The 59,425-nt window shown below is 39.8% G+C and overlaps 2 protein-coding genes across 5 annotated transcripts; one reads left to right on the forward strand and one right to left on the reverse strand.

The window, feature by feature from the left end:
* Window positions 1-7,510: 7,510 nt before the first annotated feature.
* Window positions 7,511-26,402, reverse strand: ZBTB25 (zinc finger and BTB domain containing 25). 2 transcript variants are annotated; one of them, XM_080809791.1, is made up of 3 exons: window positions 26,029-26,402; window positions 12,322-12,501; window positions 7,511-9,252 (listed from the first exon to the last, which is right to left on the reverse strand). In XM_080809791.1, exons 2-3 carry the CDS (start codon window positions 12,492-12,494, stop codon window positions 8,118-8,120), a joined length of 1,308 nt encoding a protein of 435 aa, XP_080665917.1. In that variant the 5' UTR covers window positions 12,495-12,501; window positions 26,029-26,402; the 3' UTR covers window positions 7,511-8,117. The 2 variants fall into 2 exon arrangements, with proteins under 2 accessions (XP_080665917.1, XP_080665916.1); XM_080809790.1 differs by lacking the exon at window positions 26,029-26,402 and having other exon boundaries at window positions 12,322-12,828.
* ZBTB1 (zinc finger and BTB domain containing 1) lies at window positions 24,396-53,759 on the forward strand. Of its 3 annotated transcripts, XM_080809789.1 has the most exons (3): window positions 27,010-27,306; window positions 42,605-44,520; window positions 51,756-53,759. In XM_080809789.1, exons 2-3 carry the CDS (start codon window positions 42,623-42,625, stop codon window positions 51,790-51,792), a joined length of 1,935 nt encoding a protein of 644 aa, XP_080665915.1. In that variant the 5' UTR covers window positions 27,010-27,306; window positions 42,605-42,622; the 3' UTR covers window positions 51,793-53,759. The 3 variants fall into 3 exon arrangements, with proteins under 3 accessions (XP_080665914.1, XP_080665915.1, XP_080665913.1); XM_080809788.1 differs by lacking the exons at window positions 27,010-27,306; window positions 51,756-53,759 and adding an exon at window positions 24,396-24,470 and having other exon boundaries at window positions 42,605-47,345; XM_080809787.1 differs by lacking the exon at window positions 51,756-53,759 and having other exon boundaries at window positions 42,605-47,345.
* The last annotated feature ends 5,666 nt before the right edge of the window (window positions 53,760-59,425 follow it).

Here is a 59,425-nt window from a genome sequence, read left to right on the forward strand (position 1 = left end):
ACTAAGTGGGCACCCCAACGTGGAGCTCGAGCTTAATCTCAAGACCCTGAGATCGTGACCTGAGCTGAAATCAAGAGTTGGACATTTAACCAATAGAGTCACTCAGGTACCCCACTGGCCTGCATTTTAAAACCTTTTCTCTTGCCTTTGCAAATGTTATATCCTTCTTCTAAAGAACCACTGTAGGTTCTTTAGATGTTCCTCCCTACAAGGCACTTCGAACAAATGCCAGTTACCAAAAAACACCCTTTTTTAATTAGATATTTTCCTACATATGGTTTGAACTAAGTACCATAAGGCTCTCACTACAGAAAAATGTGGCAAAACTAAATTCACAAGACCTCATTCTGCCAGGGCCTATTCGGTCCACACAAATCTAACATGGATGGTCCAGAAATTCAGACCAGACAAGGAGTAACAACTAGAGCTGATGAGGGTCTCCTTCTCAGGCTTTTTTCCCACACAAGCCTCTCTCCCAGTGCCCAGGAGAGCAAGGACCAATTTGGTTGTGCAGACATTTCCCAGAGTAGTACTATTCCTTCAGATTTCTGGCATGGAAGGACACCATAGTTTTCCAATAGTTTAAGTAAAGATATTTTATTTTTATTGTTTTGAGACAACATCACTAAGTTGTTTCAATGAAAAAAGTTTCAACATTGTATAAGCAATGGATGATAACTTATGTGAGAGGAGACGGGTTCATTCTCCAAATTGGCTACTCAGCTATAAAATGAATTTAAGAGAAGCATTTGGTGATTAGGTACGAAGTTCTAGGGTAATAATAATATTGCAACCAGAAATGGTGGTGAAAAAGAGGCGCATCACATTCACTCAGTACTGGAAGGCAAGAAGAGTTGAAGGCAAAAGAACGCTATCAAAGAAGGTCTCAACTTTCTCAGAAAATGGAACTTGTTGGCAGGAGGTGAGGGAAGAAAAGTATAAAGGATACCAATTTAGGGGCACCTGGCTGACTCAGAAGAGCGTGTGACTCTTGATCTTAGGGTCATGTGTTTGAGCCCCACCTTGGGTGCAGAGATTACTTAAAACAAAAAAACCCACCAGCTTAGAAAGTCAGTTATTGAACTACAGCTGAAAAAGAAATTCCAGAAAATAATATATAGGCCGACCTCACAGGATGTGAACATGAAGAAAGGAAACAGGAGGCAAGAAACAAGGGAATATTTATTCAAATGTCCTTGGATTTATCTCTTGATCAGGGAGGACACCAAAAACAGTTTGATGTCTCATTAATAGAGCAAATGAGGAGATGGGGACTAAAATTCCAGGGTCTTACTGTTAAAGACTTGCAAAGAATGCTTAGAAATGCTTCATGTATCAACCACAACAAATGTTATATTTTAAAAATAATATTTACATGTAAATTGGAAGCTTCTTGATCAAAGAGGGATGTCAACGGGCATCCCCCTTTGGGTGGGTGACCCAGTCAGTTAAGTGTCTGCCTTCCGCTCAGGTCATGATCCCACAGTCCTGAGATGGAGTCCCGCACTGGGCTCCCTGCTCAGTGGGGAGTCTACTTCTCCCTCTGTGCCCTGCCCCCCACACTCCCTGCTCATGGGTGCACTTTCTCTCTCCTTCAAATAAATAAATAGATAGATAGATAGATATCTTAAAAAGAAAAAGAGGGACGTCAAAACAAAGAGGTGCCCAACACATTATGGAATTCTAGAAAAAAAAATCTTGTTAGTCATGACTAAATAAAACAAGATCCAGGAGTAGCTAAGTACTAAATAAATAGTGAATTAAACAGCGATGCGAAATTTGAGCATAACGTAAAATAGATTTTTAAAAGATACATTGGTGCCACCTTTTGGCCAAATTAAAAATATACACAAATTACAACCTACGATCACATTTTAATTTCAAAGAGACCTTGTGAGAGACACAGCTGTTAAATTCAAACATTATGTGACTAGATTTAAAACTGCCTTGCTGTTTAATATGGCTGACTTTTAATCCTTTTTTTAAAATTTTTAAAAAAAATTTTTAAAAAAAATTTTAAGAGCTAGGATAGAAGATAAGGAAAGAAGAACTAACACATCTCATACTCTGTAAGTACTTCTCAGTCCTTGACAACCATCACATAACTTATTTTAAGCTTTTGGACCAGGACTCGTGAACTTTAGCACTACTTACGTTTTGGGCTGGATAATTCTTTATTGTGGGTGGGGACGGGGGCGGTTGTCTCCTGCACTGGGAGATTCTTAGCAGCAACCCCAGGCTCTACCCACTGGATGCCAACAGCAACATTCCCCACACCCCACCCAGTTGTGGCAACTGAAAACAGCTCTATTGTAAAATGTCCCCACAGTGAGAGGGATCACTGTGTGTCTAGTTAAGTGTCACCTGGTCACAGGTGCTCAGATATTTGGATAAACATTCTGGATATGAATGTGAAGGTGTTTTTGGATACGATAAACATTTGAATCAGTAGACTGAGTAAAGCAGATTGCCCTCCCTAAAGTGAGTGGCTCTCATCCAGTCAGCGGCAGGCCTAGATAGAACAAAAGGCTGACCCTCTGAGATCAAAAGGAATTTCTCCTGCCTGTTAAGCTGGGACATCAGTCTTCTCCTGGCCTTGTGGGACTTGAGCCTACTGGCTTTTAGACTGGAATTACACCATCGCTCTCCTGGGTCTCCAGCTTGCCAGCTGTAGATCTTGGGACATCTCAGCCTCAGATTTGTGTGAGCCAATTCTCTATAATCAATCTCTCTCTCTGTACATAATAACTGCTGGTTCTGTTTCTCTGTAGAACACTAACACACGCCGGCTGAGAACCACTGTTGTTAATTACATTACTAGAGAAAATACAGTAAATAGGGAAGAAGGAAGAAAGCAAAGCAGGGAACTACTGGGCAGTGGCTAGAAGTTACCTTTCTTTCCAGAGATGGCAATTGGAAGGCACTTGAGTAGGACGCCAATTTTCTAGTCACACTACGGTTGTAAGAATGGAGCACAGTGATGCATTTTTGCCTCATTCGTCCAAGATGTTACCTGGCACAGAGACATACTGACCGCAGTGCTAGGACGACAACATTGGGCAGACCCCGCTGCAAAATGAGAACACAGTCTGTAAGTGGGACTAAAAAAAGGTTTTGTTTATGATCAAGTCACATTAATTTATTTGTCATGATAAAATACATGAAATTCACTGCTTTCATTCCAAATAGAGGATACTAAACTTTCTAAAATAATGTTTCTGAAGCAAACTCAAAGTTCGTAAGGTGGAAGAGCTCAGCCATACAACACGCACTGTTCACCAGAGTCTCCCGGATTCGCCATGTGTTGTTACTTGTTCTTGGAAGATTTCTTCACTGGGCCTTTTTTATTGCACACGTTTTTGAAATCCAGTTTCTTTGAAACGAGTTTAAGTTGCTATCTGATCTAGTCTGACTAAATGACTTTATTTGGCACAAAACAGAAGAATTGGTGGCAGCTCACGTCCAGTGTGTTGGAGCGGTGTCTCCCAAGTAACCGAGTGTGGCACAGGTGCACACGGAAACACAACAGATTCTTCCAGGTCTCGAAGACAAACATCAGTCTGTGATTCCTTGCATTTAAGACATCCAGACTTGGGACGGTATAACCTTACCAGTTTTCAAAAAGTCCAACCATACAAACATGGAAGTACAGCAGAGAATAATCAGTTCTAGATTTCACTCTTAGGAATTCAAAAATTAATTATAATAAAATACCACAGAACTACATTTAGTTTAAAACGTACAAAGACACAAATTACATTATGAAAACTCTTCATGTGGCTTATTTACCTCAATTACTACTAAAAAATGACACACTTATCAAGGATCTGGGTTACAACAGTAAGAATTGGCCTGTGCAGATAAACATTACTGGAATTGTACCATTTTCCAGACTCTCTTTTTCCATGATTAATATGTATTTCCTTCTGTTTAAAGTGAGGCCTTTCCGTTATGAATTACTTCCAATAATGAATTACTATGTTATTATCCCCACTCTATTTCTTGTCCCCATTTACTTTTTAGATGATCTACATCAAAGTAATGAAAATGATATTTTCTCCATTGCTTTTGTTCCTTTTCCCATTTGTAAATAACATGTTTGGGGGAACTTTCCATGAGGCTGAAAGTGGCAGGGTTTATTCCCTATAATGCCAAAGAACTAATATCCTTCTTCCTAAAGGCTAAAGAGAAGTACTGGCAGTTAAACTGCAGTAGAAAAGGAATTCCAGCAACATTACTGTTTCCAAAATATTTCTAAAAAATAAGAATTGTGTCAATTAATTATTAAGTATTAAATAATATATGACTGCTTCTAAGACATTCTAGAGTTTACAGGTTGGAATCCTGAAGTTATTAAGTTTAGCTATAGAACACATGTAGTTTTCCTTTATATGGTTGCTTTTTGTTAAGAATAACCAAGAGGGGGGCGCCTGGGTGGCTCAGTGGGTTAAAGCCTCTGCCTTCGGCTCAGGTCATGATCCCAGGGTCCTGGGATCGAGCCCCGCATCAGGCTCTCTGCTCAGCAGGGAGCCTGCTTCCCACCCCCCCCCGCCTGCCTCTCTGCCTACTTGTGATCTCTGTCAAATAAATAAATAAAATCTTTAAAAAAAAAAAAAAAAAGAATAACCAAGAGGGCGCCTGGGTGGCTCAGTGGGTTAAAGCCTCTGGCTTCAGCTCAGGTCATGATCCCAGGGTCCTGGGATCGAGTCCCACATCGGGCTCTCTGCTGAGCCGTGAGCCTGCTTCCTTTCCTCTCTCTCTGCCTGCCTCTCTGCCTACCTGTGATCTCTGTCAACTTAAATAAAATCTTAAAAAAAAAAAAAAAAAGAATAACCAAGAGAACACTTTTTGTTTGTTTGTTTGTTTTTGTTAGAGAAGGATATAGAGGGGCAGAGGGATAGGGAAAGAATCTTAAGCAGGTTCCATGCCCAGCACAGAGCCCAACATGGGACTTTATTTCAGGACCCAGAGATCATAACCTGAGCTAAAATCAAGAGTGGGACACTTACCTTACTGAGCCACCCAGGTGCCCCAAACTTAACAAAATTTTAATACAAATCCTCACAATACGCCTGTGAGGTAGGTATTACTTATAACCACTTTACAAATGGGAAATCAGAAAAACAGAGCATGAAATAATAATCTCAAGATACATAAATCAAGAAATTTTGTTTTTGTATAAGGCAGACTGTACTTAGGAGTTCTAGAGTTGTGACAATATACTAATAGCAACAAATACTGAAATAAGTCTGTTTTTCTTCAGAAGACAACTATATGGAGGATCTGGAAAGAAGGGGAAATTCTAAGATGATCCAAGAAGAAAATGTCTGTTTTGTATTTGCCTAATATACTGATTAAGGTGCATATAGCTTTTCCTGTTTGAAGAGCTTGGTAATCATTGTGCAAACTATACTATATTGTTAAGATTATAGCTCCATTTTGCAAATGACATGGTCAAAACTAAAGGGTTTAGCTGCAAAAACCTTTTTTATACAAAGTAAGATTTTCTTAGTAAGGAATCGTGTCTTTAAAAAATACACTCAGGGCACAGTATTCCTTAATCATAGTTATTTTAAAAATATGTCTGTCGAATGATGAAAAAAATTAAAAATTAAACTGGGGTCAGTCCCCACAGCACTATTCACAGGAATCCACCTCTTGGGACTATTTTTTCTATAAAATGGAGTTAACATTTTTCCACTTCCTAAAACAGAGAGACTATTATGAAGACTAAGGAAAGGGGTGACTGGGTGGCTCAGTTGGTTAAGCATCTGCTTTCTGCTCAGGTCATGATCCCAGGGTCCTGGGATGGAGGCCCACATCAGGCTCTCCGCTCAGCATGAAGTTTGCTAGTCCCTCTTCCTCTGACCCTCCTTCCACTCATGCTCCCTCTCTCTCTCTAAAAAGTAAAATCTTAAAAAAAAAAAAAAAAAAGAAAGAAAGAAAGAAAGAAAAGGCTAAAGAAAGAACATTTGCTTTGAATTTCTAATATCAAAAGGAACTACATGAATGAGAATAAGAATGCAGTTAACCATTACGTTCTTAACACCCAACAAATGGAGATATATTTCAGCTTTGAATTAATGTTGTCTGCCATGGCTAATCAGCCATAGCAAACTCTTAGAATTTCTCCAGACCCTGCCCTGCACTGCTGCCCTACTCCTCAACTCATACATACCCTAAATCCACCCTTTAGCTACACATTTCTTGTGTCAAGGACCAACGACTGGGCAAGAAGGAAAAAACAGAGAAGAAAGAAATCAGAAAAAGTGTTCTCCTGAGAAAAGTAAAATTTTACTTGAAGAAGGCTAGGGAACATATAGTCTAAAATACATGAAATCAATGTTAATATTTGTGTTCATCTTATGAGACAGAATTGTTGAGGGAAGTGTAAATTTGAATAAATTGCTTAAACGACTAAAGATTAGATGAAGTTCTGACCCCAAGGAGCAACACATTTGTTTTTAACCACTCCCAGTATAACTGATCCTGTATCAGCAGAAACACATCTCAGTCTTGACCCCAGGAAGCCTTAGTCGTTTGTCTGAGGCAGAAACTCAACTACCTTAAACAATGCCCACTGGTTTCTTCATTCAGCTTTCAAAAAAAACTTATCATTTCTAATTGACCTAAGAACCTTACTGTTTACCCACAGAAAACCTTTGTGCCCTTCGAATGAGTTAGCTTAGTCTTCGAGCTCCCTTCTGACTAAACCCTGACACTGTCAGGAGATGTCCTCAGAAGGATGCCATCATAAAGGAGCTCAGAGTTTCTGCATACACTTAATTTCTAAGCCTCACAAACCAGATCTATTAACATGTCTATGAGGCTTTGAACCGGGTAGCATACCCAAAAGTTGAGGCTGTTTCAAAGCCTGTCTCTTTTGTTATTCTGGATTATCTAATCTTTTAAATTTAAATGTTTCAGAAACAGTTTAGATCTATCCTTTGTGGAGAAGTTTGACCAGCTACTCCCAGCCACAGAAAGCAGGAGAATCTATCGTTTAGTCCATCAGTTTTAATTTTTCCAATGTTATAGCTTTGTAAGTTTCACTGCTATAAGAGGGAGCTAAGTTTATTCACAAAGGAATAGCTATCATGGATTTCAGACATAGTTCTAGGACATTGACTGTATCCACTGCTAGTTTTATGGATTAGGAAAAAATGAAAACTGTGTCATTGAAAAAACAACTTTTTCAAGTGATACGTAGAAAATTAACATCAACTCGGGCAGCCTAGAAAATCCTCGGACATTGACAATAGAAAGGTAATTTATATTTTATCATTTTCCTCTTTAACACTGATGTAAACCTCTGGTCATAAAAAAAAAATCTCATTATTCTTATGGTCTATAAGAAAATGCTCTAGATTAAGGTAACAACACTGGGTGTTAGTCAATATAGATCTATCTGAATCTGTCTCTACATTTATCTATCTATGTATCTTCCTATTTCTCTCTGTAGGACTTTGTTTCAATATCTGAATCCTCTGCCTTTCTCTCTTTTCACTAGAATATTTTTTATTAAAAATGAGGTATGTTCAATGTCAAAAAAATTTAAAAAGCCATGGAAGATGCTGCAGAGCTAATAAGTAAAAGTGATTTTAAAGCTACTTATGATTTATTATAGCTATGCCTTAAAACAAAATCTGTATACATTATAACATATAGTTATGCATTAAAATGACTTTAACTTCCTATATGGCAAAAAATATTTTTAAATAGTCTTCATAGTGGCGTATTCATGTGAAAAATTAGCCAAAACTGATAGTCCAGAATATTCTTTAAAAAATATTTCATTTACTTCATTTTCAATTCGGTTTTACTGATTCTACAACTTAGAAATTCTATAAATATTAACTCTAAAGTTCCATAGTTCCTACATTGACTTCTGATTTCTGAATTGTGATTTATGATTGTTCATAACTCTACTTGAAGGTTACCTTTTAATAGCCATATGTGTCTTACAATAAGAAGACCTAATATATACAACCTTAAAACTGTGGATCAATGGTAAAGAAAAAAGTTAATAGAAGTTGAGGAGGAAAATAATTTATGAATAAAAATGCATGTGAATTTTCTTTTTCAGAATGGATATAAAAATCGTGAAGGAGAAACTGCTACTCCACAAGGATAGTGTCCACATTTTCTTGTGGGAGCTCTGACTCTAAGGCACAAGATGAATCTAACTGTTCTTGTGACAAGCGAGAACTTTTCAGGGGGACATCAGACCAGCTATCACAATATGGCTGAAACCTCTGGGCCAACGCATTGCCAAACCTTTGGCATCGGTTATATCTGTACGATTTACCTTTGTGCGTATACATGTGTTCTAGCAATTGGCTTTTTCGGAGAAATTTATGACCACAAATGGAACAGCTGATTTTTCTTTTCCTTGAAAAAGAAAAATTACAGTTTAATTCTACTGGCTCTGTGTCTTTGGAGATCAAAGACACTTGACTGATCTGCAGGGGCTCTGTGGCCCCCTGGTTTGAGTGGTCAGGCTCCTGCTCATTCTCCTTGACAATGAAGGAGCTGAGCCTGCGGCATTCAAGAGCCTCACTATTTTCATTAAGTGGATGCACTTCACCAAGGTCATTGCTTTCCAAAATGGAAGCAGGGACACCAAACGGGAGGGATCCAGACACATGGGTATGGAGATGTTGCCTTAGGTTACCTCGGGAATCAAAACGTTCCCCACAGTAATGGCACAAGTGTACTTTGATACTGCTTTCCGTGAAAGTGGGACCGGTCCCCTCTGATGAGGGTGAGGCGTGGCTCTGGGAGATCACAGATTCTGGGTCACATCTCTCCTGCTTGATGGACACTGGGGGCTTCTGGTGCTCCTCCAAGGCCTGGGCGGCAGGATGGGCCCTCTGTTGCTCTGCAGTGCCATCATCCAGCCCGATAGCAAGAGAGAGCTGCAACTGGGGGTGGTCACCCTGGACAGCAGCTCTGTTGCCACTGTTGTTGGAAGGAGCTTCTTTGACCTCCAGCCCTGGTTTGACAGGTGTTTTTTGGGTCGTTGAGATCTGAATGCCATACAGATTTGAGGACTGCACAGTCTCTGGTGAGAACACTTGATTCATTTCTGTTGCAATGTGAGAAAGGTAGTCGGCGTGAAGAAATCGAATCCCTTCCTCCAAACGACCGTGATCCACAATCTGTTTTGGCCCTTTCCCCGTGTACATAATGTGCAACAAATAGCTGAATATGTCGGGTTGGATGTCAGTTGGTTGTATTTTTATGCATTCGCTGTTAAAAACAAAAAACAGACCCACACAAGATAAAATGACCAGTTGGCCTTTTAGTTTAGCAGCATACAGTCGTAGGCTAATGCAGTTTCTTCCTAAGAAGCTCAGACTTAGCAATCTGCCTTGATGAAATATAGCAACAGTTAATTAAACATTCACAGCACACCAGCTTTATGGCCCAGCAACAAGTCTTCATGTATTCAACCTATTGGCTAAAGTTAAGAAACACACACAGATATTCTGATTAGTTCAACATTTAGTGACTCCTAAGTGGTATGCACTATAGTAGGTGCCAGGGAGGAGAAACATGATGAAGAAAACGGAAATCGGGGCACCTGGGTGGCTCAGTGGGTTAAGCCTCTGCCTTCAGCTCGGGTCATGATCCCAGGGTCCTGGGACTGAGCCCCGCATCAGGCTCTCTGCTCAGCAGGGAGCCTGCTTCCCCCTCTCTGCCTGCCTCTGCCTACTTATCATCTCTGCCTGTCAAATAAATAAATAAAATCTTAAAAAAAAAAAAGAAAAAAAGAAAAGAAAACAGAAACCTTCCTCTTAAGGAACCTAAGAGTCTTTTGCATACACAACCGAAAGAACTGAAAACATGGACCCAACAGACACCTGGACACCAATGTTCATTACAGCATTATTCACATTAGCCAAAAGGTGGAAACAACCCAAGCATCCATCAACAGACGAATGGATAAGCGAAGTGTGGCATATACAGAGAGTGGCAAATTATTCAGCCAAAGAAAGGAATGACGTTCTGAATGATGTTACAGCATGGGTGAACCTGGAAAACATTTGGTAAGTGAAATAAGCCAGGCATAAAAGGGCAAATTTTGTATGATGCCACTTATAAAAAATATCTAGGATAGGCAAATTCAGAGAGACAGAAAGTAGATTAGAGTTTACTAGGAGCTTGGGGTGAGGTGGGGAGATGGGGAGTTATTGCTTAATGGGTACAGAGTTGATGTTTAGGGTGATGCAAAGTTTTGGACATGGTAAGTGGCAATGGTTGCACAACACTGTGAATGTACCTAATGCCAGTGAACTGTATGATTAAAATGGTTAAAATGGCAAATTTTAAGTTGTCTATATTTTACCAAAATAAAAAATATTTAAAATGTTAAAAGAATCCATTAAAATTGGTAATATTTGGAACTTAAGTTACACTAACCTTATTTTGGCTTCCAAACTATAGTAATGTATCTACTCTTTAAATCACAACTGAATATAGGTACAACTGAAAAACTTTAAAATAACCCAAGCTCAATTTTTAAATATGAATCTACAATTCAGATAATAGAAATAACAACATAACAAGAAATCAGGAAACACCCTGCAAAATGAGGATAAAGAGAACCCGAGGGGAGTGTTGGAGGAACAACGGCCCCAGTCAGTGGACTTACTTTCCCTGAAGCAAATGTTCCTGTCTGCTTCAGAATGCATAGGGTGTCACATGCTGGCAAGCCATTTCTTTAGTCCCCATATCTCAGGATTCCCTCTCGGGTTTCACTCTTAGCTCTCACCCACCTACTTCCAGGGTCTATGGGAGGGGTTTTATATATCAGCACAGAGCTGTTAACTGAGGATTTTAGTTGTTCAACAGAGATACCACATAGCCAGGCCTGACACCTTTGTATCTCTTGGATTTAGTTTACCATGGTGCCTGGCACACGAACAGGTGTTTTGGGAGCTGAACCAACTCCTAGCTCTTAGACAAGACTGAGGTGAAGGCACTGTTTCTAATCCAGTTTCTATAATAACACTACCCATGACATATCTCCCACTCCAACCTCCCCCCCACTTTGTGCCATACATTCCAACCATTCTGGTCTACTCTGTTTCCTGAATGTACTAGCCCAGTTCATGTCTACCTCTGTTTTCATACACTTTTTTCCTCTGCCTGCAATGCACCTTCCTGCATTCCTTTACAATACCTGAAAAAAATTCCTCCTGATCCTTCAAGATCCAGGGCTTCTGTAAAGTCTATTCCAACCTCCTCAAAATAGGGCTACTGACACTCCACTCTACCTTATACAACACTTCTATTATAGACGTATCACATTAATTATTGATAACAGTAGCTGACAGTGCAAAGCTCTGTTCTAAGCATTTTAATATTAATCCATTTAATCTCGACACCATTGGGTAAGTATACATACTATGCCAGTGTTTGACAGAGAAGGAAACTGAGGCACAGGCAGATCAATTACATCGCGATTGTCTTCTTTACATGTGTTCTCTATTGAACTATGAACTCCTTGAGGACAGTGAGCATCCTAGCCTATTATTGGGGTCTAACATAGTGCTGACATGTAAGTACCCAACAAATATTTAAAAGAATGAAGGGAAATGAAAATGTGTAATTGAGGCTAGCCTCCTCTAAGTTTTTCATGAAACGTCTTTAAAAAAAAACAAAACAGAGAATTCTATCACCTTCAACCTAGGAAGGACTAAAGCTATTCTTTAAGAACTCAGAATCTGAATATGATGTCCCTGCCCACTCCCTACATACCCGTCATGTTGGGATAACCCACATTCAAAAAATCAAAACACTTTCTGAAAAAAGTATTTGAAACAAATGTCTTTTGAACTATAATATGGAATATAAGGTGTGTAGAATTATGACATTACACCCTTGCTATGAAAGTATTATAGAAAAGGTATCAACAATGTAATGAGTCAGAACATAGATCTTTAAAGCACAATCTGCATTTGAGGATCACTTACTAGCTGTATAATCCTGGATGGGCCAATTCCTTGACCCAAGCTCAGTTTCCTTTTCTCTAAAATAGTATGGAAAATAGTAGAATGTACATTAGGTAAATACTTAGTGCTTGGGTACGGGATAAGCCTTCAATAAATTTTAGCTATATTACTGTTTTCATTTTTACCTTCCGCCATGGATCCTACATACTGAGATGAATTACTGGATGTGTAAAAAAAATATATATATATATATTTTTTTTGTTAAGGTGACCCCATAATAAAAAGTCCCCCAAATGATGTTATAATAAGGCTTAGCTATATCACATTAAAACTCTCCAGATTTACAAAACCATATCCTTACCTTGTTTGGTGAATAAATATCATCTTGAAATAGTTAGAAAAAGCAGCAAGCACTGCTCTGTGGGCTTTGAAGTAAACATCTCCAATGGCAACTGTGCAATCACACAGAAAACCAAATTCTCGCTGCATGTTCAGCTGCTGCAGGAGGACAAGGCTATGGCTAGCTGTGTCCATTGTGGCTCTGAGAAAAAGGACAATTTTTTTTTTAAACAAAATTAGCTACAGTTCATACAAACCTACAGAGTACAAAGAGGCCTAAATTTAAATGAGATTATTCAATAGTTTTTAATACTGTTAATTTCACCCCAAACCTAGCTAACATTAAACCCCCCATTATAAAAATATCAATTCTGCTAAAACTGTAACATATGGTCTTTTTCATCTGGTAAGAAGATAGCTTCGTATGGGTGACACAGAAGCAAAAGGAAGGCCTGTCCATTTTTTTTTTTTTAAATCAATATGACCACGTTTCTAGCCCTGTTTCCTCACCAGAAAATGGGAATGAGATACGGACCCTTTCCTCAGAGCTATATGAGTGAAGTTACATGAAAAGCACCTTGTAATGGAAACTGCTACTCAAATGTTAGCTATAACTGTTCACATCAGACCAGTGCCCTGGCTGGGCTAGAGCAGTCATTGCTCCGTAGGGATCCTCTGTGTGCTCGGGGGACACTGGACTCCTAAATATCTTACAATATGTTTGGGAAACATATCAGTCACAATATGTGCAGGAGCCCTTAAAACAGATTATCAAGTCACATCCCCTGATTTACATATGAGGCCCGGGGACCCAATGGAAAGAGCCTAAACCCTGATATTAACTGGATTCAGACACATACAAGCATGGAGGCTCCTGAAGGAACAATAGAGAGTGGGACCACTGGTCTTGGGAAAAATCACGTATGAGGAAAAACATGCAGAAGAATTCTGGCAGAAAAGTCTAGTGTGAGCAGCAAGGGCATTCAAGAGTGCCAAGAGTTCCAGGCAGATGGGAGGCTCTGCTTCAACCCCAACTGTGCGGACAGCCCCGGTGCCTTAAGGAGAAGGCAGCTGTGGTATAAAGGGCATCACTGGCCAGCGGGGAGATCCTTCTCTAAAAGAGCAGCTTCTGAAAAAAGAGAATGAAGTTTTCTCACTAGCCAGAGACCAAAGTCTAAGGAGGTCAGTGATGAGACTGTGGGGTTGCCTGTCTGGAGACTGGCCACAGCTTGGGCAGCAGACAGCTGAGTGAGCAATAATATAATAAAACCAGCTAACACTTATAGTGCCTCCTCTGTATCAGGCACTTTTCACTCATTTGGTTCTCAATATGACTATACAATAAAGGGATAGTCAATGCATCTACAGATAAAGAAACTGAATCAGTACAAGGAGTTAATTTACTCAAGTCACACTGCCAGAAAGTGGCAGAGCAGGGGATTCAAACCTGGACACTGGGCTCCAAAACCCAAATGTCCTCCCTTTCCACCTCCCAGAGAGAACATGATCCACAAACTGGAGATGCCTAGGGAATGGTCAGGTTCTACATCAAGATACCTCAGGAAGCCGCAAGAATGTTTGGAAAGAGGAATTAGGGAGAAACCCAGATTTCCTGCTGCTTAATTTGCTTACACAAATCAAATACAGAAACACATACTTATTAATGAATAAAGTCTAGGCTATAACTGGTAAACAAAAAGGTAATTGTTATTGATATAAAGCTAAATCTATTTTTATTAAAACTATACATTTAATGTACTGATATAAAATAATCTCCAAGATATATTAAGTAAAAAAATGCAAAACATAAAATCGTACAGAGAAGACTACTATTTATGCAAAAGAGGGTAGAGCGGTTATTTTATTTTTAAAAGATTTTATTTATTTATTTATTTGACAGAAAGAGAGACAGCAGAAGAGGGAACACAAGCAGGGGGAGTGGGAGGGGGAGAAGCAGGCTTCCCATCAAGCAGGGAGCCTGATGTGGGGCTGGATCCCAGTACCCTGGGATCACAACCTGAGCTGAAGGCAGATGCCCAACAACTAAGACACCCAGGTGCCCCTGGAGTGGTTATTTTAAAGGTGGCAGAGAAATTTATACAGAAATATAGTCTTATTTATGTACACATCTTTGGAAAGGTTCAAAGAAACGAGTAAAATGTTTACTTCTGGGAGGGAAACAAGGGAGCAGGTGGAGGAATTGTACTGTTTAAACTTAAATCCTTTTTTTTTTCTTTTTGAGAGAGAGAGAGCACAAGCGAGCTGGGGGTGGGGAGCAGGAGAGGGAGTGGATCTTAAGCAGACTCCATGCTGAGCGTGGAACCTGATGTGGGGCTCCATCTCACAACCCTCAGATCATGACCTGAGCTGAAATCAAGAGTCGGACACTTAACCAACACAGCCACCCAGGCACCCCAAACTTAAATCTTTTTATTGACGTTTAACATCGTAAGTACATTCCAACATGTATTCCTTTTCCCCTCATTTTTAAAAATTATGAGGTATTTCAGATAGACAGATAGGTACAGATATCAAGGAGACAAACACACAGCCAGCCAGCCATCTCTCCCTCATTTTAATTACCCATTACCTTGCCTCCAAAGGTAATCACCATCCAGACTTTGGGGTTTATGACTGTCTCGTAACATCATCATGTTCTTACTGCATCTGCATGTATCCCTTAAGGAGGTATGGTATTATTTTGCATGTTTTAAAATTTTATATAAATAATACTTTAGGAATCCTGAAACTTGCTTTTAATTCTATTCATACATTACTTTTTAAAATTCTACTTACTCAAACATTAATTTTCTCCCAAACCTCCCCAGTTAAAAAATAAATAAAAACAAAACCCTTACTCCTTACCATCTCATTTTAAAAGCCTTTAAGCAATGATGAAATAAGAGGGAACAAAATATCAGAATCTACAGAGACCTGAGCATAAACGAAACTCCAAATTGTAAGTATTGTACCAAAAGGCCTTTTAACTAAAAGCCACTGTTTATTTGTATTTGCTGCATTACCTGGATTCTAAAACACCACCAACTTATTATAGAGAGATTTAAAAACCAAAATAAAACTGTATGTTGGAGATTTCACCATGTGAAAAACATGTGTCTTAGATTCAATGAAATGGTTCAAACTGAAGTAGTTTAAACCAGCCTTACAAACTGTTTAAGAAAAAAAACCCCTCAGATCATAAACATTTTCACCAGATCTATCTATACACACACACTATATATATATATACACACACATATATATATAGTGCATTAGTATAATGAACTGAACCACATAGAAATGAGAAAGGGCACACTAAAAAGCCACATATACAAAAATCCTGTGGTTAATGGTCTATGAGTAACAGTTAAATTCTTCACTTACTGAACACATTTTTTGAAGAGAAATTTAATAAAGAAAAATTATTTGAAAGCATGTATTATACAAAGCATAGGGACAGAAGAAAAATACTTACATGCTGCAACTAAGAAGACTGCAGGCTAATATGCACCCCAACGTTTATAGCAGCAATGTCCGCAATTACCAAAACACAGGAAGAGAATAAAATCTTGCTATTTGCAATGACGTAGTCAGAGCTAGAGAGTATTATGCTAAGCGAAATAAGTCAATCAGAGAAAGACAAATACCATATGATCTCACTCATATGTGGAATTTAAGAAACAAAACGATAGACACAGGGGAAGGGAAGGAAAAATAAAATAAGAGGGAAATAGAGACGGAGGCAAACCAAAAGAGGTTCTTAACTATGGGGGGAAAACTAAGGGTTGCTGGGGATGCGTGGGGTAACAGGGTGATGGGCATTAAGGAGGGTGCTTGAAGTAATGAGCACTGGGCGTTATATGCAACTGATGACACACTGAATTCTACCTCTGCAACTAATAATACAGTACATGTTAATTAAATTGAATTTAAATTAAAAACTTTTAAAAAGAAGATTGCAGGCTAATAGGGGAGACAAAACATAAAACACGGTAATTATGATAAAAAGTAAAAGTGGTAAATGTCATAAGAGCATTTCAGAGAACATGCTGTCAGGGGGCGATAAGTATCAGGCAACCCAATAAAATAAGCCATTTGAACTGGATTTAGATGAAGAGGCAGAAGGTGAACACAGCATTCCGGGCAGGAAAAAAGAGAATGAATAAAATTACAGGGAAGAGTGTGAATATATAGGTAACTGAAGAATTCAGTTGGCACAGAAAAAACAAAGTGAGTGAGTAACAAGAGATGTGGTCAGCTCACACAGGGCACCGAATGTAAAACTGAAAGGTACTCCAGTTGTGTTGGTAACGAATGGTGTGAAGACGTTCTTGCAGGTGGGAGAACAGCATAGTAGTTACAGCTTGGACTCTGGAATTAAACAGCTTGGAATAAAATTCCAGTTCTGTCATTTAGCCGTATGATCTCGAGAAGATGCTTAATTCTCTGGTCCTTGGTTTTACTTACAAAATATGGATAATTACAGTATCTACCTCACAGGCTGTTACATGGATTTAATAAGATAATGCATATAAGCACATAGAAATAGTGAGGCAGGCCACAATAAGTGTTCAGTAAATACCAATTATCACCACCATCATCATCATCATCATCAGGCCCGTGACTCAGGGTTGCTCTAGTAGCAACACATAAAAAAAGATTAGCAAGGGAAAGGTATGAAGAAATAAAGACCAGCAAGAAGTCCACTGCAATATCCAAGGAACAGTGGTGGGAATGAAGGAATACAGGAGATACACCAGACATAGAACTGACATGGTTTGGCAGCCAGACTGGATGTGGTCAGCCACAGAGAAGATAAAGTCAAAGTCAAGTCTCAGAATTCCAGCTTGGGTTACTGGAAGAATTCATTCATCCCTTCAGGTCCTATTTGCAGAGTAACTGTCATGTGGTAGGTATCAATACAACAGCAATGTTCCAGAATGCCAGCAAAGAGGCATAGAAACTGGCTTCATAAGAGAAAAAATTCATTTTGGACAGTGAGCTCAAGGTGTTCATTCCAGCTCATCTGAGTAGAAATGTTTAGTGATCAATGGAGACACTATGTAGGACAGGGCTAGACAGGGAGAGGAGGTCCTCTGTAATTACATAGCTGAAGACACCAGGAGTGGATGGGACTATTGAGTGAAATAAGGCGGGGGGGGGGGGGAGCTACAAATGAATCATCAAACAACACAGAAAAGACACAAAAGGAGTAATCAGGAAACGTATCAACATTGAGTGGGGGATGAGATGAGGGGAGGTAAAGGAAAGGCAAGAAGCTGGTTGGGGAGTGGTCCACCCCTGGTGGAAAGTACTGCAGAGAAACATGGGGATGAGGCCTATTATAAACACCCCAAGTGTGGTGACTAAGAGATTTCTGGTGACCTCTGATAATAGTCTGGGAAAGCATCAAGAGCAAAATATCTCACTGCAAGGGAATGTTAGACGGCAGAGGCCATAAAGGGTAGGTACAGATAGGTTAGTACACTGAAGATAGGAAGCTTCCGCTCAGAGACGACTTTCAGGCTGAAGAGGGGTGGCCTCTCCAGAAGCCAGAAGGAACACAAGCGCAGTGTAGCAGTCAGCCATAAAGAGAGGGATTTATTTCTGACAGTGGCAAGGAGACAGCTGAGGTGAGGAGAGAATGTGAGAGTACTCTGTCCATGGCTTTGATTCATACACTATGAAGGCAGTCCACATGCTGAGGGAAGAGCTGAGTTTAGACCTTGAAAGAAACCTAGAGTAAAAATCCCTGCTGCTAATGTATAGTGATGATGTTAAAAGATTTTATTTATTTATTTGAGAGATTTATTTGAGAGAGAGAGAGAGCACAAGCAGGGGAACAGCAGGCAGAGGGAGAAGCAGACTCCCCACAGAGCAGGGAGCCTGACATGGGACTCGATCCCAGGACTCCAGGATCATGACCTGAGCCAAAGGCAGAAGCTTAACTGACTGAACCACCCAGGTGGCTCCTATAGGCATCCCTACAGTGATGAAGTTTATATAGAACTTTCACATCAAACAAGTTTTCTGTTTCAGGGGTGCCTGAGCAGCTCAGTCAGTTCAGTGTCTGGCTCTTTGTTTCTGTTCAGATTGTGATCTCAGGGTCACGGGATCAAGACCCATGTCGGGCTCTACACTCCTTGCAGAGTCTGCTTGGGATTCTCTCTTAAAAAAAAAAAAAAATTAAGGCATAAAGAGATTAAAATATTCTTTTCAGGTGAGATACTTTCTATTAAACTGTAAGTTCACTGTCATTTTTGTTAAACTCATTCAGTGAATTTTTAATTTCAGTTATTCTATTTCTAGTCTAAAATTTTTATCTCATTCCTTTTTAGTTTCTATTTCTCTGCTGAGATTTCCTATTTGTTGACACATTACCACTTTATTTTGCTTTATATTCTTAAGCATAGTTGTAATAGCTGCTTTAAATCTCTGCCAAACCCAACCTCTGGGTCATTTTGGAGTTAATCTCCATTAATTAGGGTGATAGATTCCTGTTTCATTTTGGACAATATCCTAGACATTGTGATTACTGTGGTAAAGACTCTAGATTCTGTAATATTCTTCCAAAAAGTACTGATGGTTTTGCTTTGTTGTTAAAATTAACTTGGCTGGACTTAAACTTCAAACCCTGCCTCTCTTTTGGTTTAGTTTTTTATTTGTTGGTGTGCTGTATGAAAGCTCAACATATGCGTAAGTTTAGGGGTTGGCAAGAGATTCAATATGTGGGGTTCCCCCAGCATCCTTTCTAGGATTTTCCTTTTCTTTCCAGCTGTGTGGTCACTCTGAACTCTGTCCTCTTTTCTTCAAGCAAGTAAGATTACGGATTATTAACCTAAGTTTGGCCAGCTCCTCCTGTCACCAACTGGAGACTTCTCTCAGGAAAAAGCCATAAAAATCATCCACTGCTCTTCCCTTCTTCCAAGCATAGACTTCATTCCAGTTTCTGCCTGATTTTTGTCACTTTGAACTGCCATCCGGTAGTTTCTAAAGCTTTTTTTCAAGTTTATAGAGTTGACCCTTGAACCACATCAGTTTGAACTGCATGGGCCCACTTATAAGCAGATTTTTTTTGGATAAACACAGTACAGTACTATACATGTATTTTCTCTTCCTTATGATTTCCTTTCCCTTTCTTTCTTTTTTTTTTTTTTTTTTAAGTAAGCTCTAGGCGCAACATGGGGCTTGAACTCACCACCCGGAGATCAAGAGCCACAAGCTCTGCAGAGCCAGCCAGGTGCCCCTTATGATTTCCTTAATAACATTTTCTTTTTTCTAGCTTATTTTATTATAAGAATACAGTATATAATGCATGTAACATATGAATTACGTTAATTGACTGTTTATGCTATCAGTAAGGCTTCCAGTCAATAGTAGGCTGTTAGTAGTTAAGCTTGGGAGGCTGGGGGTGGGTGTCAAGTTAAATGCAGATATTTGACTGTGCAGGGAGGTTAGTGGCCCTAATCCCCACGATGTTCAAGGGTCAAATGTAGTTTCTAGTTCAGAACTGTCCCAATAGGAACTACTCAGCCATTATTATTACCCTTCACCACTTCTAAGAAGTTCTGGCCTCAAGATCCACTTACACTCTTAAGAACAGCATTAGGGACTGCAAAGAGCTGTTGCTTATGTGGGTTGTATTTATCAATATTTACCATATAAAAAGTGAGACATTTAAAAACATTTAATTCATTTTAAATAATAATAAACCCATTATATTTCAACATTTTTTTCTAAAAAATAACCACATATATTTTGTAAGTGGGAAGAGTAGCACTGTTTTATATTTTACAGTACGCTTTAATACCACGCTTTAAAAAATACAGCTGGGTTCTTTGTTTCTGTGTTCAATCTGTTGCCACAAGTTGTTTAATTCAAGTATATTTAGAGATTTTGGCCTTTCAAAAGCAAGATCCTTGTAGATCCTGAAAAGGTTTCAGGAACCTCTGGGGGTCCTTGATCCACACTTTGAGAATCTCTGCCCTATGCTATCTTTTTTTAAATCCTATGAGGTAATAGAGCAGATATGATATTAGTTCCATTTTATGGTTGAGGAACCAAAGGCTCAGAGAAGGTGGGAGATGTACCCAAAGTCAGACAACTAGCCATAATGGTGCTGGTAGTATTCAAGTATGACTTCGAACTCATCCCCTTTCTTCAAAATCCCCATCTATAACTTTTAACATACATACCGATGGCAGATTTTGCAAATATATTGAAGCAAATAAAGGGAAATTTTTTCCAAGTTTATAAAGTGAAACAAATTCAGATATGCTTAAAAGGAAAAAAAAAAAACCCACAACTTAGATACATAACAGGTTCACTCAAACTTCTTTGTATAACAGACCTTTGACGTTTTAAGGCAACATAATCAGATTTTATCTGTCAATAGAGCCAATCCATCGCAAAGTTATTAAAAACATTTTCTAATACAACCTACTTGGCAAATTTATTAGCTAGGTTTTTCATGTAGCCTTTGCTCATCATTTCTTTGACCATAAATATTATTTTCTCTGGTATGTGGAATAGCTAAAGCTTCCTGTGCATACAGAAAGATCTCAGAAGTTTTATTTAAGAATTTTGGGTGGAGGGGCATGCGGGTGCCTGCACTGGTTAAACATCTGCCTTAGGCTCAGGTCATGATCCTGGGGTCTTCGGGTGGAACTCCACTGTCAGGGCTCCCTGCTCACCGGGGAGCCTGCTTCTCCCTCTCCCCACTGCTCATGCTCTCACTCTCTCAAATAAATAAATAAAATCTTAAAAGAAAAGAATTTTGGGTGAAAATTTTAAGATGTGAGAGGAGATGTAAAAAATAATTTATCATTTTATTATAGATACGAAAGCCAAAATGAAAGAGTCCTTCATCTTAAAATGCTGTATCTATTATCAAAGTGGTATTTATACTATAATAATAGAATTAGTATTAATATTTAAGAGAGACTACAAAAACTTGTTTACTAACTAAATTGCAGTAACTCTGGATTAGCTCAAACTAAATAAACTACAACAGCTTTATACCAGTATCCATTTTTGTTTAATTCAAAGTTAACTTGAAATTTAACATCTTTTGATTTTTACTTATTAAAAAAAATCTTTTGTATTAGTTAGACTGGACTCTCAGATCTATGGTAGCCAGACCATGCCCTGGAATACATAGCTTTTCATTCTCTCAGGCTGTAGAATCTTTAATAAAAATGGGACAAGAGGGTGCCTGGGTGGCTTAGTGGGTTAAAGCCTCTGCCTTCAGCTCAGGTCATGATCCCAGGGTCCTGGGATCGAGTCCCACATCAGGCTCTTTGCTTAGCAGGGAGCCTGCTTCTCCGTCTCTCTCTGCCTACTTGTGATCTCTGTCAAATAAATAAATAAAATCTAAAAAAAAAAAAAAAAAGGGGGGGACAAGAGGACTAAGACAACTGTTCCTGTAGAAAATAAACAGTCTTGGATATTTTCTCTGTGGTTCCTACCACTGTGACTTTATTATTAAATTATCATTAAGAAAAGGAGACAGAAAAGTTGGCAGAGGAATATGTGCAGCTTTTTTGAGATACTTACTCATGGCTATAAATACAAAGGTAAAAGCAGAAATATTCAAAGTACCACATAATAACAGACTTTATACAATGATTTTAACTTTTTAGTCATACTTTCACAGGATTATGGAGGTATAACATTTTATAACCTAGAGAAAGAATGTTTCCAGAGATCATTTTATCATGGAATAGTAGCTCTTATCACTGACTGTACTGTAAAACTTTCAATGCAGACTGATGCCTGTGTCCTACCCTAGACCAAGCCAAACAGAATTGCTGAGAGTGAGTCTCACATCCTTTTTCATTTTTATTTTTAAATTTTTTTCAAAGACTTTATTTGTTTATTTGACAGAGATCACAAGTAGACAGAGAGACAGGCAGAGAGAGAGAGGGAGAAGCAGGCTCCCCACTGAGCAGAGAGCCCAATGTGGGGCTCAATCCCTGGACCCCGAGATCACGACCTGAGCTGAAGGCAGAGGCTTAACCCACTGAGCCACCCAGGTGCCCCTCACATCCTTTTTTAAAAAGCTCTTGAGGTGGTTCTAATATGACACCTCAGTTAAGAACCACTGTGTTAGAAGGAAACTAAGGAAAATAAAGAGAATATTTCACACTGTAGAATTACAGAGAAAAAGAAGCAATTTTACAAGCTATGCTCAAAATGTGGGAATTGTACCAATTACATTAAATGAACAAAAATCAACAATTGTAATTCTAATTGTAAATTTAAACAAAAAATTAGCCAGATTCTGAGAAACAAAAGTGCTCTCAAACTAGTTAATTGGACACTGTGGGCAGAAGAGGAACATACCATTTTCAGACTTCTTCTAAAAAAGTATGTAGGAAAAAAAGGTATTTACTCTCATACACCATTATGCCTATTTTCATAACATCTGAAGATGATATGGAAATCTCAAATCTGAGAATATTGAGATAAAATGTGCAGTAATTCTAAGCACCTGCTTACAAAAATCACGAAAATATGAGAGAAGAGGGTAAGAAGCAGACGTAGTAGATGACACAGGAAGAGCAGTTATGCTCTAGAAACCTTTAACGGAACAGGGAAACGTTAGTTTGGGGCCTGCCTGTTGCCAGACACAGCCAGCCTACTACATCTCTAACCATCTAACCAACATGTGGGATGCCCGATAAAGCCACAGCACCAGGCAAACAAGAGTGCTAACACCGGTTAGTGCAAATTGCTAGTAAACCTTAAAAAAATCAGAACCCTTTGATGGAAAATAAATGATTCTTCTTAGTCCACTAAAAAAAAAAAAGTAATGACTGCATTTCTGAAAGAAAAAATAAGGTACTCAAAGGACAGTAGGAAGCTGGATAACGACAATGCCAGTACAGACCTAGAATACAGTACAAACAAGACTAATTATAACTTCTGAATATAGGTGAACCAATACTTCCTTTGCCACAGAATGCTCCACAAACACGTTATCCAGATGGCTTAATGAAGCCCTTTGCTTAAAGTGCCTCGAGTTTTTCACAAGGAACAAAAAGTTATCATATGATTGATATGTACAGGGAAGGAATAATTTAGAGAATTTTCAGAAACAACTTACAATAATATAAACACTTTTTCTTCAGTTAAGATTTAAAAAAAAGAAAGAAAAAAATTCCTGCGAACAAAGGGAAAGCAGATGTGTGAATAAATTCAATTACTAATCCTGAAACTGATGTTTGTTTTAAATACTTTCCTCTTCCTCTACTCTCCCTAAGCACATTCAAGTAGTAATGCCTTTCCTATCCTAGAGGGAATAATACTGTTCTAGTTCAAATAGTTATGATTATAATGAGTAAATACTACATGCAAGGCCTTGTGCTAAGTGCTCTATGTACATTCTTTGAGTCCTCACCTAGGCTATGTGTTATTTTTATATCTATTTTACAGATGACGTGGGCTTAGAACACACAACTAGGAGACAGTATAAAGTGGCGATCAAAAGCTAGGTCTAACTCCATAACCTGCGCTGTAACTATAAATTATAGTATTTTTCTTAGCATTCTTCTCTCAAAAGATGGAAGTTCCCATGCAATTTGGAATAAATAAGCAGAAAGGGGGCACAGGAAGTGGTGTAGAAGTACTTTATAATTTATCAAGATAAGAGCACCTGCACTGTTTCTTTTTTTAAGACAAGGAAAAAACCCTACAATAATATAAATCCCCCCAACTCTGTTTTGGGCTTTTATTACAAAAAAGGACAAGTTTTTCTTTAACAAGATGGTCAAGCACCACCTACGGGCCATAGTAAATAAATCACTTTGGTTCAGTGGTGGGGAGGGCATTATGCAACACTTCCCAGCATTGCCCTTGCCAGGATATTTTACAGCCAAGACTCTTGGGCCCCTCCTCCCCAGCTAGACAGCCTGGCTCCTGCGCATTCCCCTCAGGAGATAGGGTGGAAGCGCACAGCTCCATTTTCTAAGGCAAAGAGGGCAGCTGAAAGTCCTGCTCAGCCTCTCTGGGCAACCACAGGCGCCAATAAATCAGCCACAGGCGATTCTCTCATCCCTTTCCCGGCTTGAAGTGGTGGCAAGATAAAATGCAAAAGAGCACTGACTGGACTTGGGAGATAAGTGATCTAGCCTTGAATTCTACTGCAAATGACAGCATCGCAGAAGCCAGGTAAATCTGTTTCCTTGTTTGTAACATAGAGACAATACCACCTCCCTTTTTGTCAAGTACTCAAAATTCATCTATGAAAGTGGCTAGCCACTGCAGGTGCTCAATAAACAGCCAACAACTGGAGCAGAATCCATCTCCACTACCTCCAAATAAGACATTCAGGGAAGGGCTGGACAAAAAGGTAGAGCAAGTCATTTGAGGCCTCTCTCTGCTTTGTTACTGACCATCCCTTCCAGGTTCCACTCTTTCCTGATAACCTCCCGGCCATCAGAACTAATCTATTCCAAGTGCTATCCCCATATACTGCTTGCTCCCTCTTAAGGAACTGATTCCTGATACTGGATAGTTTACGCTTAATCGAAACATACCTAGATTGCTCGAGGAACTTTGATGCCTTAACCTAAAGAAGTAACCAGTGCTGCAAATGTTGGTTATTCTTACAGAGAATAGGGCTGAATTTTGGAGAAGATGGGCTTTGAGCCCCCAAATACATCATAAGCAATCTATTCCACCTAAAGATAATGCCAACCCCATTACTTAAAATACCAGAGCCAACACACAACGGCCAAGCCTTGTTTCTCAATAATCTGAATCAAGCCAAGCATAATCACCTCTGGCAGACTGTCTCTACAGTGAGTGGGTTAAACTGGCACTGCGCTCCTGGTGTGGTAACCAAGGCCTGGAGCCCTGGAGTCCAGTTACTCAAAAGGTGTGTAGGGCTTCAGTCAAGCTACACGTTCGTTAGGCCCGGTGTCTTCATCTGTAAAACAGAGGGATGAACTGGATTTCCTGTAAGGCCCCTTTCAGCCTTAAAATCTGTCGTCCCAAAGTGTACTTTACACACTTGACAAAATCCTGCGCGAATCAACAGTTTTGTCAAAAAAAAACTTGCGTCTCAAGAGATTGAATGCGAAATGTAATTTCCTGGGGGGAAATGGGCGTTACTGAATGAAACAGGTTAGCTGCTGTCAAATTCCAAGTACAGCGCTAAGTGCTGTCTAAGTAGCTTGGTTTCTCCAAATAACGAGTGCTAGGGAAGCAATGAACGATCCGGCAAACTTTAAAAAGAAAAACTGGATTTACTCAGAATGAGATTAACATAATCTGAAAAAAAGGAAAGAAATGAATTATGGAGGAGGAGGAACTTCCTGCCCTAGAAACGGGGTAATCACGAACGGGGGTGGGGAAGGGAGAGGACAGTGGCTGCAGCGTCTCTCAGCTTGCACCAGGAGACCCGCCCACTTGCAAGAAGGGTTCACGCGGCCGCCCGGGGAACGCCGCGAGCCCGTCGGGGGTTCCCGCGCGGGGTCAGGCCCCGGTAGCCGCCTTCTGCGGGCAGCGAGAGGCGGCTCTGGGCATTCTCCGCCCAGTGCTCTCTCGCGGTTGCCATCTTCCTCCTGCGCCCTGATTGACATGTCAAACGGACCAAAACACCCCTCTCCCCAGCTACTTGCATCTGTCCCGCGACCGGCGCAGCTGCAGGCCGCTGCCCCGGACGGCTCGCGGCGGGAGGGACTGAGCCCGGAGCAGCCCACAGGGGCCGGGCCGCGTCGCTTACCCAGACGCCGCCGCGGCGGCCAGCCGGCTCCTCCGTGCGGGAGGGGCGGCTCCCGCGCCGCGCACGTCACGCGGCGGCGCCGGCTCACGCACCCTGAGGCCCGCTCTCGCGCGGCTTCCCGCGCCGGCCGCCCCGCGATGGGCCCACGTGACAGAGCGCCTGGTAGCCGGGGAACGAGGGGCGCGGGGGTTGAAGTGTGCGTGCGTGCGTACGTGCGCGCCCTCCCGCCTACTCTAGTGGCCAGGCGGGGGTCGGCCCGCGCTCGGGCTACCTCCGCCACGGTCCTCAGTCGTGACTCTGTAGGCGGAAGCGTGGAGAAGAGCCTGAGCGTCACAGGCTCCCCACACACAACCGCGTGACCCGGGGACTTTCCCCAGGGCGTGCAAAAGCACAGCAGTGCCTCACTTCGGGGGTGGGGGTGGGGAAGGATGCGCCCGCGTGTTCGCGGGGAGAGGGGTGGGGGCGCGGGGCCAAGGAGGCTGAGCCGCTGGAGCCTGGGAGGGGAGGCGGGCTGGGTGGGGTGGGGCATGGCGGGGGAAGTGACTCAAGGCCAGAGGCGGACAGGCCTATGGCAGGCAGAGTGGGGGGAGCGCGGGGAATGGGCGACCCCGGACCGCCTGGCGGCGCACGGGACGGGGCGAGGGTGCCGGCGCCCCCACAACGTCAGGGACGAACTGAGAGGGAAGGCTCGGCTGCCGAGCCCTCCGGGGCAGGGGTCTGACATCTGGACGGAGTGGGAAAACAGCATCCTGCCCTTGGGGAGTCGGGAGGAGCCCAGTCCCATCCAGCTGTGCAAATAGGAGGAGGAGGAGGTCCCAAGCCTACCCTTGGGAGAGGGGCGAGAGGGGTGGTAAAGCCGCCGCCGCGCCGGCCCCCGCGGTGCGGGTTGCGCCAGCCTCCCCGGAGCCCGACGCAGAAACTTGTTGCAAACAAACAGGCGACCGCGGGTGCCCCTAGCAGCCAGCGGCGGAGTGGGTGGGCGGGCGAGAGGGAGGGGAAGGCTGGCGGACGCCGCAGCGAACTGGTGGGCAGACCCGGAGTCGCCGCGTAAGCGGGGCCGGCTCAGTGCGGTGCGGCAGGCGCGGCTGTGCGGCAGCGGAAGTCCTTTGTTGCAGCACAGTCCCTGGCAGAGCCAGAGCCTCTCCGCGCAGCCCAGCCCGAACGCCGCGCGCCGCCGCCACTGCAGCTCGCGGCCCCTTCGCCTCCGCCCGCCTTTCCCGCGGCTGATTTGCCTTAAACTCCCTAAAACCTCCGCAGCCCCGGTTCCTGCTGCGGCCGGTGAGTATCTGCCAGTTGTGGGGCTATTTGCGCAACTTTGGCCCGGGCGGGAGGACGCGGGCCGCGGGCCTGGCGGAGTGCGGGGCCGGAGCGGTGCCGACCCGTGCGGGGATCCAGGGCGCGGAGGACGCGCCGCGAGGACCCGGCGACGGGCGGCTGCCGGGCCGCCTGCTCGATCCCGCCGTTCGCCGGCGCGCCTCGTCCGGGACGTGCGGCCTCCTTGGGTCGGAGGCGAAGCCCCCGCGGAGACTAGTTCTCAAATTAGTTACCTTCTTTTCCCTTTCTTTCTCTGTCTTTATTTTTTGGGGTGGGGGGGGAGGGGAGGGGAGGTGTAGACGGGAGGCGGGAGGACCCGGTTGATTGACGTGCCCAGAGCCCGCTTCTCTCAACTTACAGCTGCGGCTCCTCGGCTGGTGGGAGGGGAAGTGTCCCGGAGCCCGAGGCCGCAGACTTGGGCGCGCTCCGAGGGAGGAGACGTAAGAGCCGTGCAAATTCTTGCCACGCTCTTTTCACCCCCCTCTTGCCGGCACACACGCTTTTTGTTTAGTAAAAAGTAGTGGGTCTCGGGTTTGGGAATTTTCGGTGGAAAAGATGTGTTTCCTGGGAAAAAAGTGCTTTCGATTCCGATGGTGGGCGCTTGCTAGAAGTTCTGTTAGTGTTCGGCAAATGCTTGGGTGTAGGTCGGGAATCATCATCGCTAAAACTTGGAGGCTTGGGTCTGAGCTCAGCCACCTTCCCAGTCTTAGGTAAACTAATCAAGGAACGCGTCTGTAGGATCTGAAAGGTTAACATGACCTTCTCCAAATTGGGAGCGTCGGGGAGATGTCGATGAAAGTCCTTGTTGTTTTCTGGGGGACAGCAGGGCATTTTGTATGTGTGTAATAATAACTCCAGTCGAGCTTAAACGTGGTAGGTAACGCGCAGATTCTCCGTTGGCCTGAGTGTAGTTCCATACCGTATGTCTCACTGTCTCACGACTGGAAAACTATCACAGGAACGATTTTCTCGAACCCGAGGAGTGGTTCCAGGCTTTTTGAGGAGACTTAGAATCAGTTTCATGGTTCGAAGTTCAAGGCACTTTGGAGCAGAAATGGTGAAGGATGAAGTTCTCATGTTAACTTCAAAGCAATCACTACCTTCTCCTTTGAAATGAAGAAATTTGAGTCTGTGAAATTTTGTCAGTACAAATGGATATGATGGGTAGAATTGGGATACTAAAAGATGAAGCCTGAATGATGGCTGGCCAGCACAACCTCAAAACTTTATTTTTGATTCACTTGCTGGCTATCTGATGAGGTATCAGTAATAACTGAATGGGTTTGGGCGCTGGATGGGGCCTTCCTCATCTTAGAGAAAATTGAAACCTGGTGGATGGGAAACTATTTTCAAAGATCAATAAAGAGCATCTGTAGTAGAAATTTTCATTAACATCTTAACATTCGTTTTAAGAGATTTCTCCATCATGACCAAATTTTCACTGTGTAGAATAACTCAGGTTGAGTCGCCTTTCCAGAAAAGCCTTTCTATTCTTCCCATTCCAGTGGGATGGCCTACTTTGGGGGTGGCTTGTGGGGGAGTCCTGGTGCCTCATTGTCAGAGAAAAAAGAGACCATATTTAACCAGGACCTTAGCAGGACATAAGTGCAGTCTCAGCCACTTGCTCTTGACCTTGTGTTTTGATTTCATGTTAACAGTGCTAAATTTTTTTTTAAAGATTTTATTTATTTATTTGACAGATCACAAGTAGGCAGAGAGGCAGGCAGAGACAGAGAGAGGGGGAAGCAGGCTCCCCGCTGAGCTGAGAGCTGGATGTGGGGCTCGATCCCAGGACCCTGAGATCATGACCTGAGCCAAAGGCAGAGGCTTCAACCCACTGGGCCACCCAGGCACCCCAACAGTGCTAAATTTTTGTACTGTTTCCTTATTCTCTTTCGCCAGGCTCTGGAGAAGATAAGTTCATGGAGCTTTTTAAGAGTGTCTCTGTTTTCTTTTTAGCACCATTTCCTATCCTAATGTGCAGGAGAAAAGACTTCTGGCCCAAAGGGGAGACAACCATTTGGGATACAAAGGCAGAAGTTTCCATAGATTTTTATTGTTAAGCTGTAATCTGTTGTCTTCCCAAAAAATTAAATTGTATTTGAAAAACACCTGCTTGAGAGGTCACTTTGGTCTCTACAGGATGTTTTCTCCTGATATTTTTTAACTTGTGCTAGTATATTTTACCCTGAAATATTGACATTGTTAGTCTTACATGATTTTATGTGAACCAAATTAAAAGTGATTCATGTATATTGTTTTTTTTTCTCAAAATGGAAATAAAAAGTCCATGTTTTTTTGTAAAAATTCAACCTATACTAGAGTACATAAAATACAAAAATGAAAATCATTCCAGAGATAACGGTTAATAATCAATTCCTTGTTTAAAACAAGGAGAGGCAGCATTCGATCATAACTGTGCTGTTGTATATGCCTCACCCTGCCTAAGGATGGCCTGTGATGATTCATGGCCTTATGTTCTCTATTCCCTACTCAGGTTGGTGAGAATTGACTAGGTGGAGAAAAGGAATGTTTTGCCTTGGACTGGTTTAAAATTCTATGATCAAGTAACAGACGTGAGTGTTTAAATATAACAGGGTTGCTATTTTAAGTTTGTCCTTATGAAGTCTTTACCTCCGTGGTCTGGTTCTCAAACTTCTTCATGCTAATGATGTCCATCCAGCCTCTGATGGGTTGATTTATATTGGCCAAACTCATTTTAAAAAACAACAACAACATCAAACCCCCCAAAACTTCATATTTGTAGAGAGTTTAATAATTTCATAGTTGGGAGGGAAGGAGTGGCTATACTTGCCATGAAAACCACTGCCCAGACATCCCTGTATTGATAAGGTGTGAAGGGTTCTCCTTGATCAGTATCTAGAGGTAGCATGCCAAACATCAAGGAAAGAGAATTAGAACGAAGAAGGGGGATTAATGACTGCAGTTTGTAGATGTGGCATGGGAGGACACGGCACATATTTAAGATAGATTTCTAACTATACTTAAATCGTGGCTTGTATGGGAACTACAAGAGATCTTAGTCAAATTACAGAATGAGTGTGAAGTGGTTGATGATGTTCTGAAAACGAAGCCCCAAAATAGTACATAGAAGTTTAATCACAACATTATTTGAGTGTTGGGGACATGGGTTTTTTTACACTGCTCTGCTCTGAGTTTAAAATCGTTTTCCCAATAATGTTGGAAAATGAATTAAATCACCAACCAGATTTTTCATTTCTTATCTGCGTGAGCTACACATAATCCTTTTTTCAAGGTAACTAAAGAGCTCCGTCCCCACTTGACATCTTTTAGTGTTAGGGAAGGGCTTGCTCTGATGGGCTGTGGGAGTCAGCAGATGGAAGAGGAGATGGGGCAGGGGCATGGCGTGCTGCCTGCCGTGTGGGGCTGTGTGAGAGTGGGTGACTGTGAGGCTCAGGACGTTCCAAAGCGGCACTTCAGTTAATAGTCATTGCCAGGAAGAGTGTTGTCTGGCTTAGAAAAGCTGAAACTCAGGGTTCTGAATCAAGACTCCAGAGTTTGAGTCCCATCTTCTGCTGACAAGATGAGCACTTCAGTACCAACCACTAAACTTGTTGCCTTATTCACAAAATGAGGATAATGAAAATACCTATCTCGGTGTCGTGAGAACCAGTTGTTTAATGTATGGGAACTTGCTTTGTAAATTTTTGACCACTACGTAAAAGTTGCCATGATTGAAATAATGCAAAAATTTAAGTGCAAAAATGCAAATAATGCAAAAAATTGAGTGCCTGGCAGGCTCAAGTCAGTGGAGCATGTGACTCTTGATCTCAGGGTTGTGACTTTGAGCCTCTTGGTGGATGTAGAGATTACAAGGAAGGAAGGAAGAAATTGATAAGTAAGATAAAATGCGTATTTCAACATTTATTCATTCAAAATTGATCAAATACCAACTAAATGCCAGGCCATTGTTAAAGGCTCAGGGACACAGTGATGACTAAGACAATGCCTTGATCTCAGGGAGCTTACAGCAAAGCAGGGGAGCCACATAATTATAATCCATGCCAAGAGTGTGGTAATAGACATAACATTCAGTTTGGATGATACATTTTTTGGTCACCATATAGTTGTAGGTAGGGGCTGATTGGAAGCACAGAAGAGGACATCTGCATTATCCTGGGATGGGGGAGGAACTTTCCAAAGAGAGTGAGCTGGACATCGAAAAGGTTCTAAGCAAAGCGAATGGCATAGCATATATGAAAGCATGAAGGCTTTGCTGTGGTAGGTCCTGGGGATGAAGGGGATCTTAAATCTTAAATAGATTTAAGGCTTAAAAATGGAGTTAAACTTCTTAGAATGAACGCACTTTTTTATGATACTCTTTTTATTGGTTTCATTTTGTTGACTTTTAATTAGATGAGAGTGTGAAATTTTCAGGGTTTTGGTTGGAATTAAACAAGAAAAAGGTAGCTGTAACTGGAAAAAAAACACACAAATTAAAAAGCTGTGTGTATCTGCTGAGGGAAGGAGTCCAGGTAGCACTTCCCATTGTCCTAGAGCTGCTTCACCAGCTGCTTCTTTAGGGGCATTTACTGAATGCTTACTGTATTGCACAGAAACAGGCTAACAGCCTTGCCTTCAGGTTGCTCATAATCTAGTGGTGAGACCTACGGACAGACACACAGATAACGGTAGTAGCCAGCTCTTGTTTAGCATTTTCTCCCTGACAGCCACTGCCTTGTGATAACTCTACACCCTAGGAAGGATCATCATCCCCATTCTCAGATGAGAGAATTGAGGCACAAATTACTTACACAGCCTGCTCAAGGTCACACACCTAGTAAGTGGCAAAGCCAGAATTTGAATGCAGGCAATCTGGTTAGTCTGCGCTTTAACACCTACTTTATGTTACTGTTCTGATGATGAAAATGTAGTGTAAATAAGTGCAAAATAAGGAGATGATAACAGAGTAATATCAAAACCTAAAATAGTGGGAGAGGGAGGTACTACAGGTTTTCTGGAGGAGGTGATAAACTGATTCTTAGGTATGTGGAAGGTTCACGCAGAAGCACCAATCGGCATGAATAAAAACGGAGATAAGAAGTACATTAAGTAAGGTGGGCTTGGGGGGGTGCGGTTGGAGTAGACAGAGCAAGCAGTTTTATGCTGCTTGAACATGAAGTTTGAAGCAAGAAGTAGCCAAACATAAGACTAGATGGGTGGGCACTGTTGGCTTTCTATGCTTTGCTTAGAAGTTTGTACTTTACCCTGAGGATACATGAAGGGAACCATAGAAGGGTTTAAGAAGGAGAGTGATATGGTCTGATTTTTGTTATTTTTGTTATCAATTGTTTGAGGGTGAAGGATGGATTTGAGGAGCCAGTTAAGGAGCCTGTTGTAATAACTCAGGATGTTAGAGGCCTCAGGAGGGCTGGGAAGGTAGGCATGGAATAGTGGGGCAGATTTGAGAAATGCTGGAAAATTGGTGACAATTAAGGGAGGGAGAAGTCCCAGGTGACTCCCAAGTAGCGCGGGTGATTGGTTCATGGCAGTGCCAGCTGAGACAGAGAATTCAGGGGGAGGAGCAGACTTAGGTGTGTCCCAAAGTCACAGAGGCACTTTGGAATAGATCTAAGTTCCACAAAATGAACCCTGAGAATACCAAGAATACCAATGCCACGTGCAAAAAAGTGACTTCCTGGTAAAGCTGCTTTTTGCAGAGAGAAGCCTACTGTTCACATGGTGCCCTCTAGTGGTCAGAAGATGCCATGTTGCCTCTTTAAGATGAACAGATCAAAATGTAGAGACTGCCTGGATTAAATACTTTTCTACTTTTCTCCTTTAAAATTTATTTGTTTATGTATGTATGTATGTATTTAAGAGAGCACTTGTGTGTGAGCATGAGTGGAGAAAGGGGCAGAGGGAGAGAATCCTGCAGTGGAATCCTGAGCAAAGAGCCTGATGCAGGGCCCAGTCCCAGGATCCTGAGATCATGACCCAAGTGAAACCAAGAGTCCAGTGCTTAACCAGTTGAGCCACCCACATGCTCCTCTCTTCTCCTGGAGGGAGAGAGAAATATTCCAGAAGCCACTGTGTTCACTTTGCTTTCTGTATGCATAAATTTATTTCCTAGACCTAGCAGCTTACCTGTAGTAACACCTCACTTACTCAGAAGTTACTCGGTTGGCAACCTCAGCTTATCCAGTCCCCTGGCCAGAAGCAAGGCTAAAGCAGATCATTGCCTATTAGCAATTAAAATAGATGAAACCAAGTGCAGGAATTAAAGTCTTATCTTACAGATTACTTCCCTAGGTCCTCTCTGAAAATTATATAAATTCAGCTTCAGTGAGTTTTTGTCTAATTTCATAACCCATAACAGATTGAAATAGTGGGCAGCGGGAGATCAGCATCCCTTTCAGAAGTGATCGCTGTTGGCTTGACAAGCAAGGAGGCATAAAAATAGTAACCAGCCAACAAACCACAATCTCCCAAAGTACAGCAGTCTCAGGCCACTTTGTGTAGGTGCAAACAGCCCTTGCCAATTTGAATAGCTGCTGTATTTCAGCAAAACACAATGCAGAGGAGAAAGCAGACAGCCAGTTGGTTCTGTACTCAGGGACCAGGATTGAGGAGCCAAGGGCCTTTGCCGCCAGCCACTAAAACTGGAAGTGACCTTGAGCATGTCTCTGAACCTCTTAGGGTCTCAGTTTGTTTTCTCATCTATAAAGAATCAGGTTGAAATTAATCATTATAAAATTCTATGAACTGTGTTCACAATGATGACATTAATACTTAAGGAAAATTGTATTATGCTTGACTAAAAAGACAAGAAGAAATTGTCCTCTCTAATTTATATGAGAACCCTGGGAGGAGTATGATTATCGTTATTGATGAGAAGAGCAGGTTTAGAGAGGTAAAGATGTTTCCTCATAGCTAAATAAGTGGTAGAGTTTGTATCCAGATCTTTTGGTGCCTGCTTCCTGGGCTCTTTTTAAGACTTCATTTGAACAAGCATGCATCAGGGGCCAGCTGTGCTAGGCACAGGGCAGAGAGGCCGTTAAGTCGCATCCTTATACCTGGAGGTCAGTGAGTTAGGCATTGCTGTATGGTACCTCTGTTAGTACAAATGATAAAAGTCACCCTGTAGTCACCAGTCACCCTGTAGCACTGGTAGGACCGATGTAAAGCTACATTAGGGTTTTAAAAGATTTTAGGGTGTGAGCATAGAACTGACTCACCATTTATAGCATTGTTTCTATGGGAATATGTGTTTCAAGTTCCAAATAACTAACTTAAAAATAAAGTTTTGGAACATAACCCAATTATAATTTCAGAACTTCCTGTGCTAAGTACTGAATTTGCAGTCTAATAACCAGCCAGAATGCCTGTTCTAAAAAGTGAAAAAAATTTTAACCTTGTGTCTGTCATTTAAGTGCCTTGAAGGGAAACTTTTTATCTTTAGGGGCACCTACAAAACTGGTTCTTCCTGGAAATTTCAAGGAGAAAACCTAAGAAACTTAATTAAGCTTAGACATTGGACCATATACTTTAGAAAATGGTATTCTTTTTTTTCTTTTTTAAGATTTTATTTATTTATTTGACAGTGATCACAAGTAGGCAGAGAAGCAGGCAGAGAGTGAGAGAGGGGGGAAGCACGCTCCCCACTGAGCAGAGAGCCCGACATGGGGCCCCATCCCAGGACCCCGAGATCACGACCCGAGCTGGAGGCAGAGGCCCAATCCACTGAGCCACCCAGGCGCCCAAGAAAATGGTATTCTAGGAAAGAATTTCGCCAGTGTGACCTTATTTTTATAGGTGACAAAAATCACTGAGGCCATATTGTCAGGCTCAAGAGTCATATTGCTTGTGTTCTAATCCCACCAAGTCCTCCGTGGCCTTCCAGAAGTTATATAACATTGCATACAATACACATTATACACACACACACACACACACACCCCTACCTATTTAGACTGGAGCCTGACCATTGATACTAAGGCTTAACAAATGCTGGCTATTCCCATTATTATTGTATGATGGTTTTCATTTACTCTACCTTTATAACCTCCATTTACCAGTCCAGTAAAGCATATCTGCTTTCCCTCCCATTACATTTTCATACTTTTGTTTATGCTGCTGTGTACCCCTCTCCTAATTCTTTACACCTACACACTTATGCAGATACCTGAAATGCCTTTCCCCTTGCCTTCTGTTTTTCTCTATCCTATTCATTCATTAAGGCTTCACTCAAATCCTACATCCTTCCTAAAGCCTACTGTTCTAGTACAGTCATGATTTTTTCTTTTCCCTCTCTCGCTGAACTTTATTCCGTATACTTAATTATTCTCAAATCATTTCTTGGTTCAAAATTTAATCTCTCATGTGGTATTAGCTCTACGTTTACCATCCTTCTCCACTCTACCACAGTGCTTTATGCAGTGTTAGGAATGTTGTAGGTGTTTGACACATTCTGATACTCTGACTTATTAACATAAGAAAATCCTTTCTTTTCACTTCAGGCAGGCTTTTTAAAAGAATAGTCTATAACCTTCAAATTAAATCCATATACATATATCCAATCATATAAGACATAAATAGGTATGAGAAAATCACTGTATATATACCAAAATGACCTTGGAGATCCAGAGGTAATTGTTAGTAGTTCAGAGATTGGGGCACTGAATTGAGAGTCTAATGCTAGGCTCTGCTGGAGATTCTCACCGAGGTTATGCAAATTGTCCCCAGGGGAGCTTCCTTGGTCTATGGCACACATTGAAAAGAGATTATTTGCTTTACAGAAGGAGTCACTCCAAAATTGTAACTGTAAGTAACTTCTTCATTCAGTTTATATGCTCGTTTATAGGCCCCTCAATTATCATTTGACTAAGGCAGAGGCAAAAGAAAGAAAGTTTCAGCAAAGCTGTTTTTGCCAATTTAAGAGATAGTGATGAAGGAAAAGTATCTCTGATACCTTACTGTGTCGGTGAGTGATTTACTGAAATAGCTTACACGCTGTAATTTAGGGACCACGTCTACTGAATAGGACTGGAGGCACCCATACAGATAAAATAGCATTAGAGATAAGAGTTCAAATGTGGGTAGTGGCTTGTGCAAGAGCATCTGGCCAGTAAACCCTGTTGTGAGGACTCCTGCCCATCCCTGCTGAGTGTTCTTTGCAGGAGGGCACATTACAGAGTCCCAAGTGGTTGGTACCCACCTGGGTGGTCAGAATTCCATCCTGTAATCCTATTACCTACTTCACCGCACTTAACTACCCCCTTGATACACAATTTAACAGTCTTAGATCTTTGCCTCCTCTATGAAATAAGAATGTTGGACCAGATAAGATCTCTCTAAACATCTGTGGGTATCTAAATTAATATGCTGAATGTGCTGGGCAGCTGCCTTTGAATGAGATGAAACTTTCAAGCTAAAAATTTAGAAACTCAGTGTAAAATGTTTTGCATTGCCTAACTCCTTTCTCTTCTGGGAGAACTGCATGCACACAGATACCCTTCTGGCCTTAGAACCCTGGCTTTGGATCACATTTGAAGTCCTGCTCTCCTGAAGTACCTGACTTCTAGCTGTAATAAACTTGTTTCACCAGTGATACAGCTAGTAACACAAAAGCAGTCACAGATTTCAGTTATAAAGACAAGAACACCCTTGTGCACTGTTGGTCGGAATGCAAGCTGATGCAGCCACTGTGGGAAACAATATGGAGGTTCCTCAAAAAGTTAAAAATAGAGCTACCCTGTACCAGCAGTTGTACTTCTTGGTGTTTACTCAAAGAATACAGAAACACTAATTCAAAGAGAAATATGCAACCCTGTGATTATAGCAGCATTACTTACGATAGCCAAGACATGGAAGCAGCCCAAGTGTCCAACGATTGATAAAGGGATAAAGAGGATGCAGGATGTGGTATATATACACAATGGAATATTATTCAACCATGAAAAAGAATGAAATCTTGCCATGTGCAATGACATGGATGGAGCTAGAGAGCATATTCTAGGCAAAATAAATCAGAAAAGCAAATGCTAGAAGATTTTATTCATATGTGGAATTTAAGATAACAAAACAAATGAGCAAAGGGAGAAAAAGAGAGGCAAACCAAGAAACAAGACTCTCAATGCTAGGGAAAAAACTGATGGTTACCCGAGGGGTCGTTGTGGGGGAATGGGTTAAATAGGGAATGGGGATTAAGGAGGGACCTGTGATGAGCACTGGGTGTTTTGTGCAGGTGTTGAATCACTAAATTGCACACCTGAAATTAGTATAACACTGGATATTAACTTGTATATACTAGTATAACACTGGATATTACTGGAATTAAAATAAAAACGAGCTAAAATATAAGCAGTACTTTTACTTAAAACATTTGCAAGCTTTACTGTAAGATAAAGTCAAGGTTTTTTTGGTAGAACTATTAAGAATATCAAAAAATTGAAAGGTGAAAACTTTTGGAATTTGAGTGAAATTGGTTTTTTTGTTTGTTTTTTTAAGAGTTTATTTATTTATTTGACACAGAGAGATCCCAAGCAGGCAGAGAGGCAGGCAGAGAGGGGGAGGAAGCAGGCTTCCCCCTGAGCTGAGAGCCGGATGCGGGGCTCGATCCCAGGACCCTGGGATCATGACCTGAGCCGAAGGCAGAGGCTTGACCCACTGAGCCACCCAGGCACCCAAAGTGAGTGAAATTGTTTTTAATAAGTGAATGAATATTTAAAATTTTAATGCAAGAATTACTCTCAAGAGATAATAAGCTAAAAGCTTCACAGGAATTCAGATCCCTTACCCCTGGTTCTGTGCCCTGCTTCCTTTCTTTTTTTCTTTCCTGTGTTTTGGGGGTTTGTTTTGTTTTGTGTTATTAGGCCCTCTCCAAGCTTTTCTGAGTGAGGTATAACAAGAACAAAGTTGTTGGGACTACTGGGTGTAGGACTGCTATTAAAAGTTATTCCACCTTGGGGTGCCTCTCTGCCTACTGGTGATCTCTCTCTCTCTCTGTCAAATAAATAAATAAATAAAAATCTAAAAAAAAAAAAAGAAAAAGTTACTCCACCTTTTAAAGTCCAGTTTACTGGAATGTGGATGTTTGCACAATGCCACTGAAGACACTACAGTTCCAGGGCAGCCTAGAAGCTGTAGAAGTAGTGTTAGCAGAATGTTGTTCCACCCCAAGCCCTGAGGGGAAGGCAGGGATGGAGACAGATGGCTGAAGACAGTGGGATTCACACCCGTGCTTTTCTGACCCGGAGCCCTTGGTTCTCATCACCAGAGCGTGATGCCTTCTTCCACAGAGGAGGCCCTTTACCGAATGCGTACATGTTGAATGAAGTCACTAATGCAGAAGAAGTCAAGACTCCCCTCAGGGGTGTGTCCTCGAGGTTGCCGAATGCTCGTGGCTGTTGCCGATTCTTGGTACTTAATGCAGTGTCTGGCGCCCGAAGTGCTCAGTGCGTGTTTGTTGCAAGGAAAATGCCCTTGGTGCTCTTGTGTTTGTGTTTTGTTTATGTTAACACAGAATGTCTTTTTACCAACGGAACTGAACCTTAGGACCATTGGTAGCGGTGCCTGTCATGGTGGTGGTGTATGTCTTTGCGCCAGGTTTGGTGGCTGGCCATAAAACTGCTTTCCATTTGGCTTAGAATAGAAGAGTTCTTGGAACTTTTAAGCTCTTTATATCATTATTTTAAGCACAGGAGATTTAAAACCTGAAAGTCTTTATGGATTAACTGCTGGCTTTCTTCTGCAGGACTCCTTCCTTTGGAAGGAAAATTTAAGGTTATTTAATCAAACATAGCTCCTGATGCTTGAATAAGCAACCTCCAGTCTAGCTTCCATTATTTATCACATGTCAGGAAGTATAGTTTTACACGTTGCTTCTATGACTCCTCATGTTTGATATGGTATTTGACATTTTATTATTCCCACTGTGACAGTTAGGAAACTTGGGGTCTGTGAAGATAAATAAGGTGGCAAAGGCAGATTGGAACTTAGGTCTCTCAGATCCAAAGCCTGTGTGTTTTTCTTTTTTTTTTTTTTTTTAGATTTTTAATTTTTATTTATTTGTTTGACAGAGACAGCGAGAGAGGGAGCATAAGCAAAGGGAGTGGGAGAGGGAGAAGCCTGCTGGGCAGGGAGCCCGATGCAGGGATCGATCCCAGGACCCTGGAATCATGACCTGAGCCAAAGGCAGACACTTAACAACTGAGCCACCCAGATGCCCCCAAAGCCTGTGTTCTTTTCCTTCTATCATACTGTCCTCAACGACTTTTCATCCATCTTCCATGCAGGGCATCCATTGTCCTTCAAAAGAGTTTGTTTCATTTTTTAACAACTCTTACTGCTAAAAATTTTTTTGAGATAATGTCTATCCTTCTGCCTCTTTCTCTTTATTACTCGTTAACGTTCTCTCTGAGTCCCACAAAATGACTATAGACCTAGAAATCTCCTCTTAAATAAAATGGGCTTGGGGGGTACCTGGGTGGCTTGGCTCAGTGGGTTAAAGCCTCTGCCTTCTGCTCGGGTGGTGATCCCAGAGCCCTGCGTCGTCAGGCTCTCTGCTCAGCGGGGAGCCTGCTTCCCCTCCTCTCTCTCTGCCTGCCTCTCTGCCTACTTGTGATCTCTGTCAAATAAATAAATAAATAAATCTTTTTAAAAAATGGCTTGGGGTCACCATTTGTGTGTGTGTGTGTGTGTGTGTTTTCATTTTGTTGTTTGGATTCGTTTTACATAGTTTTTAAAGGCCACATGATCATGAATTTTAGGTAGTGGATTTACCTTGGTAAAGGTTGATTTACCTTGGTTCACTTACAGCTCCTTATTACCAGGCATTTCAGATTATTGATGAATATCTTTGTGCATATATTGCTTTTTGTATCTAGGTACATACTGAGCATTGAGTACAGATATCTGATTTATAGAAGCTTGAAAAGGTTGAAAGATTGTACTTATGTGACATGTTTGACCTGCCTTACAAAAGTGGTAATAATGGTTGCAATTTTAAGAAGGCAGTAGGTCTCATTATAGGCTACCTTCCTTTCACTAGAGGCACATCCCTGGCTATGGGACTTTCTGTCATTAGACAGGAAGAACAAGAAGAAGGAGGTAGGATAGGTCCTTAGGTAGTGGGGAAAAGGGGTATATGATCCACACACGGTCTGTGGCGAACAGATAAAAAGCAAGTGGAAATAAGCGTAGATACCTCTTAATTACCACTGCAGGGATTCAAGGGTTTGGGGACTGAAGAGTGAACATTTTATTTCTCTGAACAGCTTGTTAAATGTTCTTTTTATGCTCAGATTGTGTAGGAACTTATTTTTAAGTAGAAGATAGATTCTGAAGTTTTATATATACAGATTAAAAATTGAGGCTAAAATTGGATCTTATTTTAGTTTTATAATATAATGGATAGGGCTTCTAATGCTTTTAATGTTTTTCTCTCCCTCTTCTTTTCCCAAAGTCAACTCACTACATTAATAATATTTATATGGTAGACACTATAGACACTAGTTGCAGAAAGGTATATGTAAAATGATACCATTTAGGGGAAGCCTAGGTGTCTCAGTTGGTTAAGCATCTGCTGCGTTCTGCTCCGGTCATGATCCCAGCGTCCTGGGATCTAGCCCAACATTGGAGCCTCCTTCTCCCTCTCCCTCTGCCTGTAGCTCCCCTTGCTTGTGCTCTCTCTCTCTCAAATAAATGAATAAAATCTTAAAAAAAAAAATCATACAGCAAGAGCAAAGACTATGTGCCTGGTCACATAGTAGGTACTCAATATCTATTGACTCTGTATGGATACATATAAACAGAACTGAAGATACACAATTCAGAGTGTTTGGAGAGGTTACCTCTGGGAAGAGGTATGTGACCTAAGTGTGTTTTTATTCTATTTACTTTATATATTTGAATTTTTTGCACATGTTACTTTGTATACTCTTTTTTAATAATTAAAAAAATGAGGAAAAATTTACCTTTTGAGGATAGACACCTCCTTCCCTAATGGATCCACTGCTTTGTTATTCCCTAAAGTACATGCCCAGCAATATAAAACATATTCTGACTCTACAGACTGATTGCTTCTCCAATAATCAAGGGAAGAGCATTGATCAAACCTATTTACTTGTTGCCATTTCCATAGAATATAAGCATTTTACTTTATTTATTTATTTATTAAGATTTTAAAAATTTATCTGACAGAGTGCACAAGTAGACAGAGAGGCAGGCGGGGAGGGGGGTAGCAGGCTCCCTGCTGAGCAGAAAGCCTGATGTGGGGTTCAATCCCAGGACCCCAGGATCATGACCTGAGCTGAAGGCAGAGGCTTAACCCATTGAGCCACCCAGGCACCCCAATATAATAAGCATCTTAAATAGAATTTTTTCTACGGAAATTTTCAAACATACAAAAATAGAATTATACCTATCTCCCAGACTCAGTAGTTATCAGCACATGGCCAATCTTGTATCATCTGTAGCCCCCACACCCACCTCACTAGGTTATTTTCTAGTGTATTTTAGATTATATCATTTCATCTATCAATATGTCAGTATGTATATCTAAAAGATAGGGACTCTTAACCAAAATACACTCATCACCTTTAAAAAATGAGCGATACTGGGGCGCCTAGGTGGCTCAGTGGGTTAAAGCCTCTGCCTTCGGCTCGGGTCATGATCGATCTCAGGGTCCTGGGAGACCCTGAGATCGGCCCACATCTGACTCCCTGCTCAGCGGGGAGCCTGCTTCCCTCTTTCTCTCTGCCTGCCTCTCTGCCTACTTGTGATCTCTGTCTGTCAAATAAATAAATAAATAATCTTTTTTAAAAAATGAGCAATAGTTCCTTAATAGCAATTTTGTGAGACTTTTTAATACTCTGCAGTTATGTACTTTTCTTTTAAGTTGCTATTTTATTTACTTTCACAGTTTGGATCCTTCAGATACTTTTAAACTTTTTCCTTTCACATTTAGCGTACATTTTCCCCTGTAGAGTTGTGATGAAACCAAAATGATGGTTTTTGCTTTGGATGCTTTAGCTTGTATTTCTTAAAACCAAAATGAGAAGCTTGACTAAATGGCTGGGTTACCGTCATCTTCACGTCTGAAAGATGATTTGGGTGTCTCTTACTGAGTTCTGCTACATTAGAATGAAGAGCTATTTATATATCCCTTTATTGTGATAGCCAAATTGCCCAAGTCCCATTGTGCGATCCAAGCGACCCTCCTTTTCAGGTCCTTTTCTAAAGCTATCTTGTCTGACTCTGCTATTCTTGTGTCACATAGGTCTCTCAGTAATAGAAGATGGCAAAGCCCAGCCACAGCAGCTACGTCCTCCAGCAGCTAAACAACCAGAGGGAGTGGGGTTTTCTCTGTGACTGCTGCATTGCCATCGACGACATTTACTTCCAAGCGCACAAAGCCGTTCTGGCTGCCTGTAGCTCCTATTTTAGAATGTTTTTCATGAACCATCAGCACAGTACCGCACAACTGAATCTCAGCAACATGAAAATTAGTGCCGAGTGTTTTGATCTCATTTTGCAGTTTATGTACTTGGGAAAAATTATGACGGCTCCTTCCAGTTTTGAGCAGTTTAAGGTGGCAATGAACTACCTGCAGCTGTACAACGTTCCCGACTGCTTAGAAGACATACAGGATGCAGACTGTTCGAGCTCAAAGTGTTCATCCTCTGCTTCCAGCAAACAGAACAGCAAAATGATATTTGGGGTGAGGATGTATGAAGACACAGTGGCTAGAAATGGCAGTGAGGCCAACCGGTGGTGTGCGGAGCCAAGTTCAACAGTAAATACTCCACACAACAGAGAGCCCGATGACGAGTCTTTACAGATAGGCAGTTTTCCTGAACCACTGTTTGATGTATGTAAAAAAAGTTCTGTGTCCAAATTATCAGCTCCAAAGGAACGCGTGTCGCGGCGCTTTGGACGGAGTTTCACCTGTGATAGTTGTGGGTTTGGCTTTAGCTGTGAAAAATTGTTAGATGAGCATGTGCTGACCTGTACTAATAGACATTCATACCAGAACACAAGGTCCTATCACAGAATAGTCGACATCAGGGATGGAAAAGATGGCACTATCAAAGCCGAATTTGGCGAAAAGGAGTCTTCCAAAGCATTTTCCACGCAGACAGACAAGTACAGAGGAGACACCAGCCAGGCTGCTGATGATTCGACTTCAACCACTGGAAGCCGAAAAAGTAGCACAGTGGAGTCTGAACTGGCCGGCGAGGAAAAAAGCAGAGCTGCTGAGAGGAAAAGAATCATCATCAAGATGGAGCCCGAAGATATTCCCACAGATGAACTGAAAGACTTTAACATTATTAAAGTGACTGATAAAGACTGTAATGAGTCCACCGACAACGACGAATTAGAAGATGAGCCCGAAGAGCCCTTTTATAGATACTACGTCGAAGAGGATATCGGTATTAAGAAAAGCAGTAGAAAATCTCTCAAACCGCGGATGTCGATAACTGCTGATGAAAGAGGTGGTTTAGAAAGTCTGAGGCCCCCTAACAACAGCAGTCCAGTACAAGAGGATCCCGAAAACGCGTCCTGTGAGCTCTGCGGACTCACAATAACCGAGGAAGACCTGTCGTCTCATTACTTAGCCAAACACATTGAAAACATCTGTGCATGTGGGAAGTGCGGACAGATCCTCGTTAAGGGGAGGCAGCTTCAGGAACATGCTCAGAGATGTGGGGAACCCCAGGATCTGACAATGAACGGGCTGGGCAACGCGGAGGAGAAGATGGACATGGAAGAGAATCCCGACGAGCAGTCAGAAATAAGAGATATGTTTGTGGAAATGTTGGATGATTTTAGGGACAATCATTTCCAGATAAACAGTATCCAGAAAAAGCAGTTGTTCAAACACTCCGCCTGTCCTTTTCGATGTCCTAATTGTGGCCAGCGTTTTGAGACCGAAAATCTAGTGATGGAACATATGTCTAGCTGCCTAGACCAGGATGTGTTTAAGAGTGCCATCATGGAAGAGAACGAAAGAGATCACAGGCGAAAGCATTTTTGTAATCTGTGTGGAAAAGGATTTTATCAGCGGTGTCACTTAAGAGAACACTATACTGTTCATACTAAGGAAAAACAGTTTGTGTGTCAGACATGTGGAAAGCAGTTTTTAAGAGAGCGTCAGTTGCGACTGCACAATGATATGCACAAAGGCATGGCCAGGTATGTCTGTTCCATTTGTGATCAAGGAAACTTCAGAAAACATGACCATGTACGGCATATGATTTCTCATTTATCTGCTGGTGAGACAATATGCCAGGTCTGCTTTCAGATATTCCCAAATAATGAACAGTTGGAACAGCACATGGATGTTCATCTGTATACATGTGGAATATGTGGAGCAAAGTTTAATTTGAGGAAAGATATGAGATCACATTATAATGCCAAGCATTTGAAAAGAACATAAGTGATTTTCTACTGTACTAATGTTTAGTTGATAGCAGACAAAAAACACCAAAGCAAAGGATATGAGCTATTTAGAAATTTATAAGATGGATTGTTGGGGAAAAATTTCAAGGCCCTTTTACCTTTAATATTTTTGTTTAGGATCTTAAGTATCTACATTTTAGGTGTTATTAAATGTTTATCATTTTTGTTATTTCTTAATAGAATTCTTTGATTTTAGTTGTTTTAGCTATGATTAAAATTACTTTTCAATGTAGACTACCAGTGGTTGTTACCCCTCCAATGACTATTAAACTTTAGTTTTGTTTTTTTTTTTATCATAAGGTGATGACTTTACTATTTCTATGTGGGATTTTTTTTTTTTTAAGGTTATCCTGTGAAGTTTTAAATCCAGTATCATTGGCCGTTCATGTTCATTTTAAAAACTTTTTTTAAGTATTTAGTTTTTTGAAACTCTCATCTACTTTTACCCCCCTTTTTTTTTGTAAGTTGAACAGTGATTTAGCCACTGTTTATTCCCCCTTATCAGTGAAATTCATATTCTTAAATTGACATGCTTATTAGGCAGGTTAGGTGCATTGACTCTAAACTTGAAGGTTGACATGGGCTCACACTTGGCCTAAAAACATTGATGGACCTAAGGAAATTCCTATAAATGAATATTTCCTATAATTGATAAGATATTATCATTTAATAATCACATTTAAAACTTATATTAAGTGTAAAACCCAATGACTTTACCCCACTTGAGAAATTAGTGAGGACAAGTCATTTTGTTTTGTGATATTAAATTTAACTATGATAGTTAATTAAAAAGACATATCTTGTATTCACTTAAAATAATTTAAGATATTTTGATTTCTAAAGTGTGTTAGTTTTTCAATTATTTTTGTTTATAAATAGACTTTAATAGCTCTCTAGGAATATGACATCTAAAGGAAAATGATTTTTTTTCACCTTTAAAATTACATACTTTTGGAACTTTGAGATTTGAGAAAGCTGCCATGTATATTGATAAATCAAATAAAATAAAGAAATCAATTACAAATCTGGTTGTTCTATAAAAGTATAGAGTGTGGAAAAAATGTCTTGTGTTTTATACTATCTAAGATTTGGAGGAAATGTGTTGTGGCAAATTGCAGTTTATCTCTATGCTCTTTTTTTTTTCTGTAAAGGACTACAAAATTTGAGGACTATAAAATAATCACAGAGCATATAAGTGGAAATAGTTTATCACTTTTAAAGTAGTAGTATTAGCTGTTGCTGCCACAGAGTCTACATGAATTACATGTGAATTAAAACACTGGCAAAACTGACCCCACAAATTAACACATCTATTGAATAGAATGCCTTTTAATATGAATTACTTGCATTGTAATACCCTTCTCATAATGAAAGGGATTTTAAATAACATCTGTATTTAAAGTACAATTTTGTAATTATGAACAGTAACTTCATAACATTGCTTTTTGTTTACATCAAATTTTTAAGATATGCAAGTCATATTTTTCTATAGTTTGCATAAAAGAATAAATTGCCAAGAGAATTGAGAGATATTGACTAACACAGATCTAGTTGAAAGGGAAGTAAGTAATAGAGCACAGTGTGAGCTTAGAGATTTGTGGGGATATACTGTGGTGTTAAGTAAGAACAGGAACAGTATAGGAGGCATGTGGTATGAGAACAAAATAATGGGAAATGGAGATGGGGGAAATACACTAAAAGTTAAATGAGAAGTAAGGCATTTTTTTTTTAAAGCCACATAACACAAAAAGCAGGAAAAGTGATTCATCTTAGCCTTGGACACAGTAGTTTATCAAGGAATTCAATCTGAAATGCAACTTTAAATGAAATACGGTATATACATTACTGCTGATAGGAACCTGCTAAAAGTTTTTAACAAACCCAAAGACCATCAGAGACTTGTGTAAAGAGAGAAGATAAACTCACTCCAAATCTCCAGACTGTTTATATAGTATCTTAGGTAGACATAATTTTTGGGGGGATCACTTTTTTACATAACCCTCATGAAAATCTATTACAATGGTCTCCCCCTGTTAAAGAGTAGGGTTCTTTCTAAATACTACCACCCTGTAAAAAGGATTATATGTTCCATTAGGAAAAGGGGGGGTTAATTTATATTTTGACATGATAACAACTGACAATTAGCAAGCAAATATGTAAACATTGCACGTGATCTAACTTTACATAACTAAGATGTTTATGGTTTCACAAAGCCCCACCTCACCATATTGTCTCCTCCCAGTTTCATATTACACAGGACACCTTGTGAGGTGTTTTGGAACTAACCACAGGGCAGCACAGGCTTCTGTAAGTGTATTGTACAAATTTTCCTCCTGAAGGTAGAGAGTACATTTAAAGGCCACCTGCCTCTTAAGGGGAATGAAAAATGGCTGACACCTCTCTCCAGCCCAGTTTCTTCTGACTTCCTTTCTCTGCTGGGGTTACAGGGCTGTAACTCCTTGCTCTTGCTTCTTGCCTTCCATGCTGTGAAGGCAATGAACCAAAGCTGTGGAAGCTGCCTTCTCCTCCTGCTTTCATAATTTATGTAATTAGGCTCCAAGTCCAAAAATGAAAAGAAAATCTAGACAGATGTGGGATCTTGTGTCTTAAAGAGTCTGCTTAAAGGGCCTGTTGTTCTCCACCAAGAAATCCTGGAGAAAGGGAGTCAGAGCCTAACAAGCTTGTCACCAGTTACAGTGCAACTCAGAGGTTTGGAATTCTTTAGTAACAGGACTAAAATTTCAGATTAATAAAGCACAACAAGACGGCAATGGAGTAGAACTCAGAAATTTGTCTTAATCTCTCCCATATTTTTAAAGTAAAAATAATTCAGAGAAATGACTCTCATGCATAAAATGATACACAGCTAATGTTTAATGTATGAAGTTTGAATATGGACAAAACTTAGAAGAAAGTACATAAGTATTCCAGGGGCTAGTTATAAAGCGAAAGGAATTAAAATAAGGACAGACTTTGCTAGGGCAGTCAGAGCATCCATTAAAAGGAAAAAGAGACTGACATGAAAAATCATATCTAAGTATTGTAGTTGAGAACAAAAATGTGAACAAAATTTAAAGTTGAATAAAAAAATTAACATTTGGAATTGTCTAGGTGAGAGTAGAGATCAATTTGATAGGTTAAAATAATATATGTTAAAAAAATATAGCTATAAAATGCCTAATAAAACAATTGCTGTGAACATGGCAAGGATGAGCCTAAATACTCGAGATGATACACCAACTTCTGTATTCTAAAAAAAGGGGGAAGGGAGACTGGTGGTGGTTGGCAACTTTCTTCCTGGGGTTAAACAATACTTGTTCCTCTACACTCCTAGTTAAGGAACTTCACATATTTAATAGATCTCTGGAAAATCCCCCCTCCACACACAAAGAACCAGTTTAACAGTTAAATAAAACTTTGCCATTATTAACAAAGAGGTAAATTAGTATCAATCAAAAGAAAAGCCTGAATGTGTATGTGTACACATTGTTGAAAATAAAGAAATGTGTATTTCTTAATTTTTAATGGGTTTTATGAGTTAAATTTTTTTCCATTAATCTACTTGATCAGTTCCTCATCTTTCTTCACCGACCCCATCTCCTTTGTAACAAATGCTTCTTGGTGATAAATGCCAATGTTCTACAGGCCCCGTAACCTAAACAATGCCTAGGATTCCAGGATGCCAAAAAGCTCTGTGGGGCCATCTCCTTGGGAAAGGCCCCCCATCTCCTTGATACTTGAGGTGTAGTGAATGGGGAGACAGGATGCATGCCAGTGAACTGAATCACATAGGGTTCTTATGGGTGTTAAGAGTCTGACGCTGCTGCCCAGATTTGGAAGCCCATGGTCTGTCCATCCTACCAGAGCCCACACCGAGTAATCCCGCCAACCATTTACGTAGTGCTCCTTAGGCTCCACTAAGTGCTTTACAATACAAAATGTTAATTAACCTCACAGCTGTATGAGGTAAGTATTACTCTGATTTTCCAGATGGGGCACTGAGGTTCAGAGAGACTGGAGTGTTTTTCCTAAGATCACACAGAAATTAAACACTAGAGCTGGAATTTGAACCTAAACCTATTGGATTTCTGCATGCCTGTACTTAAATCACTAAGCCACATACCTCAACTCCCAAGAGGTACAAAGAAGGGCCTTTTCAGCCTAGGAACACATGTGATCAAGCTCCTATGAAACTCTGTGCTCCATGTTCATCATCTGTGATCTGCTGTGCCTGGTAAGGTAGTGGATACCTAGTAAACATGTTGGATAATGTGAAAATAGATTAGCTGGAAACAAAACTATTTGAATGGGTCACTTAGAATGATGTTTTAGAAATAAATAATATTAACATGGTTTAATTTTCTTTATTTAAACTTAAACCTTTAGTGGTATTATCAGCCATTTTGGAGGGCCCATTGTTAAGTGCTCAATTAAAAATTAATTTGAATTCAACTTCTCTATTTCTACCTCTGTGACTTTTTTCCCTTCTGTTTTCCCTATTCCTGATCTTTAAGTTTTAATCTCCAACCAATAACCATTTTATTGGTTATGAGACTGATGAGTTCAATAATTCAAATCATTTGAAAATATCCCCCCCAAAAAATCAGGGCCCCAGAAGAACCAGTTTCCTCTTTTTGTCTTAACAGATGATGTGGGTAAGATGATTTTCATTTCTTTGGGTAAAAAACAAAATAAAATCCCTAATTGCCATATTGTGATTGATTAAATTTTATAGAGTAATATGTTTGTCTAAAAACAAAAGTTAATTATTCTAGCTATTTATATATAATTCAATTTACCAAAAATATTTTGTGTTAACTTATACAGTCTTACTCAAAAAAGAAATGAAAGATAATGTCAGGAAATGACAGCCATTTATGCATCCTAACCTAGCAGCAAACTTTAAAAAAATGAACATTTAATGCTTTAAGTGAATCAATCCCCCTCCCAATCTGATTTTAACTTTATGCATCTGTTGCCTGATTTCTAAAATCTATACAACAGGTTTTACTACTGCTATATTAAAATCTACTTTAATGGTCATCTTTCTACCATCTCCAAATGTTATTTCTTAAGTGAAAAGAGAAATATAAGTTAATGAAGACTCCATAGATGATGTCTATATAATCACTTAGGTGGCCCACTTTCACTGCCTTCTATCAAACTCAAGGACATATTACTTGGTAACATATGGGTAGAGTCTCCTACTAAAACCAGATGAAATTTAGCCACCTACAAATTTATCTGCTGGCAAAAGGCAAAGGTGCAATGATTTAAAATGCAAGGATTTTTGTGTCTGTGAGTATTGGTAAATATGAATATTAACTAAATGACAATAGCAGTGTGTGAACTCATGCTAATTTTGAATGAATTTAATACCACTTACATGTTTATATTCAGATGCTTAGTTGAGTTTAGCATTTAGAAACTTAAATCCTATTTGACTCCTTTTATTAGGAGAACCAAATCATTGAGGTCCTTTGGTAGTGACAGAATTGTTCATCCTTCCTATCAAAATCTACCACAGATCACTAGGGGGCAGGAAGCCTTTATAATTTCTCATTATCTTACTCATTTGCTGACAAAAAAGATGGTGTAAAGACTGCAATCCAGTACTTGGTTTTGAATTGAATGTACCAATATACTAATCACCATTTTAAGAAGAAGGCAGAGGAAACTCTAAAGCCAGGGGGATGACAAATATGTAAAAGACATTTCATTTCAGAATTAGGAATATTAACAGTTTTATGTGAGAAAATTTGCATAACCCTCTGTACTTACTATTTGAGAAAGGAATACAGTCAGGTAGACAGCCTATTATTTTGTTTTTATTGTACTTAAACCAATTGCTTATACCAGTCAGAATCAGTAGAGCTCATTTTTAGATGACAGAAATATAATTGTCCAGATTATGAAAATCATCTTTTCTTTCAAATGCTTATGCATTCCCTAATGTGGGACAAAATATATTTTTTAAAGATTTTATTTATCTGACAGAGATCACTAATAGGCCGAGAGGCAGGCAGAGAGAGAGGGGGAAGCAGGCTCCCCGCTGAGTGGAGAGCCCGATGGGGGGCTCAATCCCAGGACTCTGGGATCATGACCTGAGCTGAAGGCAGAGGCTTTAACCCACTGAGCCACCCAGGCCCCCCTAGGACAAAATATTTTAAGAGACAATCACTTTTTTTAAAAAATTAGGGTAAAGTGTTGTTGCAAAAAATAAAATTCTACCCTGAATCACTGGGGCAGTTTAGGAGAGTTATGAACTTAGGAACTGGAAGGAAAACTCCTCAGTGTATGTGTAATGTGTACTTTATTTTCATTTGCAGTGTGTACAACATTTGCTATTTAAAGAAAACAATGTTAGCTTAATGGGTGAAGGCACTCAGTACAAAGAACATGAAATTTTAAATTTCTTGGCTCTTTCAACCAGAGGTTTTCCATTAACAAGTTGGAGTACATTGTGGGGCACCTGGCTGATTCAGTTGGTAGAGCATACGGTGTTTGATCTCAGGCTCGTGAGTTTGAGCCCTACCTTGACGTAGAGATAATTTAAATAGGTAAAAGTACATTGTAAAATTATTTGATTTGAGGGAAGACTCTTAATTGCTTCCTTCCTCCCTACTGTCCTCTACCTGGCTGGCCTCCTGTCTTTTCATGTGGCATGTGTCCTACCCATTCTAGCTTGACTCATGCAAGAAAAAAGAAAATGCCCCTAAAGGTGAAGAATTATATTAGTAATAAGAACACCTCATATTTGAAAGGTACAATGAGTTACGTTAAGGAAGAAAGTAAATAAACTTAAGTCTCAGGAACTGTGCTTTTATTCCCATTCTTTGTTGTAGTGATGTTGTGCTGGCCTGGTGCCAAAAGCCATAGAATTCTGACCTAAGAATTATGTTGTATCTTGTAGAGCAGTCAACTTGTAATACTATTTTTCTTGAGTTTTGTCTTTTTCTGTGTGGCAGTGGTGAAATAGGGCCTTCTAAACCTCTGGAGAAGTGAGATCTGAATTTGGAGAGGACATGGGGAAGAATCAATCTTCAACAGATAATCTTTAAGTCCAGACCCAGGAATATCAGATCTGAAGTGACACCATCTTTTCTGTCTTCCTGACAAACCTCATCAATCCCAAAAGTTCCAGTTTCAAGGATCCAAGAAAACTCAGTAAAGATCACTTTGGAATCACTTTATTGTGACAAAATTGATTCATGGTGACTCTCCTAGTATTTGTGGAAAATCTGCTAAAAGAAAAGTAACTAGAATATTCATATGACATCAATGGTTAAAGCTACACTAAAATGAAAATTTATATGCTAATTATCTTCCATGGTCCCTTCTGAAATCAAAGGGCTTGCTAGGCTACTATAAATATATTATAAAGAGATAATAACATATCTGTGTAAACACATATAATCCTAACAAAATAATTTGAATCACAGTTTATATATTATGAAATATAGTTAGTTAAAAAAATTATACCCCAAAATCTGTAGTTTAGAGTATAAATAAAAAGATGTGGGTACAGAGGAAAAAAGTGAGACCAATATTTTACAAAGGAAAGATAATCTAGTTATTACTCACTGTAATGTAACATTTGCCTTTCCTCTTTTTCACTGTATATACCAGTCACAAACTTGATTATTAAGATTAATGAAGTTCCCTTTTAAGCCTGTTAAGTTGAAGGAAAAACAGAAATGGTTATTACTTCAATAGTGGTAGATTTTCATAAAACACAGACAACCAAAAGAATGTATCTTAAGACACATTATTTTTCTCTGAATTTGGCAATATAATCTAATAACGTAGAATGAGTTTCTGTTAAATATTTATTCTTGGTATTAATGTATAATACCATTATTTCTCAGCTTTCACATTTCAAGATAAATTTCAACTAAGTATTGAGTGAAACAATAATTGCTATGTTTTAAAAAACCTTTCACTAGAAATGAAATGTTTGATGAGATTTTAACCTGGCTTCAAATACTTTGTTTTATATGTATATGCTCAAACCTTATGAGTCTTATAGCCGTATTATTTCCTTATTGTGAATATACTTGTAGTTTTACTTTTGGTTAACTGTCTATCCAATTCATTATTATTATTATTTTGTTTCTTATGCAATATCATGTTATATATTTTCAGAAATGCTTATTTTGTTTTTATGCCTGTTTCTTCAAATGTTTTAATAAAGAGTTATATAAAGAAATCTAAGGGTATACATAATAGTATATGCAGAAGTAAAGTCATTTAAAATCTCTAGGTATAAAGTGGGATGATAACTTGAATATTCATTCTACTAATTAGACTAGCAAAAATTTAGATAAAGTTAGTTAGAATGTGATTAGTAGGTATAGGGACTGGAAGGGAGCAGAGAAATCCACTAAAGACTTGAAATTCATATGAATTCAACTGCTTCAAGAGAAATAAGTTTAGAAAAGTGTTACATTCTAAAAAACAAAAACAAAATTAAAAACTATAGCTAATCTCTGGGAACCATATAAAACTGCAGACTTCTAAAAAGTAGGAAGCAGACAAGATTAAAGATTACTGATAATTAAATGTGCCAGATCAATATAAGTTGAGATTCAACTAATAATTTTTGACTGACTGGTAGAAGCAGATTCAGAAAAGGAACATGACTTGAATTGTGACTACACTAAACTACAAATGTAATGAATTACAATAATTATAAGTGATATAAGTGCATTCTATAATGTGATTATTTTCTGTATATCAGTATAAAACGGAGTTACTGAGTTACATGGGAAAATTGCTGTTAACATTTTTTCAATCCATTGCTTTTACCTAATAAAATTTCCTCCTCTATGTTCAGAAGTTAAATTGTCTGTATATTACTTTTATTTATACTGTTTTTTTTTTCAACCTGGCTCTTTTACAAAATTGTGTGAAAAGTTATTATCAACTCCTTCCTTTCTCTGATACAAAAATAATAAAGTATCTGATACAGCGAATTTTTGTGTTCCTGAGCAACTTAAGAAGTACACAAAACAGGGGTACCTGGATGGCTCAGTTGGTTAACTGTTCCACTCTTGATCTCAGCTTGGGTTTTGATCTCAGGGTTTTGAGTTCAAGCCCCATGTTGTGCTCCACACTACGGTATAGAGCCTACTTTAAAAAAAAAAAAAATTGTTTTAAGTGCACAAAACAAATTAACTAAAATTCCTATTACCAAATCCTGGTTTCTTCTCTACAGAATGATTAGAAAAGTATTATCTCATGACAAACACGGGTGGCAACAAATTAATTAGGTTTCCTCACAATATAAAAAGATATAATTATTTATAAAAAAAATCCACTGACATAGTATTTATTTCTTTCAGAGGGTTTATTTTTCAAAATAACAACTTATTCAGAGAAATAACTTCCTTCTCAATACAATTCATTTTGTTTATTTCCAGGTTGAGAGTTTAATAAGTTCCCCCCCTCCAAAGTGATCAGCAAAGAGTATTCTCTTCATTTCAGTTCAGTTCCCAAATATGACTGAGATAATTGCACAGAATTTAGTAAATATTAACAATTACAACAATATTGGGTCGGACTAGTCCACAAGACTATCCTCGAAGTTGGTGCTGGGCAAAACTGAAGTGGCACAATTAGTGTTATTTTCACAAATTCACTTCTGGAAAACCTCTCTTCTAGGTTCCGGTCTTAGCCTTCCATACCAGGAAGTGTCCTCCTGCAGGCCACTGTGTCTCTACAGTTTCACTGTAATTTTTAAAGACTGAGTTTTTCAAGACTAAAAGAAACAGTGGTGAAATTTTTCCTATAGTGACAGGTGACTGGAGAAATATTTTGTAACAGGGTACATCTAAAGAAGAGAAGTTGGCAGTATTTATAGAGATCTTCAATTCCAGTTTGCTCATAGGTCCTCAAATTACAGCTGCCACTTAACTTCTCCTTAGGCCAACACTGCTTCCTCAAAACAATCCACAACCCTTTGTTGTTGTTGTTGTCTTGTTTTTAATCCACAACCTTTGTAAAAGTTGTGTCTGGGTAGGAATTGAGAGCATTCCAGAAAATCCATACATTTTTTTCCATGGTAATTTTGGAAAAATTCATTCTTACTCAGTCCCCTTATGGTAGGCCTGACTACCCAGGCACGTAGTTTTAGACCTCATTTTACTTATCTTTGTATCTCTAGTACAAGTATTTTCAGATGTGAGTTTGTTTTAATTTTTGGTCTCTTAAGTATTATTTAATACAGAAATATAAGAGGTAGGCAGAGAATTTTCCCCTTATACAGGAAAAAAATGAAATTATTATTTCCAATTTTTTGGTTATTATGTGCCTCAGGCCACTTTTAATAAACACTGAGCTAGTTAATCACTACTGTGTTCTATGTACTTTTCTGGGTACTGGGGATTAATTAGAGGGTTTGACATTTGTTAAAGCTCTTTTTTCTTCCAGACTGTGTGGAGCTTCAGTCTTTGGATTTTAAAAGTATTTTGAAACACCCTACTATTTATAATCTGCCAAAGAGATTTCCCTTGTTGAAAGTCAGTGGTAATTTCTATGTAAATAGTAGATTAGCAAACTTTGTTTCAGTTGTATGTTAATAGTCAAGCTTTAAAAATCATTGTAAAAGTACAAGAAAATTTAGAAAAAATACTGATAATCCTACCATCTAGAGATAATCAATTTTAATCCAGGTTTTGGATCCATTCTTAATATATGAAAGATTATCCTACATATAAAATACGATACAAAAGTCTTATATCTTATTTTCCCACTTAATTATACCAGGAACGTTTCCTATGTCATTAAAAGTTCTTGTACACAATGTTATGGCCACATAATAATTCATCATAGGAATGTATTATACTTTATGTAATCATTTTCTTATTGCCAAGATATTTAAGCCATTTCCCTTTTGTTGTTGTTGTTGTTATAAATAATATACCCATATGTTCTACTATTTCCTTAGGATAAATCCCACAAAGATTAATGCTAAATGAAGGGTATGATCATATTTAAGGTAAAGAAAAAAATGTTGTCACATTGACCTTCAGAAAGACTGTACTAATTTATATTCCCACCAGTAGCATTTCCCTCTTGCTGCACCATTGCTGGTGTTGATGAATATCATTTGATCATAAATTTGCTAATTTGATCATTTTTAATGGGCTGTGTTTTAAATGAATTATGAGCCACAATCATCAAAAAGAAAAGAACAAATTTTTTAAAAAAATTAATATAAGCAAGGAACAATATAAAAATTCCAAGAATGGGGATGCCTGGGTGGCTCAGTCACTGAAGCAGCTGCCTTAGGCTCAGGTCATGATCCCAGCGTCCTGGGATTGAGTCCCACATCTGACTCCTTGCTCTGCAGGGAGCCTCCTTCTCACTCTGCCTCTGCCTGCCTGTGCTCTCTCTCTCTCTCTCTGACAAATAAATAAATAAAGTCTTTTTTAAAAAAAATTCCAAGAATGGTCAGTATATGGCAGTGTTCTAGGGCTGCAAATGTTTATTTCGTATAAAATCAAAATGCAAACACTGTCTTTTTGGGAAAAACTCAGATACCGTATGAAGTATAAAACATACAGGGGCACCTGGCTGGTTCAGTTGGTAGTGCATGTGACATTTGATCCTAGTCCTGAGTTCAAGCCACATGTTTGGGGTAGAATTTACTTTTTTCCAAAAGTATGAAGTATCAATTTACTAGGTAAAAAGAGAATAAATATAAAAGATAGGTAAAAAAGAGAATATATATAAAAGAGAATACATATAATATATATATAATATATTATATATATTATATCAATTACCTAGTAAATTGATACTTCATACTTTTGGAAAAAATATATATATTATATATTATATATAATATATATATTAGGTAAATTGATACTTCATACTTTTGGGGAAAAGTATATATATTATATATTATATATATATTATATATATTATATATACTTTATATACTTTATATATAATATATAATATATTATATATATACTTTATATATATACTTTTTATATATATTTATATATATAATATATATATACTTTTTTCCAAAAGCATGAAGTATCAATTTACTAGGTAAAAAGAGAATATATATATTATATATATATAAAATTTACTAGGTAAAAAGAGAATATATATATTATATATATATTCTCTTTTTACCTAGTAAATTGATATACATATGTATATATACACACATATGTGTATATATATACATATATATGTAATGAAAATGCAGATAAAATTGCTATGGTGATGTCAGAAAGCAGTGTTAAAGATGAATGTGGTGGTTAGACTGTAAGATTTGTAGTAACTATGCATTTAGTACACAGTTACTATACAAACCTCTCTGTTCTGAAGCTGTAGTTTTAGTGTTTGTAAGAACTAGCATGTTTGCTTTTATGGAATCTTGCTTTGCTTGAAATGTGTGAGGGCTGTCTGAATACAGGAGATCTGATGAGTTTGTTTCTCACTGTTTGCTTTCACAGTTGTAGCTGAGACCCTGTCTCTAAATTACACGGTAGCATCAGTTCTATCAACAGTTCTACAAAGAATTCGTATTGCTCTCTCCAGCGGGCTAATCCCTCTTCCCTTTTTACATAAATAGCAAAATTTCCAAGAATAAAATCAAGAGATTTGTACTCAAAATTTAAGACAACTTTAATAGGAACTTTTTGGTTTTATCTTTGTTTCCCTAATATTTTCTTTAAAAGGTTTCCTAGTCCAAATTTTTTTACCTTTTTTTTTTAAGTCTATTTTTTGAGGCACCTGAGTGGCTCAGATGGTTGTGTCTGCTTTGGGCTTAGGTCATGATCCTAGGCTCCTACAATGGAGCCCCAGCATTGGGCTTCTTGCTCTGAGGAGGGAGCCTGCTCCTCCCTTTCCCTTTACTGCTCCCTCTGTTTGTGCTCTCTCCCTCTCTCTGTCAAATAAATAAAACCTTAAAAAAATAGTCTTTTTTTTTTTTTAAAGATCTTATTTGAGAGAGAGAGAGCAAGCCACTGCCCACGCACCCGTGCGCGTGCAGCAGGGAGGGTCAGAGGGAGTGGGAGAGGGAGAAGCAGGTTTCTAGATGAGCAGGGAGCCAGGACCCTGGGGTCTTGACCTGAGCAGAAGTCAGACGCTTAAAGGACTGAGCCACCCAAGTGCCCTATCTTTAGCTTCATTCACAGAAAAAGAGATGGGAATCCTGGTTGAAACCAACACTATTTAGCCAGTGAGATTAACAAATTAATAGCAAATGTGTTCTTAAAAATTTGAAATGACATACACTAGATAAAAGAAACTTAAATTATTCATTGATTGATTTTACAGGATTCTGTCAACATTACTTCTTGGACACAGCTTTGTGTGTTTCTTAGACAACCACTTTTCTCCAGCTCTGTCTCACACAAAGTCTGACACAGGCCATACATTATTATTAGCCTTCTTCAAAAGACAGTCCCCCCCTTCCCATAGCCTCAGGAAAAAATCATGACACCTAAAGCTCTTAGGTGTATCCTGTCCACCTGAAGAGACTATTTTTTGCTTGTGTCCTTCTCCTTGTAGTGACACTAACCTTCTGTACAGAACTTGTATTTGCCTCAGCACGCACTGCTCTTATCCTTGCTCATGCTACAATCCATAGAAAGAATGCCTTTCTTCCCCTCTTCGCTGGAAACTTCAGCGCCTGGCTCACGTGTGCCCTCGTTTCCAGGAAGCCTTCACCAACACACTCTCCCCAGTCTGGATGTTCCCCTTCTTTGTGTTCCCACAGCACTCCTCTCAAATTACCTTTATCTTTTTATCAGAGTCTTAACCTCTTAACCTCGTAAAAACTGACCATTTGTCTTTTCACGCTCACATAATAGGTACCTGTTAAAGCTCATTGAGTGAATGTCTCCAGCTTTCCCCCATACTGTGAAGTGTTATCGCTGTTTTTGTCACAACAATTTTGTTGTTGTCATCCTGCAGGAGTCCTGTCAGCTGGTGCCAGATAGTACCTCCAGACCTATTCTCAGGGTCTTCTTAAACGTAATAGATGGGGCGCCTGGGTGGCTCAGTGGGTTAAGCCTCTGCCTTCAGCTCAGGTCATGATCCCAGACTCCTGGGATCGAGCCCCACATCGGGATCTCTGCTCAGCAGGGAGCCTGCTTCCCCCCTCCTCGCTCGCTCTCTGTGTGCTGCCCTGCCTACTTGTGATCCCTCTCTCTGTCAAATAAATAAAATATTTAAAAAAAAGTAATAGAATGCGTTATGCTCCTTTTCATCTTCCTACTCTGAGGGTTGATGTCTTTGACCTAAGTTCAGCATAGTTAACATAATCCCATCCAGTTGAATTTGGTCATAAACATGACTTGGTCATAAACACGAGTGCGTGAGCGCAGGCTGGGAATGAGAGAACCGTGTGGGGCGTGAGCCTGAGTTATTTCACGGTGCTTCAACGTGCACGTTTTGATTAATTTCTAGATTTTCCAGTGAAGAACTCAAAGCGGCGAATAAAGCACCTGAAACGGAAAATAAGGAAAGCAGTGGAGACAACAGGGAGACGAAATCAGGAAGCTTAGAGTGGCAGGACAAGCAGGGAAAATGGAGAGCGAGGTGGAGAAAGTTTAAACCCGGGGAGGACGACTCGCAGTCGCTTCCCGGTCTCCAATTTTGCAGGCCGTCC

Source organism: Martes martes (assembly GCF_963455335.1).
Source record: "Martes martes genome assembly, chromosome: 7".
In the NCBI taxonomy this organism is placed as follows: Eukaryota; Metazoa; Chordata; class Mammalia; order Carnivora; family Mustelidae; genus Martes; species Martes martes.

Coding starts and splice junctions, on each gene's coding strand:
- ZBTB25 (XM_080809791.1), bottom strand. CDS start 12,494: ATGGACACAGCTAGCCATAGCCTTGTCCTCCTGCAGCAGCTGAACATG. Junction 9,253..12,321: donor ATATTTATTCACCAAACAAG/GTAAGGATATGG, acceptor TGTTTTTAACAG/CGAATGCATAAAAATACAAC.
- ZBTB1 (XM_080809788.1), top strand. CDS start 42,623: ATGGCAAAGCCCAGCCACAGCAGCTACGTCCTCCAGCAGCTAAACAAC.